Source organism: Pongo abelii, chromosome 2 (assembly GCF_028885655.2).
Source record: "Pongo abelii isolate AG06213 chromosome 2, NHGRI_mPonAbe1-v2.0_pri, whole genome shotgun sequence".
In the NCBI taxonomy this organism is placed as follows: Eukaryota; Metazoa; Chordata; class Mammalia; order Primates; family Hominidae; genus Pongo; species Pongo abelii.
The window spans coordinates 155,189,500-155,261,588 of NC_085928.1; the positions used below are offsets into that span (position 1 = coordinate 155,189,500).

The window sequence follows — 72,089 nt, forward strand, 5'->3', positions numbered from 1 at the left end:
ACCAAGACTTGTAATTTTTTAAATGAAAATAGAGTGGCATGGCCAAGATAAAAAGGTAGCCATGCAATCGCTGTATAAAAATATGACTTTCTACTTTTTGAGGTAAAATTGTAAAAGTACATAAAAATATCTTAACCAAAGTAAGCTTTACAGACATTTAAATCTCATGCAAGTCTTCATTTACAGGATGCAGAGAGATGCTGTGATCTTAAGGATATTAATATGGCACATGTAAGAATAGTTTACAAGATTTTTTTATGGTATCCACCAATGAAAGCATATGTACCACTAAGAAGACAATTCAATTAAAACAGTCCCCATTGAGTTGGGAATAAATAGAGATGTAAATAGGAAGCAAATAGAACTCAAAAATGGAAGTATTTTTCTAGAGAGTAAGCACCATAAGATCCAACTATATACATTTGATACAATGCTTTATGATTCAAGGATTAAAATCTAGTCAGAATTCCTAAGAGAGTGATTTTGAAATTTCTTTGGGTTATAGAAACCTTTGAGAACTTTGATGAAGTAAGTGAACAGTCTCCAAAAAAAGAGACGTATATGTACATGACCACGAAACTTTGCATAATATTTTCGGGGATTCATATCTACCTTAAGCCTTATTTATAGATAACAGGTTAAGACTTCACGATCTAGATAAATTTATGTCCTCTGCAGCCAGGCGCGATGGCTCACATCTGTAATCCCAGCACTTTGGGAGGCTGAGCTGGGCAGATCACCTGAGGTCAGGAGTTCGAGGCCAGCCTGGCCAACATGGTGAAACCCTGTCTCTACAAAAAATACAAAAAAATTAGCTGGGCATGGTGGCGGGCACCTGTAATCCCAGCTACTCGGGAGGCTGAGGCAGGAGAATCATTTGAACCCAGGAGGCGGAGGTTGCAGTGAACCGAGATCACGCCATTGCACTCCAGCCTGGCCGACAAGAGTGAAACTCCATCTCAAAACAAAAACAAACAAACAAACAATAAAAAATTATGTCTTCTGACATTGAGTTAGGCTTTAAAAGACAATGAACAATAAATAATTGAGGCATAAAATTATTGGTAAAGGGTGAAATGTATTTTGCATTGTTGATTAAAGGCAAATTCCTTTTTTTGAAGGTAGGTTTGTAGGATTGAAATTCCTTTGTAAAATCAGGTGCTGACCAAGAATTTTCAATGTAATTAATGCCCAGCTCTAGTAAATATAATTAATTCTAGCGGCTACAACAAACCTACCTCCAAAACTCAAAACTCAGTGCCTATGACAAGAAAAGGTTGATTCTGACTTTTTTAAGTCCATTTTTTGTACCAAAACATGCACACAAATGTTTGCAAAAGCATTATTTATAATCACCAAATTTAGAAGCAACCAAGATGTCCTTCACTAGGTCGATGGATAAATAAACTATGGCACACCTATGCAATGGGATTTTATTCAGTACTAAAAAGAAATGAGCTATAAAGTGATTTAAAAACATGGACAAAACTTAAAACTTAAATGTATATTACTAAGTGAAAGAAGCTTATCTGGAAACACTACATATTATCTAATTTCAACTATATGGCATTCTGGAAAAGGAAGAAGCATAGAGACAATAAAAAGATCAAAGTTGCCGGGAATTAAGGGATGAACAAACAGAGCACAGAAGACTTTTAGGGCAGGGTACTATTCTTTATGACACTATAATCATGGATACAAGTTATCAGATGCTGGTCAAAATCCACAGAACCTCCAACAGCAACAGTGACCCCTAACGTTAACTATGGACTTTTTGTAAAAATGATGTGTCAATGTAGGTTCATCAACCATAACAAATGGATGACTCTGATGAAAGATGTTCATAGTGGGCAAGGCTGTGCCTGTGTGCATGTGTGGGGCCGGAGTTAACGAGAACTCTCTGGATTTTCTGCTGAATTTTGCTGTGAACCTAAGTGTTTTAGAAATAAAGTCTATTTAAAAGGAAACAAATAAACAGAAAACAATGAGGATTAGATATCCCTTCTCCATCTTGAAGCTAATCATGTGATCCCCAGGATTGATGTGGAAAAAAGAGGAATGTACAGGACATTACAGCTTAACAGCTCAGGCTCAATGTTAACTGTGATGGCTAATATTATGTATCAATCTCCCTGGGTTACAGTGCACAATTGCTTGGTCACACACCAGTCTAGATCCTGTTGTGAACGTATTTTGTTGTTCATTAATTTTTATTTGTAATTGATACATAAAGTTGTACAAATGTGTGTGGTACAGTGTGATGTTTCAATGCAGGTATATATTGCATAATTATCAAATCTGGGTAATTACTGTATCTATCGCTTTATACATTTATCATATCCTTGTAGTGATAATGTTCAAAATCTTCTCTTCTAGCTATCTGGAAATATACACTACATTGTTATTTGCTATAGTCAACCTACTGTGTAATAAAACACTACAATTTATTCTTCTTGTCTAACTGTAACTTTGTACCCATTGACTTATTACTCCTTACTAGTCTGTTTCAGTTTTCTATTTCTACATAGTTCAATCTTGGTAGGTTGTATGTGTCCAGACATTTATCCATTTCTTCTAGATGTTTCAATTTGTTGGCATATAGTTGTTCATAATAGTTTTTCTAATGATTTTACGTTTTTCCATTATATAAGTTGTAATGTCTCCATTTTCATACCTGGTTTTATTTATTTAAGTCTTTTCTCCTTGTTTCTTATTATAGATAACAGTTTGTTGATTTTTTTTTTAACTTTTCAAAAAACTTTGATATTTTGTATGTGGTTTTTTTAATCCCTATTTTGTATATTTCTGCTCTGATTTTTGTCATGTCTTTCCTTCTGCTAATTTTGGGTTTTTTTTTTTCTTATTTTTCTAGTTCCCCTGAGATGTAATGTTAGATTCTTTGAGATCCTTCTACTTTTTTATGTAGGAATTTATTGCTATAAACATTCTTCTTTGAGCTCATTTGCTATATCCCATAGGTTTTGTTATGTTATGTTTCCATTTTCTTTTCACACAATGAATTCTTAAATCTTACTTTTTTTCATTGACCCATTTTTTCTGTTCAGAAGCATGTTATTTAATTTACATAAACATACAGTTTATAATATTTCTTTTGTTATTGATTTCTAGTTTTATTCCATTGTGGTCAGAAAAGATACTTGATGTGATTCCAGTTTTTTAAAATTTGTTAAGACTTGTTTTGTGAGCTAACATATGGTCTATCCTGGGGAAGCTTCCATGTACTATTGAGGAAAAAAAAAGCCGTATTCTACAGCTGTTAGATGGAATGTTATATAAATACCTGTTAAGTACATTTGGTCTAGAGTTTAAAATCCGGTGTTTTTTTGTTGTTTTTCTGTCTAGATGGTCTGTCCATTGCTGAAAGTGGGGTGTTGAAATCCTCTACTTTATCGTATTGTAGTCAATCTTTCCCTTTAGGCCTATTAATATTTGTTTACATATTTAGGTACTCTTCTGTTGTGTGCATATATATTTACGATTGTTATATTTTCTTGCTGTGTTGATCCCTTTATCATTATATAATGGTCTTCTTTGTATTCTGTTATTGTTCTTGAATTAAAGTTTATTTACCTGATAGAAGCATGGCTAAGAGGCTCTCTCGGTTTCCATTTTCATGGAATATCTGTTTCCATCCCTTCATTTTTTTTCTCTCATGTCTTCATAGGTGAATTGAAGTTCTTGTAAACTACATACAGTTGGGTCTTGTTTTTCTAATCCATTCAATCTATGACTTTTAATTGAATAGTTTAACTCATTTCCATTCAAGGTTATTAGTGACCTTATAGGTAGGCTTTATTACTGCCACCTGTTTTACTTGTTTTCTGATTGTCTTGTATATTTTTTCTTCTTTTTTTCCTCCTTCGCTATCTTCCTTTCTGGTTAAGTGATTTTGTCTCTAGTATGTTTTGATTCTGTGTTGTTAACTTTTAAGGTACCTATTATAGCTTTTTGCTCTGTGATTATCATGAGGCTTACAAATAAAATATTGTAGCCACAACAGTTTATTTTAAGCTAACAACAACTTAACTTTGATCTCAAATAAAAGTGACAAAAATAAACTCTACAATTTAACACCATTCCCCACCCATCATTTTGATTTTGGGATGTTTCAATTTATATATTTTCATATTGCTTATTTCTTAAAAAATTGTTGTAGTTATTACTGTCTTTAATAGTTTTGCCCTTTAATCTTCATTCTTAAAATATAAGTGGTTTACAAACCACAATTACATCATTAGATTATTCTAAATGTGTCTGTATTGTTACTTTTTCAAGTGAGTTTTTTACCTTCAGATATTTTCTTGTTATATTTTAGCATCCCTTTCTTTCAAATTTTAGAACTCCCTTTAACACTTGTTGTAAGAAATCTGGTGTTGATGAATTCCCTCAGCTTTTGTTTGTCTGGGAAAGTCTCTCTTTTGTGTTAGAAGGCTAGCTTTTCTGAGTATGTTATTCTTGGCTGTAAGTTGCTCTTGTCGTTGTTTTCCCTTCAGTCCCTGGAATATATTATTCTGCTCTCTCCAGTGTTTCTGTTAAGAAATATCCTGAAAGCTATATTGGAGCGTCATTGAATGTGATGTGTGTCTTTTCTACTGCTGCTCTTACTATACTTTTGTCTTTGATTTTGAATAGTTTGATTATGATATGTCTTGTGGATTTCCTCCTTGGGCTGAATTTGATTGGTGACTACTGAGCTTTCTGTACCTGGACGCTGTTTCTTTCTCCAGGATTGATAAATTTTCAGCCATCATATTTTAAATTACAATTTCTAAGTCTTTTTCCTGCTAATCTACTTGAAGAACTCCTATTATGTGGATGTCAGTTCACTTGATGTTCTCCCATAAATCTCGTAAGACTTCTTTATGCTTTCTGATTCCTTTTCCATTTTCGCTTATCTGATGGAGTAATTTTGTATGTTCTGCCTTAGAGGTCATTGATTCTTTTTTCTGATCAACTCTGCTTTTGAAGTTTTCCTAATGAGTTTTTCAGTTTGATTAGGCATTTTTTTTATTTCTGAGATTTATGTTTTTTAAAATGGTTTCTCTTTCTTTGTCAAATTTCATATTTTGTTCCTGGATTGTCTTCCAAATTTTATTTAGTTTTCTATCTGCATTTGTGTGATTCATTGAATTTCCTTAAGATAATTATTTATTCTGAATTTTTATTCAAGCATTTCATAGATATTTAGTTCTCCTTGGTCCAATACTGGATCTTTATTGGTTTCTTTTAGTGGTGTCATATTTCCCTGAAATTTTACAATGTTCATGTCTTTACATGTATGCCTGCACATTTGCAGAAATGGCCATTTATTCCAGCTTTTGAAGGTATTTGTTGGTGGTGCTAAACCTTTACTACTTAATATCAGATGTTAATTGCTGGCTTGCCATTGCTTCTCAGTCTGGGGAAGACTTAGAGTTGAGCTCTGGAACTTCAGTGCTGCACTGGAACTAAATTACTGTCCTGCTGTTATTTCCAGGTCTGGGAAAGATTTCAGCAAGCACAAGATCTTAATTGCCAACCTTTCAGTTGTCTGCAGGTCAGAGGAAAGCTCCATGTGAGCACTTAGACTTTGTGGAAAATTGGGGCAGGGATTTGGGCCTTCCTGCAAGTCATACCTACCTGCAGTGTTATGGTGCTAGCCAATCTCCTCAGTGTGACATCTCTGCTAAGACCCATGCACCTGTCACTTCAATCAACACCCCCACTTTCGTCCTTAACTTAGAGCACTAAGTGGTTCAGCCCTCCTGGCACTCTCAATGGTTTTCATGAGATGAGATAAGAGTGGGCTTTGCCTGAATATTTTCACACTGGTGAAATGATCAAACATCCACCGCAATTCCTCTCTTCCACCTTCAGTACTGTGGGTAGAGGGAAGTTCTCTATGAGTGGCATTATGCCAGCTATGGGGAGGATATGGTGCAGTTGAAAATAACCATTCCTCTTTCCAGTTGTGGCTTCTCTCAGTTCTCTGCGCATAAGGAGTTTGTCTGCTTCTCATCCAAGTTCTGGTGAATTCAAGGTGATATTCTTGCCTTTTAATAATTTCTAGTTGTACTTTTTTTGACTGAGTGATGCTGGAAAACCTTTTATTCTGTCATCTTGCCAATGTTGCTTCTCTCTATATCCGGATTCCACAACAATGCTTTGGGGTTGCAAATACCTCCATTGACAATTCCTCCCGCTCATGCCAGCTACAGTTTGTTGAGGCATGCTCAGCCTCAGTTTTGATGTCATCTCTGTAAGACGGTTGTCTTCATGTCAGATGCCAGAGCCGAATCCACAAAGTAGGTGCTTCAAAATGGAAGTAGCTGGCCATGGGGTTGGAGAAGATGAAGGAAAACCCAGGGGTATGCAGTGGCAGGCCTGGCTGCTGCTCCATATCAAGGAGATGAGCCAGAAGATAAGCAACAATGTGCATCAGCTACAGAGGCAACACTCCTAACCTTTTGAGCATAAAAGCAAAATTGATGTGAAATTATTTTTTAAGATACTATTAACACTTAAATCAGTAAATTAAGTCAAGGAGATTACCCTCCATATTTGGATGGGCTTTATCTAATTAGTTGAAGGCCTTAAGACTGAGTGAGCTTTCCTGAGGAAGACGGAATTCTCCTCAACACTGCATAATAAAAAAAATACAAAACCTAACTAATTTTGAACTCAAACTTGCAACATTACTCTTAAATGAACTTGTAACCTTTCAGCCTTCCCTACAAATTTTGGACATGCCAGGCCCCACAATCATGTAAGCCAATTCCTTAAAATCTTGATCTCTTTCTCCGTGTGTGTGTGTGTGTGTGTGTGTGTGTGACTGTATTATCTATTGTGGTATCTATCTAGTATTGGTATTGTTTCTTTGGAAAACCCTATTAATTAATGTTGATCATTTTACTTAAAGTTCATTGGCCAGACTTAACCACACAATTACAACCAAACTTAACATTAACCAGAAAATAAAAGGAAGAACTTGAGATACATGATAACCACTATCATCATTAAATTTTCTGTCTCTTCATGGCTACTGACTTGATATTAGCTGTCCTTCAGGATCTATAGAACACTGATTTCAAGATCTTCCACAGATACCAAAATTCATGGATGCTCAAGTTGGTGATATAAAATGATGCAGTATTTGTGTGCAATTTATGCTCATCCTCCCATAGGCTTTAAATCATTTCTAGACTACTTTTAATACCTAATACAATGTAAATAACATTTAAATGGTGATTATACTGTATTGTTTGAGAAATAATGGCAAGAATTAAAAGTCTGTACATGTTCAGTACAGATACAATTTTTATTTGGAATTTTTGAAATCTATAATCAGTTGAAATAATTGATGCAGAATCCACAGACAAGGAGGGTTGACTACACTTGCAAATAAAGTCCAGATTTGGGAGGGGGATACAACTTGTTTGCCTCTATCAATTCCCTAGTATTCTATATAGAAAGAATAGGTAAACAAATTTCTTGTATTGTATATTTAGTTTCAAGAAGATGTAAACCTTCCTAGTAGAGAACTAGTCTTATATTACTTAAGAGAAAGAAAAAAGGAGAGACAAATGTAAGAACTCTTTTTTTAAAGCAGAAACTTCCTCTGTATAGAAAAATCAAGCTAATCAGAAGCAGTTGACCAGAAAACAAAATGTTGCAGATAAGAGAAGTACAGAACAGCTCTATTCTATTCTCTCCTAACTCTGTACACACACACAAACTTTCTGATTAAAATGAGCAATTTTCATAAGCTGAGGGCCATATTAAACTTTGAATTTCTGGGACCTTGACAATGTCAGAGGAGAAAATTCAGAACACTTTCTTTGTTCCTATAAAATGAACTAATTCAATCCATGCATGCTTTGTATTTTTTCTTGCCTCTGTGCATTTGCACATGCTGTTTTCTCTGCCAAGGATGCACAATTTTCTGCATTGCTCTTTACTGAACTATTTGCATGTTGCTATGCAAGAGAGAGCCTAAGCAGGATTAGAGTCTTCTTAGACCTCCATAGTCTCTGAGACAAACTAAATTTAAGCTATGACGGCAACAGTGAAATCTAACCCTCAAATTAACTTTTCTCTATTTGGAAATCCTGGGGATCTTCATCCACCGGCCTACTCCTCATCCATATGTGTTTCTGTCCAACACGTGTTTTCTTGCATAATTTGAGGAAATGGAGTGGGAAATACTTGTGATTATGTTCTTTAAATATAAAAATATAAATGTATAATGTAATCTTTCGAAGAACTAAAAAAAAATAATTGTCTCAGAAGAGTGAGACTTTGGAAAGGGAATAGTGAGGAGAATAAAACCTTCACGTACACATTCTCTACCTTCATATCCGGTTGCTGTTATTTTGAAATGGTATGCATAGATTACCTAAGTATCATATCAATAAATTTAAAATAACAATAGTAGCAAAAGTACATTAACTCTTTCAATTTTCAACATTGTATGGAGAAAAATCTGCCTCTTTGTGAAACTTGTATTAATTTAAATATTCAAAGATTTTCAAAATTGTTATTGAAATAAAAGAAATCTAATAGAGGCTCACATTTTATTTTACTTCTCTACACACTGAAGAGGAAGTGCTTAAGAAATTATCTTTACCTAAGAAAAGTCAAAATGGAAGTATTTATATCTTTCAGAAAACAGTGATGTCCACTAAAGTACAATTTTCAATCATATTATGTATTATGACAGGTTAAACATAGATTTCATAGGAAATAAAATAATCCCCAAATCCAGAGATTCTCTAAGACTTGTTTGTTGGAAATATCTTAAGAACAATTAAGAAGCAGAAGATTATTTGCTCAAATACAACTGTATAGAAAGAAGGAAGTCCTTTCTAATTTTTATTTTGTTAAGGTTCTTTCACCAGCACTGAGAAAAGTCATGTTATAAATGTAAAGAAAGAAATCTGGTCTTATAAGATTGAAATTTACAATAAAGGGGAAAAATGACAGAATGGGAGTTTTAAAAAATGGATGTAAAGTTTATGATAATTTGCATCTACATGTGAAATAAATTATTAGCCATAAGCAGAAACTCTGAAATTGTCAAGTCCCCAGAAGCACTATTTATGGCTGAAAATATAGCTAAACTTTCTTTATTCAGTAAAAAAGTTTCAGGCTTTGTAGTCGAGAAAAATAAATAGGCCTCTCATTCTCAATGTGATATGTTTTAATAATCCCTAGTAGAACTGTGTTGCTTTTATTTATAATTATAATCAAGAACTGGCATTAAAAGAATACCTTTTAAAACTAAGAGTTTTCTACTTTTTAAAATTAAGAGGACTTAGAAAGCAAGAATATGCGTTTTCTTGCATAATTTGAGGAAACGGAGTGGGAAATATTTGCAATTATGTTCTTTAATAAAATACTACTCTGCAATTAAAAAATATTTTATGTAATGTTCTATTAAGTTTTAATAAATCTCAAAGCCTTGATTTTCTAAGATACTTAGGCATATAGATATTTCTGAATATGCTTAATTTCAGAAAAGTGCTACATAAAGCACAATATTTATTATTTATTTTCCAATAATAATAGTCAAGGATGAAGAGAAAAACCAATGAAATAAGAATAGAAAAAAGCCAATAGATCAAAAGAGGAAAAAATAAACAATTGTAATAATATTATAGGAAGAACACTCTTATTTCCTCCTTCTTATTCTAATTATTTTTTGAAAAACATATTACATACATATTCGATGTCCTATAAATCCTTATATCTAGAGTTCTAAGAGAGGTTTGCTCTCCTCTTATTTAAGTTCATTGCAAGGAGTAGAGTCCGGCCAATCAGTCCAATATTTGCAATAAGGTTAGCATGACCATTCTGAATCTTCCAGTAACAGTTGAAATGTATACCTTTTGGTCCTATGTAATTATTAATAGTTCTCCCTTTCACTCTAAAAGTCAACATGGTTTAAATGATATATGATCACCCTAAAGGTTGTTTTTATATAATTTCAACTTGTATTTTAGAATCAGGGGGTTAATGTGCCAGCTTGTTACCTAGGTATATTGCATGGTGCTGAGATCGAGGGTACAACTGATCACATCAACCAGGTAGTAGGCAAAATACTCAAAAGTCAGTTTTTCGAAACTTGTTCCCCTTCCATCCTCTTCCCTCTAGTGGTCTCCACTGTCTCTTGTTGCAGCATTTATGTCCATGATTACCCACTGTTTAGCTTCCACTTATAAGTGACAACCTGCAGTATGGCTTTCTGTTCCTGCATTAATTCGCTTAGGATAATGGCCTCTAGCTTCATCTACACTGCTGTAAAGAACATACTTTTGTTCTTTTTTATGCTTGTGTATTCCATGATACACATGTACCCTGTTTTCTTTATCCAATCCACCGTTGAAAGGCAACTAGATTGATTTCATATTTTTGCTATTGTGAATAGTGCTGCAGTGAACATACATGTCTGTTTTGAGCAAACTGATTTATTTTCATCTGGATATATACCCGTAATGGAATTGCTAGGTTAAATGGTAGTTCTGTTTTAAGCTATTTGAGAAATCTCCAAACTGCTTCCTATAGTGGCTGAATTAATTTACATTTCTACCTACAGTGTGTAAGTGTTCCCTTTCCTCTCTGAAGCTTTGCCAGGATCTATTGTTTATTGTTACTTCTTGATAATAGTCATTCTGATTTATGTGAAATGGTATCTTATTGTGGATTTGATTTACATTTCTCTGATGATTAGTGATGATGAGAACTGTTTTTATACTTGTTGGCTACATATATGTCTTCTTTTGAGAAATGTCTGTTCATGTCTTTTGCTCATTTTTAATGAGGTTATTTGGTTTTTGCTTGTTCAGTTGTTTAAGTTCCTTATAGATTCTTGATATTAGACCTTTGTTACATGCATAATTTGTGAATATATTCTCCCATTATGTAGGTTGTCTGTTTACTCAGTTGATAGTTTGTTTTGCTGTGTAGAAACTCTTTAATTAGTCCCATTTATCAATTATTGGTTTTGTTGCAATTGCTTTTACGACTTGGTTATAAATTCTTTTCCAAGGCCGATGTCCAGAATGGTGTTTTACAGGCTTTATCTAGGATTTTTATAGTTTAAGGTCTTATACTTACATCTTCAATCCATTTTGAGTTAATATTTGCATATGATGAAATCTAGGAGTCCAGTTTTATTTTTTGGTATATGGCTAGCCTGCTATTCCAGCACCATTTATTGAATTGGTAGTCATTTCCTCATTGCTTATTTTTGTTGACTTTGTCAAAAATCAGGTGGCTGTAGGTGTGTGTCTTTATTTCTGGGTCATCTATCCTGTTCCATTGGTCTTTATGTCTGTTTGTAAGCTATTTTGCTTAGTATAGCCTTATAGGACAGTTTGAGATTTGTTGATAGGATGCCTCTAGCTTTGTTCTTTTTGCTTGGGATTGCTTTGTCTATTCAGGCTTTTTTGGTTCCACATGATTTTTGGAATATCTTTTTCTAGTTCTGTGAAAAATGACTTTGGTAACTTGATAGGAAAAGCATTTAATCTGTAGATTGCTCTGGGCAACATGACCACTTTAACAATATTGATTCTTTCAATCCATGAGCATGAAATGTGTTTCTATTTGTTTGGGTTTAACAAAGAAAAGCCTGACCAGGCACAGTGGTGTGCACCTGTAGTCCCAACTACTCTGGAGGCTGAAGTGGAAGGATCACTTGATCCCAGAAGTTTAAGACTGCAGTGAGCTATGATCACACCACTGCACTACAGCCTGAGTAACAGGGTAAGACCCTGTGTGGGTCTTACTACAAAAACATTGTTAAAAAGAAAGTTTAACACTCAGACACCTCAGAAAAAAAATTATAACCCTACCATCCTCCTCCCCACCCCCTATTTTTTTTTTTTTTTTTGAGGCAGAGTTTCACTCTTGTCACCCATACTGGAGTGCAATGGCACAATTTTGGCTCACTGCAGCTTTCGCCTCCTGGGTTCAAGTGACTCTCCTGCCTCAGCCTCCTGAGTAGCTGGGACTACAGGTGCCCACCACCATGCCAGGCTAACTTTTGTATTTTTAGTAGAGACGGGTCACCACGTTGGTCAGGCTGGTCTCAAACTCCTGACTTCAGGTGATGCACCTGCCTCAGCCTCCCAAAGTGCTGAGATTACAGGCATCAGCCACTATGCCCAGCCTGACCCTGTCCTTTTTGTTGTAAGAGGGAAAAAAGATTTTTAAAAAATGGCTTAAGAAATAAAAAATAATAAGAATTGGCTGATAAAACTGAAAAATTCATAAAATATTTTGGCTTTAAGTATGACTAGAGTCAAGAGCCTTAAAAAATATCATCAGGGATTGATTTATATTCTCTCTCTCTCTCTCTCTCCCTCTCTCTCTCTCTGTCATCTTTATCTCTATCTCTCTGCTCTATTTTCTTAGAGAGCTGGCTTCATTCTAAAGCAGGTTCTTGAATTAAGATAGTAAGATGTCTGTCAAGGTCTACACAATCATATCGTCATGCTTCTGATTTCAATGTATATTAAAGGTAATTTTTCCTCTTTGGCCTTAATCCTTCTTGGTTTCAATTGGGCCCCTTGGAAACTCTTGAATGAATTGTTTTGGCATGAGATAATAGAGTGATTGACATAAGCCTGAGTGAAGATCCCATCACAGAGGTGATAGTAAGGTCAAGACCCACATAAACAATGTAGACAAAGAGTGAGAGAGAGGTGATATCCTAAGAAAAACAAAGGTTGGTCACCAGAATGGGAAATGGATGTTAGGCCTTCAAACAACATATGCTCACTTAAACAAATACAACTTCATCTTACTAAAACTTAAACTTCAAAGTTTGTTCAGAACCTGAGGTAAACTTAGAGTCAACTTATTCCAGAACATTAGTTTATTGATCTTATAAAATTTTTCCACCATTACTATGACTCAGTTATCCTTTGTTCTCTTCTTTGTGATTTTCTCTCCAATCCCACCCTGCTACCAGATAACACATTTGGTTACATCATAATTCCCAGAGCCTAGTCTCACTCAGTTCAATAGTACCTGCAACGAGATGTCACTTGATAGGAACATAACCTCCCTAGTCATGAAACTGCCTCTGGCAATATCCTTGACCATGGACTATAATTGAAGCTGTCTTTGTTAGAAGGAGGAATAGACAAATATTTCAATATAAACACATAGATGTATATATGGATATAGATAGATGTCTATTGGTTATCATTTTTATAAATTTACATAACTTTCAAAGTGTCTGAAGTAGTATATAGTATATACCAAAGTAAAAAAACTTTTGAAGAGAACTCTAGAATTAAAGATTTTAGTCATTTATTAATTGCATAATTAAAAAAAAATCAAAAGAGCAATTCCTCTGCCCTCTGTCGTGAAGAATTAGAGGAAATTTCTATAAAGGCTACAAATATTATTTTTGAGAAATTATATTTTCTGTATAGCAAAAAAACTAAAGTAACTTGGAATTTTAATATAGATATGAAATCAGAAAGCTAGTATTTCTTCATGAATGCTGTTTTTCTTTTCTTTTCCAGAAGGCTTAACTTGTATTTCCTTATAAAACATGAGGAATTGTGAATAACTACAGTCTAGCAAGGTTACTAAAGACTGAATAATATTTCTCCCTTCTGCAGGACTTTATCGCTGGTGTCTGTTACTATAAGGAAGATATTTTCTGTTGATATCAGGAATGCCAACTTCTAAAGTGTTCCTATGGGTAAAAGACCAGGTACGTTGACTGTTAATGCATATGCTACAGTACAAACCATACCATTATGGGCTTCCTGAGGACAAACTGAATGAACCTCTTAAGTTAAAAAAAATACAGTTGATCCTTGAACAATGTGAGGGTTAGGAGCTCTGATCCCCTTCTGTGTTTGAAACCCCAATTTAACTATTCACTCCCTAAAATCTTAACTACTAATAGACTGCTGTTGACTGGAAGTTTTACCAATAACATAAACAGACAATTGATAGATCATGTATGTCATATGTGTTATATATACTGTATTATTAATAAAGTAAATAGAGAAAATAAAATGTTATTAAAAAATCATAAAGAAGAGAAAACATATTTACTCTTCATTAAGTGCAAGTGAACCATCATAAAGGTCTTCCTTATCATCTTCACATTGAGCAGGGTGAGGGGGAGGAGGAAAAGGAGGGATTTGTCTCACTGTCTCAGGCAAAGTCAGAAGAAACTTCACACAAGTGAACCTAAACAGTTTGAATACATTTTGTCCAAGGGTAAATGTAATGGCTAGTTTTAGTTTGCAGTACTTTTTCTAGCCATGTTTTTCATATGGTACAAATTGTGAATGCTCATATTGGAAAATAAATATGCAGGTTATTTCTCTATTGTTGTGCTACATATAAATATAAACTCTTAATGGCAGTTAGAAGCACAGGGCATGTCAGGAAAACAGACAAAAAATATTATATCTAAGTAAATTAAAATCAGTTAATTGTCTTTGCTGGCAATTTCAGTTTGAGAAGGGAAACCTAGAAAGGATTATTAGAAAAGCAACAAAAAGGAATCTTTAAAAAAGGAATTTGGATGAGGCAATCTTTCAGGCCACTTCAGACATCACAAATTTATTATTCTATACCATTTCCCTTATTAATACATACTTCTACTTGTTGCTATCTATGCAAACATGTAAGCTACTACTGTCTAAACTTTATCCTTTAGTACATGTATACACACACAGCTGTATTTGCCGCCCATATTTTTTACTATCTGTTTTCTTTGTAAACAATGAATGCCAAATATCTTTATCCTGTCTCTTTCCATCATGCACCTTTAAATTCTCATATATATAAATATATATGAGATTATATTTATAATATACATTTTTTAATCTTCATTATTAACTTTCTCTTTGTGATAGGTGAAATGATGGTCTAATGAACAGTACTCTGTTATCAATTGACTGAGAAAGAGAAAACACAGGCCTAGTTTAGGAGTCATTTTGTATAATTGGCAGGGACCAGATGAAAGTGGAAAGCTGCAGCACTGCACCCATTTGAGAAACAGCCCTAAGGGATAGGGCAGAACTTTAAACAGTCCACTTGGTTGTTTATGTTTCCTGAAAGGAGACCTGGAGAGAAGTATAAGTCTGTTCAGATCTATTGGCTGTGCCCAGTAGTTTGGCTAGGTGGCTCAAAGACTTGGACAGAAAATGATCAGACAACTGGTGACAAGAAGGTGTGGGGATGAGGTGTGTGGCTACAATTTTCTGAGGGGAAATAATATGAGGATATTTGTCTCCCAGGTGAAGTCTCACCAAAGAGTAACCTCAGTACAGAAGGATTTTACTAATAAAGTGACTAGGCTGACCTTTCCTGTGGATGTCAGCCAGCCTATTCATAGCCACTCTTGTCTTTGCTGACTGGGCTCATGAACAAAGTGGACATGCTGAGAAGAATAGAGGTTACGTGTGGGCTCAGAAACATGGGCTACCATTCACCAAGGGTGATTTGACTATTGCCACTGTGAAGTTGCTAATTTTCCAGCACCAGAGACCGACACTCTGTCTCCAATATGGCACATTTCCCTGAGATGATCAGCCAGCTCTCTGGTGGCAGACTGATTGTATTGAAAGCTTCCATTATGGAATGGGCAGAATTATTTTTCTTCCTGAAATAAATATTTATTCTATAAGGATTTGTCTTAACTGTATACTTCTGCAAAAACTATCATCTACAAACTTATTGAATGTCTAGGTTGCTACCATGGTATTCCATGTAACATTCCTTTTCACCAAAGAACTCATTTCATAGTAAATAAAGTATAGCAACAGGCCCATGCACATGGAATTCACTGGTCTTACAATGTTCAGGATGCACCATTCTGAAGCAGTTGCCTTGACTGATTGGTAGAATGGCCTTTTGAAGGTTCAGTTACGGTATGAGTTAGGTAGCCACACCTTATAGGACTGGGGCAATGTCTCCCAGCATATAGTACATGCTCTCAATTAACATTAAGTAAATTGTGGCGTTTTCCCAATAACCAGCATTTATCATCCAGGAATCAAAAGGTGGAAATGGGAGTGGCTCCTTATTACCCACCAATAATCCACTAACAAAATTTTTTTTGCTTCTTGTCTTGGCAATCTTAGATTCTTTTCATCTAGAGGTTTTAATTTCAAATGGATAAACACTTCTACTAGGAGACAAAACAATGATTTTATTGGAAATTCAAACTACTACCAGCCCTATTTGGGCTACTTATGAGTTTGAATCTACAGGCAAAGAAGGGGGTTACTGCATTGGTTTGAGTGATTGATCCTGATTACCAAAGGGAAATACAACTGCTACTTCATAATGGATGTAAGGAAGAGTATGTCTGGAGTACAATAGATCTCTTAGGGCATCTCTTAGTTCGGCCACGTCCTATGATTAGAGTTAATTGAAAAGTACAGCAACTCAATTGAGACCGGACTATTAAGATCTCAAGTCATTCAGGAGTGGAAGTTTGGGTCAACCCACCAAGCAAAGAACTACAACCAGCTAAGCTGCTTGCTGAAGATAAAGAGGATATGGAATGGGAATAGAAAGAAGGTAGTTTTATTACTAGTGGTACCAACTATGATCATGTGACCAGTTGCAGACGTGAGGACAGTAATAGTTATTATGTTTTTCTTATTTTGTCATGAATATATTTGTATACATATAAATCAAACATTTTAATTTTTCCCTCTTATCCTCTTATTATCTAACATAAGATCTGCTGATGATAGATATCTTTATATCTTACTATTTAACTTTAGGGTATCAAAGAAGATGAGTGAACATCACCCAAGGACTTTTCCTTCTCTTTGGAGGAAAGAATTAGCAAGTTTTTGGTGGAATGCAAAATAGTCGTCCTATATTAAGTAGAAGCATGACTTCATTGTTGTCTTTATTTGGAGATTAAATAAGGTTTAAACAGACATTTATGAGTGCCAAGTTGATAAAAGTTAGATTGTGATGGTCAGTTCTATGTGTCAGCCTGGCTAATCTACAGTACTCATTTATTCAATTAAACACTAATCAAAGTTTTGTTGTGAAGAATTTTGTACATGTGATTAAAGCCCATAACCAGTTAACTTTAAGTAAAAGACATTATCTTTAAGTAAAAGAAATTATAAGATGTGGACCTGATTCAATCAATTGGAATGTCTTAAGATCAGAACTGAGGCTTCTCTGAAGAAGAAATTCCACCTGCAAAAATCAGCTTCAGCCCATGCCTGATAGCTCTATCCTGCCCTTCCTGACATCCTCCTCTACAGATTTCAGACCTGCTTAGCCAGGCCAACAATCAGATAAACCAATTCTTTGGAAAACAACATATAATGTATATCCCCTACTGGTTCTGCTTCTCTATTGAATCCTAACAATACTATTTTTCCTAAATCTAGAAAATACACCAAAATCACATCACTTTCATATCACAAGCTGAATTAAATCCCTCTCCCAGTCCTCATTCCTTATTCACTGATCAACAAACAGAGCTTGTATCATGGATGCACCTTATGTATTTGATTTTAGGGAAATTAGAGAGTATTATTGCTGAATATAAACTACAGAAGTATAGCAGTAACATTTTTGAAAGGAGCAAACCAATAAATAAAATTATGTCTAGACCAAATTCGTAAATAGCTATGCAGTTAACAGGACAATATGGGGAGATTTTTCCTGTAAAAGGAAATTAACAAAAGTTATTGATAAGCTGGACTTCATTAAAGTGACAAACTTCTGCTCTACAAAATATACTGTCAAAAGAATGAGAAGTCAAGTCACAGACTGAGAGAAAACATTGGCAAAAGACATATTTTGTAGAGGACAGTTATCCAAAATATACAAAGAACTCTTAGAGCTCAACAATAAGAAAATGAACAACCCCATTTTAAAATGGGCAGAAGACCAGATCAGATACCTCATTAAAGAAGATATACAGATAGCAAATAAGCATATGAAAAGGTATTCAACATCATATGTTATTAGGGCATTGCAAATTAAAATAACCATGACACACCATTATACATCTATTGGAATGGCCAAAATCCAAAATACTGACAACACCAAATGCTAGCAAGCATATGGAGAAATAGGAAATCTCATTTATTGCTGGTGAAAACTCAAAATAGTACAGCCACTTTGGAAGACAGTTTGACAGTTTCTTACAAAACTAAACATACTCTTACCATTTGCTGGCAGTAATTGCATTCCTGGGTATTTTTGTTCACACAAAATTGACATTTATGTCTACACAGAAACCTGAACATAGCAGTTTCATTCATGATTGGCCAAACTTGAGAAGCAACCAATATGTCATCCAGTAGGTGAGTGGATATAGTCTTTGATACTTCCAGACAATGAGACATTATTTAACACTAAAAAGAAATGAGCTATCAAGCATGAAAAGACATGGAGAAAACTTAAATGCATAATACTAAATGAAATAAGCCAAAATGAAAGCACTATGTACTATGTGATTCCAACTATATGACATTCTGTAAAAGGCAAAATTATAGGCAGTGGTTGCCAATGTTTAGAAGAGAGGGAGTGATAAATAGGCAGAGCCCAGAGGATTTTTAGAGCAGTGAAACTGTTCTGTATGGTATTATAATGGTGGATACATGTCATCATATACTTGCTAAAACCCACAGCATGTACAATACCAAGAGTGAGAACTAATGAAAACTATGGACTTTGGGTGATAATAATGTGTCAATGTAGGTTCTTCTAGGAAAAAGAAAATATTGCTCTCTTGGCGGATGTTGATAGTGGGATAGTTGTGCATTTGTGGTGTCAAAGGGTATATGTGAAATGTCTGTACTTCCTGTTTACTTTTGCTATGAACCTGAAACTGTTCTGAAAAGTAAAGTGTATTTTAAAATAAATAAATTTTTGAGACTTTGCCGCCATTACTAAAAAAAATTCTAAGAGCATTCAGAAAAAAATAACTATTGTCAAATCATTAAACTTGGGTGAGAAGAGAAGCTTTTTTTTTTTCTAATAATAAAACCTCTTGAATTAAGTAAATTGGGAAAATTCAAATTTGCATAAATTTGCCACTAAATCTTCATTACTAAGTTTTATTATCATAATACAATGAATTATTTAATTTTTACAAACTGGAGATAGAAAATTATTAAAAATGTATACTGGATAAATCATTTATAACTGCACAATCACAAACCATGACCAACCTAATACAAATGTGCTCTATTAAGAGTATCTTATATTGTGATTTCATTATATGTTAAATTACCACATTAAAATTGCTTAGCTAACATAATAAGATGATGTTAATATATAGTAAAACATATTAAACTATCTAAAGGAATATGGAAGGAAAAGATATTTTTATAAAGTATCTACCTTATTTACCAGGGATTATATTTTAGTATAAGCAAAATTTTAGTGAAGAAATTTGCAATGCTGAAAGATAGTGACATTTACAATAAAATGAATCTTTGCTTGGATAGAGAGAGTATTGAATGTTTTGGTTTAATAATCACAGTGCCAAAGAACTGATTATTTCTCTAGCAAAAAAAAAAACCAAACAGGCCTACTAGTATGAAAGGTGTCAGCAATGAACTGAACATTAGCTCAACATATATGAGACAGTTCATTGCAGCTTCAAGCTAAATATAAGAGTCTGTTATTTTTTACACTTCTCAAATTTATACCATTTCTAAAATAATCCATATCTTGACTCACTGCATCAGGGGCCTCCAGCCCACATACATATTTATTGGATTCATTTTTCATTCTCCATATTGAGTCAGACTGTCTTGTGGATCTCTGATATTGATCTCTTCCTGTTCTTTTCAGTGGTCACAAGCTTGTCCAAGCTCTAAGGCCACAAACATGCCTGGATTAGTAAAAATAACAAAAGCATCAGCCTCCAGTTAACACTTTTCTGTACTCCTAACAATCATATGTACAATAGCAGCAGTAACTTTTATTGAGCAATTATGAGCCCCTAAATCTGACAGAATAGGAAAAAAAATACATTACGATCAAAATTCTTTGGACAGAGGTAAGCAAACCTATTTCAACAAAAACGTCTAAGATATAAAAGTTTGTCCTGGAGCCACTCATGGTTCCTTTCAAAGCTTTGTTACACATCTTTGATACCTTTGCTCTTCACTACAAGTAACCAGAATTTCATCAGCTCCACTCTATGTTTCCAAAATATCTTTTTCCTCCAGAAAATCACACATTTAAGTTCCTCTTTAAAAAAATAAAAAATTTCTTCTTTTTTCAGTTCACATACTTCAATGGTGAAAAACAATTTAGGATATGAAATATTTCATTTATTCATATCTGATAAGAGTTCAATATGTTAGCACCTTCATTTCAACATAATACTACATTTATCCAATAATAAATGTCATGGGGAACTCTCAGAGAGAATGATATTTGGGTCAACGTATTGGTTTTGTATATAGGGGTTTTAATTATGCTAAACAATAGCTCATGTTTTATAATATTGACAGAAGAAAGTATTTTTGCTTTTTCTCAAACCTCAATTAATTGTGAATCTCTTAATTATAAGCTGGGTCGACTGTTATCATAACGGTGTGTGCAAGGCAATCCATGGAAACATAAGCAAAATATACTGCCTTCTTGTTCTAGTTAACAAGTACTAAATTACAGACCTCCTCAAACTTGCTGTAAAACAATACAATATTTTTTTGCTGTGAAACAAAACAATATTGTGCTGTAAAACAGTAACAATAACTTTTCTAGCTCGTGCATGTGCAGTTTCGGCAGGGCTTGATGAGGACAGCTTGTCTCCGCTCTGCACAGCATCAGCTGGGGAATGCAGCTGAAGACTAGATGCATCTGAAAGATTCCTCACTCACATGCTTGACAACTGATTTTGTCTCTCAGCTGAGGCTGTCAGCCAAGAATAACTACACATGGCCTCCCAGCATGGTGGCTGGGATCAAAAAGGAAGCATCGAGAGACAGAGAGAGAGAGAGAGAGAGAGAGAAGCTAGGAGAAATCTATATTCCCTTGGAAGTCACTTTCTGACTACTCTGTAGGGTGAAACAGTCAATAAGCTCTACTGGAAACCCTGTCTCAAGTAAAAATAAAAAAATTCGCCGGATGTGGTGGTGCATGCCTGTAATCCCAGCCACTCAGGAGGCTGAGGCAGGGGAATTGCTTGAACTCAGGAGGTGGAGGTTGCAGTGAGCCAAGATGGAGCCACCCTGCACTCCAGCCTGGGCGACAGAGAGAGACTCTGTCTCAAAAAAAATTTAAAAATACTCTTTGCGAATAAGCTAAAGACTAAGATTTGTGCTAATAACAAAAGACATGTGAACAGTGAGAAAATAGGAGCTGGCGCTTTCCCTTCTCTCCCAGGAAGTTCTAATTTGACCAGAAGACAAGATAAAAATCTAATCATATCAGAAAAAAAGCTGCCCAAATATTTTTTAAATTACCAAGAGAGCCATTTGAAATATTTAGAAAAGGATGCTCCTCTAAGTTTATATTGTTCATTGAGATGTTAGTAAATTATATGAACCTATAGTGATTTATAAACATTTAAAATTTAAGCAAACAGAATATGAAGACAAAGCTTTAAGGTCATATAATATTCATACTAGTAATTTATTTAACATCTCTAAATACGATGATAAAAGACCTTCTTAGAAGCCAGTTCCAAGGCTTTTAATATATTAGTACAATATTCATGTGAAAATAAATATATAGAGATATGTATAAAAATTTAAAATATATAAATATGTACAATTACGTGTTCAAATATATATATTGTTAACCTGTATAATGTATACATAAATATATATACAATGTAGAAATTTATGTAAACTCTCTAAATATGTATGAACAAATATTTGTGAGAATCATATATATTTCTTTAGCTTTTTTTTTTTTTTTAGGTTTTGTCTCCTTGAAAGCGCATCTCCATGAAAAACCCTGACAATCACACAAAAAAAGAACTACGCTTCATGGAGAGAGAAAAGCCATGGGGAGATTTCTCATTAGTCACCTGCATGAACCCTCTTGAAGCTTCCAGCACAGCCCGGCTACCAGCTGAATGCAACAGAGTAAATGACCCCAGCTGAAGCCACATAAAGCAGAAGCATTGCCCAAAGGAGCGCCATCTGAATTTTACACTCATTCATTTTAGCCAAATGAAATGAAATGATTGGTTTTTTAGCCCTTTATTTTGTTAAGCAGCAATAGATCATTGAAATGATGAGTATTTGTATGTAGATCCTATTTTGTGATTTGGCCTCTGAAGAAAAGTTTTTTGACCCATTCCTTAGAACCTGCTTGGTTTCATGAATTGTTACTGTCTTTCAAAAACTCAGAAATATGTGGTGTTCAAATATTCAAAAAGCATAAAATTTGCATAATTTATTTTAAAATTTTATATATATATATAACTTGCAAAATTACATATATATGTTTTTAAGCTGATACTTGAATAATCTTTCTTGGAACAGGCAGGATAAATTAGAAGACCTGCCAAAATACTATCCAGTCTTATAAGTCTATAAAATATTTGTGAACATAACCAAAATGTTCTACATTTATACAGAAATGAGAAAATTTATTTTTATTGAAAATCACATGCTTTATCCTGCAATAGCTACTTATTAGTTCTGTGACCTTGAGCAAAGTACTTAACCTTTCTGGTCCTCTGTTTCTCCACCTTCAAAATGGGGATGATAACAAAGGATTATTTTTAGAATTGTGCAAATAAATATATGTACAGTGTCTAGCACATTTTACATTCTTTATAAATGTTAGCTATAATTATTTATCATAGGTACTTATGTAGGTCAATTCTCTAACATATGACTCTTTTATATCACCCACAGTGAATTTTCTGACTATAACTGCTAATGCAATTTAATCTCAAATGCTTCACTTACTGTACACATTTCATTCTGCATAAAATGTATGACTGTTCACAAACATTAATATTTGAATATAATCTATATGTTGACTATATAGTCGTAATATATGCATTACTGAAGAATCCCACATTCAGCTCCAATATTTTAGTTAATTGAAAAATGTCTTAGGTAATCAAATCTTACATTTTAATGAAAATGGACTTCTTTAATACTGTGCATTAAAAAGTAAACAGTGTAGTTATGTTTTTATATACATATTTGGCATAAAAGTTTAAAGTCATACAAAAAATAATTTAAGGCCATTAGGGTATTTCAAGACTAAATTGCCCAACAAATTTTCTCAAGTGAAAAACTCTAAAATGCCAGGTGTCATATTAAAGTTAAACTGAAATTTTACAGAGGCTACAGATTTTAATTAGTAAAGATAGGATATAAAAATTATCTCATAAAAAATTGTTATTCATGTTAAAGCTTTTATTTAAATACTAAGAAGGAAATTAGCCAGGCATGGTGATGCACACCTGTAGTCCCAGCTACTCAGGAGTCTGAGGCAGGAGAATCGCTTGAACTGGGGAGGCAGAAGTTGCAGTGAGCTGAGATCGCACCACCCCACTCCAGCCTGGGCAACAGAGCGAGACTCTGTCTCACAAATAAATAAATAAATATTAAAAAGAGCTTGGCCCTCAGCCAGAATATTTTTTGTTTTATTTTGTAATTCTCATTTATATGTTACTATTACAGAAATAAATAATTTTAGAAAATAATTATCTTTCTATGTTAGAAGATGATTGACTGTTGCCAATATGTATTCAAGGAGTTTGAAGCTATAACTAAGAATTAGGATAAACCCAAGCAAACAAAGCCTCTAGAAAAAAAATGTACCAAAACAAATTGTTGTGTTGATGTGTGTGCATGTGTGTGTGTGTGTTTAATTCACTTCTAGGTTTTTTGTATTCTTGATATTGTCTCACATTGCAGTTAATAAAAGCGAACTGTTAAATGTACAGAAGAGAAACACCAACCCATATTATTTTGATCTTGTGAACAAAGATATACTTGACATTGTAAATGTTTCAGTGACAAAAGTTGATGTTTTATCTATAAGTATACTTCTTAGAAGCCAGGGATGTACAATAGCCATAAAACAACTCTGTAGGAAGTGTGTAGAATTGTTTTCCTTAATTCTTCATCCTTATGGAAGTCATAAAATCCTTAGAGGGGATTTGTCTATTAGAGACAATAATTTCTGCCCACTACACTCTAACAAGTTTAAAATTTTCACAGAGATTTGCTGTGTTCAGATTGCTGCCAAGAACTTAAACTCCTTATAATAATATGTCATAACAATGGTAGAAATAGTTTTAATATAAACACACACTAAGACAATGGACAAGAAGACCTGAAAGATATCAGTGTAATTTTAGACTATAAAAAGCATACATATCTTAAAAAATTGATGATCGAATTTCTGAAGATGACATGAAAAGCAGGCCAATATATACACTGTAATATTCTGAAAGGGCTAAGGAACTGATGGCACGAAATACTGTGGAAAATGGCTTTGAAGCAGTGGTTGAAATCAGGAATAGCGTTGAAAATTCTGTATAAGGAGCAGTGAAACACTTGATCCTTTCTCAGATTCAGCACCACCATGTAATCACTCCTCTACTAAGCAGGAAACTAAAAGATTTCATTTACAGAGAAATTGAAGTATAGGGGCCCCAGACCAGGGAAACCAAGCACTGTAAAGAAAGCAGAAGAGGGTCCTACTGTAAATTCAACCAGATACCCCCGGTCCCATGAACAGTGGGAGTCAGACATATACTTTCTAGGCAAGACATTAGAAGATGCTTTTCTGGTGAAACTGACTATCCCCAGAAAAAAGGAAACACAAGTACTCCTATTGAGGGGTCCATAAATAAAATAATCAAATTGTGTCTCAATCACTCTAAAGTGAAGCCTTCCATTTACAAAAAGTTTCTACCAAAATTTTAGTGTCTCTATTTTAGTTATGAACAAAAATACACAAAGGATTTGATAAAAGAAAAGAAAAACAGAAAAAGAAGCCCAGAGAAAACAAAGACAATGTGGGAGTAAAAAATTTTGAAAAGCTTTGGCAAAAATCCAAACAAATTAATACATTAATGTATTTGTAATACATTAGATCAATACATTAGATCAGTCAAGATGCTGGCAGAAAAAATATGGTACACACAAAATGTGACACTAAGGAAACTCCAATGATGGCACTTATCTACCAGTTTTGAATATTAACAGCAACTAACAAGAGATGCTAAAGCATCCCTGGCCTAGAAAAGGCATGGAATTTTGATCACCTCTAGGTCTGAAGAGGTTGGGAAAACATATTTTTCCAGAACTATGAGAGTTGTAAATATAAAAGAGGGCCTCCAGACACAAGCTGTGTCCTTTGAGAGAGAAAACAATTTACTGCCAATCCACAACCTGACTGGAAGAAGTGAGGAGAATAAATACTCTCCTCACTTCTTCTTCTTCTCCTGTATGTCTCTGTCCGTCCTCTGATCTCCTGCCCATGACCCCCTGTGTTAAATCTCAACCAGATGCCAGAGGACAAGGGAGCTCTAGTGATGCAACCCATATAACTCAGACCACAGGGATCAGCTAGGATCACAAATGAGGGGAAGAAGGATAGAGAGTGAATCTTATGGGATAAATGGAGAACATCCTGAACAGAGAGTAACAGAAGATGAAAACACATCCATAAAATCAAAAGAGAATGATATTTTTAAAAGAATGGGCTACCAGAAACTAATAGTAGATACATAAAAATTAAAATATTTATCATATATTTATTTGTGTATATATTAAACATACTATGTATATAATCATTAGAAAGTCTTTACATTTGGAAGATAACATTTGGGAAATTTCAAAGACAGTTGAGCAAAAAGATAAGTGATGTGAAATAGGCGACAATAGACTACAAATTCGAAGATTATCTAGGAGGTCCCCATCCAATATTAGGAATTCCAGCAAGACAAAGAATAAAAGTCAGAGTGGGAGAAATAAAAAAAAATCTGTCAGAATTGAAAGAAATAAGTCTAGACATTGACAGTGTCAAATACATGCTGAGGAGGATTAACATTAAAGACTCCTCCCTCATCTAAAATATTAAAATAGCACAATTACTGAACTCCAATGACAAGGAATAAATCCTAAAGGCTTTCGGTCACCAAAAGCCAGTTCGGTAAAATGGCATATAAATAAGAGTGGCCTTTGAAATTCTCAATGGCTCCTCAGGACACCAGAAGACCATAGGGAAAGCCTTCAATGTCCTAAGAGAAAATAATATTCAACTTAGATTCCTAAAATCAGCCCAATTTACAATTCAAGTTTTGAGGTGAAAACAGAGATATTTTGATACATGCAAGTGCTCAGAAAGTTCAAAATTCACAAATTATCTCCAATGGAAGACTCTTTAGAAGTCCACATGAAATGACACTCTCATGTTTTTCTCCAACTTCTGATTGTTCCTTCTCTTTCTTTGCAGGCTAATCTTTCCTTATGTAAACATTAACATACGCTGTTGGGGGTGTGTGTGTGTGTGTATAATCTTTTCCTTTTATTTCTTCACTAAAGATGTATCTGTTCACATATACGTGCATACATATGCACATATGAACTAATATAAACATATACCGATATCTATATATAACAAAAAAATCTTAAATTTAGATTTTTTAATTTGAAAGGACTTCTGAAGAGATGTTATTAATAGTATTTTAAAAGTCTGGTCTTATTTTTATATTAGTTTGACATGTGAAATAAATATGTCGAACCAAAGTCTTTCCTTTTCTAATCCATATATCAAGAATTAGAAGCTGATGTGTTCCACTTCCAAAAGTAAACTTTTTCAAGCTATAAAGTGTTTCAAAGGTTGTCAGCCCTCTTTCAGAAACTACTTCCTCATTGTTAATGTTTGAATGGTAACAATGCCTATATCATAGGCTGATTTGGAGGCTTAAATGCAATCATGTAAGGTAAAGTGACTAGATATAATAGGTGCTCTAAAAATGTAATTGTTTTCACTTTGGCTTGCACTATTTCTTACCTCAGTCTAAGCTTCAATAGAAAAGATGAGAACTTAAGTTAGGAAATGAATATTCAAAAGAGAAGAAGGTTCTAACTAAAGAAAGCGGAAAAATGAAGTCAAAATTACTCGGGTTAGGGGTCATAGGGTTATTTTATTAGCTGTCATGTGTATAGAATTTGGGGGGGTAGAACATGAATTTAAAAAAATTTCCTCTGTTTTGTGAGATACAATTCTCCTTTACTGAGTTTTAAAGATTACCTCAGGCTTGTTCTCAGGCTTGAGTTGAATTTGTGAGTGTTTTGAATGTACAAAACTACTGATATTTATCTTGAAGCAAGAGCAAGAAAACTAAATTGTACTCATATTGCAGAAGAAACCACTGCAAATAAGCTTATTGTACGTAGTTACTGCCTTCATCGGTGGCCCATTCTAAAAGACTTTTCCTAATCACTGTTTGACCATAAATAACCCCGCCTGCCTTTTTGCCTTATGTGTGTGTCATATGTTATGGCCTGTGTTTAGATATCTTCACTCTCTTTTACTTTGGTGGCGTTGAGAAAACTTATCCTTTTAATATGCATTGATACTTCAGAGTGACCTCTCATAGACAGCACTTATGATAAATTAAATCCATTTTCTTTATTTTACAGATGAGAAATCCTAACCCAAATAAGTGAATTTAATTTGTCAAGGTCAAACAGCTAGCAACTGGCAAAAGACTTAGAGCTCATGTCTCCTGAACCTAGCTCAGCCTGTAATAAAAACTTCTCACCTTGTGTTTTTCTGAAGAATCAGAGATTTGTTAAGTAATTTAAATGTAATTATATCTCTCTAGAATTAAGCCAAAATAACATCTTCATTTTCTCCAATAACATTTTTTCAACATATACCTCTGACTACTCTACCTCAGTCCTTGGGGAAATCTATACATGCTTTCTTGACTTAAAATCCAAGATCATTGCTGAATAAAACCATTGCAGCATAAAACTTGGAATTTGACAAGCATTTCCAAATAGAAATATCCACTGTAGCCAGAGTCCCTCTAACTTAAATTTATTTTGAATATTCTTTGTCGCTTCTATTATGATTTCAATTATCAACACATACCTATCTTTTAAAAAAATTATAGTTGTATAATGCCATGAGGGACAAATTTATGAAAACCATTAATTTTCCTATTTGCAAAAGTCTGTTGGCTTCACGTCAGGATTCCGTTGTGAGAGCTGTTTGAACTGCTAGCTAGCTGTTAGAACTCATTGTCATGTCACTGAAGCAAAGCTGTCCTAAATGAAGACAAAGTAGAAATATTACTCCTGTCAAATGAAGTTACCGGGATCTGACAGAAGCTGTTATTGCCTTAATACCAAATTTCAAAGTCTTTTATGCATGATCTGTTTCATTATAGGAACCTACTCTCATGGGATTTATTATATTTTCATAACAGCGAAAAAGTAATTTGTTGTATTCACCTATGTACAATGATGGATTAACAGTCTGAATCCTGAAGATATCATCATCAGCGACATTATCATTGATGCCAGTGTGATGAGCTCAATAACCCTAGCAATTTAGTCGCAAAAGCACCATTACGGTATTTTCTGTCAGGAAAAAAACAAATAGTGACCTTACAAAAAAAAAAAAATCTCTCCCTTATAAGAGAAAACTTGGAAACTTTTATTGTCATTGATTCAGATAAAAAATGGAGGTCATTTGAAATAGATTACTTGAAACTTTCATGAATAGTTGCCAAACATTTAATCTGAGAAAAATTTTATTAAAATATGATGATATGTGATATAATAAGATATAAGCATTTTCAAGATAATTTATTTTTTCTCTTTAAAAAACTAATTAGCATAGAATATGTTTAACATTTAAAGGTGAAATGTTTTCTGGTTCTTAAATTCCAAGTCTAAGCAAGTATTCATTAATTTAATGATTATATATATTTTAACAGATTACTTTTTTTACCAAAAAAAATTTTATATTTTTATGTAGTTCAAAAATGTCTGTATTTTTATTGTGATTTTTGTCTCTCATTTCATGTTTCTAAAGATCAAGTCTATGTGATTATATAAATATTTACCTGTATTTTTTGTTAATAGTTTTTAGCTTCAACTTTTTTAATATTCATGAATTTATTTCATCTGGAATTGTTGTTCATGTATTTTATCATTAGAGTAACAGATTTAATCAATTATTTTTCCCAAGTGGTGATCCAGAGTACCCCAGGACATTTATTGAATAATTCATTCTTTCTCAACTTTTGTAAGATGCTACTTTTATGATTAACTAAAATGTTATATATTCTGGGAAAAGATTTTGTACTTTCTGTTCTGTGATTGATCTATGTAATAATGTATAAATATCACAATAATTATAATGGCATTATCTTATATTTTAAAATCTATGATTAGAAGCTTTTCTTGATTACTCTTTTTTAAGTTCATGCCATTTTCCAAATAAACTTCACAATTACAGTGAGTACAGTTCTTTTAAAAAAATACCTTTTTGTTTACATTTAGAAAAATTTATTACGTATTCCAGTAGAGAAATGCTTTATGCCTCTCCTATTAAAATCCTCTCTTTTACTCTGGCTAAGAATTTTGAACAGTTTTGCACAGCTTAGTATACTTTTGCTTAAATTTTTTTCTTGGTATTATATTTATTATTTATTAAATTCTTTTTGTTTTATTATTAGGTTGCTTTTTATATTTTTTTACTTTCCATTTTATTTTTAACAGATTGCTTCTCAAATAGTAGAAAGACATTAATTTCATATATTTGTTTTAACATGCTGAACTCAAACATTTTAAAGTGTTCTAGTGATTTTCTTGGGTTTTCTTGCTAGGTAAGTATATAATCTGTTGGTAATGATATTTTGATTTTTTTCTCAAACTTATGACTAAGTTATTTTTTGGTCTTATTCCTTTACCCAACATTTCTGGAATAATGTTAAATAAGAATGGTAAAATGAGCAGATATATCTTTTTCCTATAGGTTTTTTTATAGACAGATATATAGATAGATATTATAGTTGTGTGAGGTAAACTAAAGTAATATTTTATTATCCCCTTCAACAAAAGGAAGTACCTGCTTTAGTCATCTATGACTCTGGAAAACAGCATTATATTTCTTATATATTAAATGTTCAAAAATAATTATTAAATAAACAAATAAGTAAATACAAAGTAAAGCAAATTATAAACAAATCCATAATGAGTGCACTTCATAACAAGTACCTGTTTTACCTGAAGCTACATTTTTTTCTTATGCCTTAAGTATTTTCCTAAGAGTGTTCTAGCTGCCTTCCTTGCTCTTTATCAAATTCTTTCTCATGGTTCTGAGATCTGCTCCCAAAGACCATTCTCAAAGCTGGAAGCCTGACACTATTCCAGGCTTCCTCCACATTGAATGCCCACTTGAGCAATGCATCACTGTTTTTAAGGTACTGTCTATGACAAACACATTTGCTGGTATCCCACACAAACCAAGTGACCTCCTTTCTCTGATAACTGCCCCTAGCTGTCATAACTTTGCTCTGTGTCCCTCACCAACTTGCTTCTGTCAGTTGGATCAGAAGTGGACACCAGACAAAAGCCAAACAGCTGGGATCCTGAATGGAGAAGATATAAACTTGAAAGCTAAAGAATATACTCTACATGACATGCCTCATGGAGTAAGAAGTTGAGGAACTAGGTTGAGAGAGAATGAAGCAAAAAGAAACAAATTAGAGGAGAATTAGAGAATTTTCCCAGGATGTATGGTTTGTTTTTATTTTTTGATATTTTTTCACATCTCGATAGCTTCATTTTGTCTCTCAGTTTTCTTAAAATAACTTTTTAAGGTTTATGTAACATCTCCTCTTTTTTATTAGCTAGTTTTTGCTTGCTTCTGTGACTTCTGACCAAAGTATCTTCATGACGACGCTATCAACATATATCTCCTCTATTTTGAGAAACTTAATTGTCTCTCTGAAGACACTGCTGAGAGCTTTATATTTATTGATTCAGCAATTGCAATTGGGTACAATATCTGGAGCCAGACTGTGTAGATTTGAATGCCTTCTGTATCATTTACTAGTCTTGAGACTTCGGTCAAATGCCTAACTTTTCCATGTCTTGTTTTCTTCATCTGTAAAATAGCAAGGATAATAGTACCTACTTCACAGAGAATGGAAATTCAAGCAAGCAGTATTTGTAAACCACTTAGAAAAGTGTCTTACACATAGTTTGATAAAACATAAATGTTTTGTAAATAAGAAATCTCGTTTTAAAAACTAGCTCACTGAATTGTAAGCACTGATTGTACCTATCGGATGCATTTGTTTTTTGTTTTTTTTGCTAGAACAAGATTTCTCTCAACATACATGAGCATCTCGATCCCCGTCCCAATCTACTGTTGCTTTTAAACGTCGTTATATTTACAACCAATGCAGGAAGCCATTTAAAGGTGCCTCTGCCACCACAGACCTTGCAGTTAACTCCACCCGGACCCAACCTTCACAACGCAATCCCTGACTCAGGCTTCGCTCCAGATCGCCCTGGGCTTGCTTCTCGCGCCCCTGTGCAAGCCCACCTGAAAAAGCTTAGTAGCTTTTCCTGGAATAACTGTGATGAAGGGAAGGACCCTGCGATGATCAGAGGCGTAGCTCTGGAGCCTGACCCCATCATCCTTCCTGAGAACGTGACCCTCAGTCTCCTGGGCAGCACCACTGTCTCCCTGAGTTCTCGTCTGGAGATGGATTTGGTTTGGGAGAAGGAAGTGGCTGGCCTCTGGATCAAGACCCCATGGCAGCTGTAACTTTGAACACTTTTGGGGGGCCCTGCCCAGAGCCCCTACATACCTATGGGCTTCCTTGCCACTATCCCTTCGAAGAAGGAACCTACTCACTGCCCAAGAGCAAATTCACTGTGCCTTACCCGGAGCTGCCCAGCTGGCTCACCACCGGGAACTACCGCATAGAGAGCATCCTGAGCAGCGGCTGGAAGCGTCTGAGCTGCATCAAGATCGCTGCCTCTCTAAAGGGCATATAGCACGGCATCCGTCACAGCAGAATGGAGGGGTGTGAGGAAGGTCCCTTTTCCTCTGTCTTGGGTTTGCCAAGGCCAAATTCCCACTCTCTGTCCCCCTTTAATCCCCTTTCTACAATGAGTTTGCTACCCTTACTGAAAATCATTTTGTGCCACTTGACATTTTAGGCTGGGTCAAGCCACCCTGGCCTAAGGGAGGATGAGATGGAGAGTTCTTGATAGCCCAGGGCATCTGCTGGGCTGACCACGTTATCCATCCCCATTAGACATTCTCTCTAAAGAGCCTCGCTCATTTCCAAAGCAGTTGAGGAATGGGAACCAGTGTGTTTTAGGACCTGAAGAATCTTTATGACTTTCTCTCTCTCTCCTCTCTCACTTTTTTTTTTTTGTTACTACGTTAAAGGCAAAGTGAGAGTATTAACGACTTTGTTCTACTCCAGCCCCCTGTTATAACGAAGAGGCGAAAGGAGTTGCTCTTAGTCTATTCCTCCCTTAACTTCTGTTGCTAATTTTGATTTCCTTTGCATATTTGCCCAGTTAATACTAGTGTGCAGTATATCCTGGAGAGGTAGGGTATGTGGGGCAGGAATCCCTTGGGGGAGATATTAGGAGTGCTCTGTTGTCTACAAACTCAGGTACTCGCAGGGCTTAGCAAGAGACTTAAATGAGTGACAAGGACTATGAGAAACATGTTGATTCCAGGCTTGACTTTGATTTTTCCTTTTTGATTAAAGATAATACTACAATGTAAATATTTCTTATACGATAAAGAAAGTCACAGCACATGTGCATTGATACAAGGCTGCTGAGGCCTGGTCTCCAGTTGTAAATATAATTAAGGGTGGCACAAACTGGAGAGTGTATAGCCAGTCTGTGAAGTCAACTGCTACCTAGCTATGACCAGTCAGTGTCACATAAGAATAGTGTGGGCCCAGTATTGCCAGATAGTTTCAATGTTTATTCCTAGAGTAGCCAAAAATCCAGATTTTTGTATGAAATGTTATCATTTTAAAATATTGGCAACTAATTTTTTTTAAACACTGTGTGGTGTGATGTATCCCAAACGGAAACATCAGTGAGACAGTCTGGCTCATGGGTGGCCACCTCGCAACCTCTGATCTCAGACCATGCATCCCTTGTGCTTTTTTTTTTTTTTAATGCTTTAAGTTTTAGGGTACATGCGCACAACGTGCAGGTTTGTTACATATGTATATATGTGCCATGTTGGTGTGCTGCACCCAGTAACTCGTCATTTAACATTAGATATATCTCCTAATGCTATCCCTCCCCCTTCCCCCAATCCCACAACAGGCCCCAGTGTGTGATGTTCCCCTTCCTGTGTCCATGTGTTCTCATTGTTCAATTCCCACCTATGAGTGAGAACATGCAGTGTTTGGTTTTTTGTCCTTGCGATAGTTTGCTGAGAATGATGGTTTCCAGCTTCATCCATGTCCCTACAAAGGACATGAACTCATCCTTTTTTATGGCTGCATAGTATTCCATGGTGTATATGTGCCACATTTTCTTATTCCAGTCTATCATTGTTGGACATTTGGCTTGGTTCCAAGTCTTTGCTATTGTGAATAGTGCCACAATAAACATACGTGTGCATGTGTCCTTATAGCAGCATGATTTATAATCCTTCGGGTATATACCCAGTAATGGGATGGCTGGGTCAAATGGTATTTCTAGTTCTAGATCCCTGAGGAATCGCCACACTGACTTCCACAATGGTTGAACTAGTTTACAGTCCCACCAACAGTGTAAAAGTGTTCCTATTTCTTCACATCCTCTCCAGCACCTGTTGTTTCCTGACTTTTTAATGATTGCCATTCTAACTGGTGTGAGATGGTATCTCGTTGTGGTTTTGATTTGCATTTCTCTGATGACCAGTGATGATGAGCATTTTTTCATGTGTCTTTTGGCTGCATAAATGTCTTCTTTTGAGAAGTGTCTGTTCATATCCTTCACCCACTTTTTGATGGGGCTGTTTGTTTTTTTCTTGGAAATTTGTTAGAGTTCATTGTAGATTCTGGATATTAGCCCTTTGTCAGATAAGTAGATTGCAAAAATTTTCTCCCATTCTGTAGGTTACCTGTTCACTCTGATGGTAGTTTCTTTTGCTGTGCAGAAGCTCTTTAGTTTAATTAGATCCCATTTAATCCTGACAAAAACAAGAAATGGGGAAAAGATTCCCTATTTAATAAATGGTGCTGGGAAAACTGGCTAGCCATATGTAGAAAGCTGAAACTGGATCCCTTCCTCACACCTTATACAAAAATTAATTTAAGATGGATTAAAGACTTAAATGTTAGACCTAAAACCATAAAAACCATAGAAGAAAACCTAGGCAATACCATTCAGGACATAGGCATGGGCAAGGACTTCATGTTTAAAACACCAAAAGCAATGGCAACAAAAGCCAAAATTGACAAATGGGATCTAATTAAACTAAAGACCTTGTGCTCTTAAGGCAAATGCTATGGCAACATTTCTCCTTCCACAGGGCCAAAGCCATAGTGTCTTATCCCAAGGAGAAGGCTCTTCCTCCAGTGCTAGGAGAGATATGGGAAGCTTCTCAGCTGTGAGCTGTGGGGATCACGAGGCTGCGTGCCCCAGTCTTGGAGTCCTGTCAGGTGAATGAGGCAGTTGGGAAAGAGTTGACCCCACCAGCAGCTGCTTTTGGAGCAGGGGACCAAGGAAGAGAGGGTGGCCTCCATGTCAGGCTGCCTGGATTTGCCCAGCATCCTGTTACACCATAACAACTTCTGAACCACACACCAGCCCGGAATTTTGGGCTCATTTGAAGCCTGAATAGCAATAAATCTTTTTAAGTTGCAAATAAATAAATATTGTTATATTCTCTAGGAAAGACAAATTAAAAATAGACCCAAGCAAGGCCGGGCACATTGGCTCACGCCTGTAATCCCAGCACTTTGGGAGGCCAAGGTGGGTGGATCACCTGAGATCAGGAGTTTGACACTAGCCTGGCCAACATGGTGAAACCTGTCTCTACTAAAAATACAAAAATTAGCCCGGCATGGTGGTGGGCACCTGTAATCCCAGCTACTCAGGAGGCTGAGGCAGGAGAATTGCTTGAACCCAGGAGACAGAGGGTGCAGTGAGCCAACAACACAGTGCCACTGCACTCCAGCCTTGGCAACAGACTCTATCAAAAAAAAAAAAAGAAATTGACTCAAGTAGGAGAGAGAAGCAATACCTGGCGCACAAGGAAAATATGATTCTCTGCCATCAAGTTTTCTGTGAGCAAATTCCAAAGGAGAAGGCAGCCTACAGGCCAAGTGAATTTAAGAAAAATTCTATTCTAATAACCGTCTCAACCCAGAAGAAGCTTCCAGAAAGCGTATCCTTGGCCTAATTTCCTTTCAGTTTTCTTATTCTGCCCTAGCCTCATTTTCCCTCATTTCTTCTTTTGTTTCCAAATGATCATATATGTGTGTCTGTTTAGTTGCATAGAATAGTGGCCCATTATCATTTGATATTTTGTTGCTATTATGAGTGTCCTTTTCTTATTTCTAACTGTAAGCTCCACTTTTGTTCTTTAGTCTTCTTCTTTTCACTTCTTATTTTTCTTCATATTAAATATTTATTTATGTTCTTTTATCAGTCAAAGTCCTGACAGGAAATAGATGGCAGGGACACTCAAAAAAGATCTGACAAGCTGAAAATCATGACTGAAGAGAGCTCTGTGAAGGTACTATTTACAGAGGTCTGGTTTGAGTTAAGGAATAAAAATGAATGGCAATGCAGCCAGAAATAATATAACCTGGGAGTTGATGTCACCCGTGTGACTCAACTACAGGGCAAAGAGAAAGAGTTATCACTGTAACCCAGTGGGTGGAGGACTGTAGTAAGAAATGCAAACCGTGTGTCTCAAGATGTGAAGGCATAGAACAATTGTGGTAAAGATAATAGCACCTATTTCATAGAAAATGAAAATTCAAGCCGACAATATCTGTAAAGCACTTAAATCAGTGCCTTACTCAAGCCCTCCTTCATCTTGTTCCCAAATACTTACTGGTGCTCCCTATTGGCCAACTTAAGAAGAGCTCAGCATGTATGCTTGGTGTCATGGACCTCTAAAGCCCTCTGCCTGATCACAGGAAAGAGAAAAATATAATACATGCTAGAATATAATAAATATATGTTATATACATATTTATATAATATATATTAATATTATATTATATATAATATATATGCTGGCTTTGAATGTAATTTCTCAATTTTATACATTCAATTTTTTGTCATTACTTCTAATTTTTGACTAATTTAAAATAATTTTCTTTTATTTATTTTTAAATTATTAAATTTGCCACTCTAAACTGTTTTTAATCTTAAATTTATTTTTATATGTATTATATTTGTTACTTTATTATTTATTTATTTATTTTTATTTATTTTCAAGACAGAGTCTCACTCCGTTGCCCAGGCTGGAGTGCAGTGGCTCGATCTCAGCTCACTGCAACCTCTACCTCCCAGGTTCAAGCAATTCTCCTGCCTCAGCCTCCTGAGTAGCTGGGACTACAGGTGTGCACTGCCATGCCTGGCTGATTTTTGTATTTATAGTAGAGATGGGGTTTCACCGTGTTGGCCAGGGTAGTCTCAAACTCCTGACCTCAGGTGATGCCCCCCACCTTGGCCTCCCAAAGTGCTGGAATTACAGGTGTGAGCCACCGGGCCTGGCCTGTAACTTTACTCTTAAACTTTGAGTCATAAGCATTTCACTTCATGTTATCATTTATTGTAATTTATTCTTTCTTTTACTCTATTCTCTTTTACTTCAGTTATGAGCAGTTTACATAGTAATGCCCAGGGATATAGTGGCAAAAAACAAAACCACAAACAGAAGAAATTTGAGACCCCCCTGCCTCACCATCTCTACTAACTTATCCCACAGAGAGTGCATCCCCTGGGCCTATGATGGTTAGGTCATAAAGCTACCTGCTCTAAGATATAAAGACAACATAATCTAAAAGAAGTAAAAATTCCAACATACCCCCTTTTACCTAGGGAATTTGGGGATGACAACAGAATTATGAGAAGCAGAGATACCTTAATTCAATAGTGCCTGGACCAACCTTTGACAGATCACAGGATCAAGAAGAGATGTGTCTAAGGCAAGTTAAAGAGAATGATGAGAGTAGAATGCATTTGGTCCCAGCGGGGAAACGGAATTAAAAGGGTCTCACATTTGGGACCGTGGGAGTACATACCTAAGCAAGATTATCTCATTTCAAAATAAGGTAGCCTTATTCAAATAATAAGATTGAAACTTTATTGGTAAATAGAAGGCCCCAGTTTTTACTCCCAAGCCTTTGTTAGTGCTCACGTGTTAGAAAGGCACCCAAAATTTTCCATGCTTTTCAGGAAGGTGAGACTACCAAAAGTGAGGATTGCATGGAAAAACACCAAGGCAAAACATGAGGTGAATCACTTCAGGCAAGAGTTGGGTAAAGGATTGTGATAATGTGATATAATAAGAAATATAGATTTGGTCTTTGTCTCCAGTTTCTGGTACAGAGCTTCTAAAACCTTTGGAATTTCCTGAGTAATAAGCATGATAGGTGCATCTTTGGTTATAATATTTGGTATTAGGCCCCAGCTTCTAAGACCCTCAGAATCTCCAAAGTGATGAATGTGTTGGTATGCTAATGAAATGACTGGTGTCTGGAGGCCCCTAGATAGCTTCAGGATGGAGGCTGGCCACCAGAAAGAAAGGCATGATTATAGGATTGAAACTCTCAGGTCTACTCTCAACCCGTAGGGAGAGAAGGGGGGCTGGATGAACATTGAGTTTATCACCAATGGCAAATGATATAATCAATCATGCGTACATGATAGAACCTCCATAAAAACCCTAATTGACAGAGTTCAGAGAATATTTGGTTAGTGAATACCTCCAGGCACCGATAAAGTGTGAAAAGATGCATGGAGACTCTGGGCGCCCCTCCCCCACCTTGCCCTATGTATCTCTTCCATTTGGCCATTCATGAGTTGTACCCTTATAATATAATGGTAATAGTAAGTGAAGTGCTTTCCTGTGTTCTGTGATCTGTTCTAGCAACCTGTTAAACCTTATGAAGGGGTTGTGAAAACCTCCTGAATTTATAGCTGGTCAGCCAAAAGTTCCAGTAGTCCAGGACTTATGCCTGGCATCTGAAGTGAGGGGCAGTCTTTTGAGATTGAGCACTTAACTTGTGGAATGGAATGTTAATTTCAGGTAACTATCATCAGACTATTGTAGGATACCCATCTGTTATTAGAGAATTGGTTGGTGTAGGGGTATCTATAAGCCCAGGAGAGAGACCTCAGAAGAAATCAACCCTGACAATACCTTGATCTCAGACTTTAAGCCTCCAGAACTGTGAGAAAATAAATGTTTGTTATTTAAGCCACTCACTCTGTGGTACTATGTTATGGCAGCCCTAGCAAGCAAGTACATTAATATCAGCTTTCATAGTCAATAGCTGGCTTGAAGAAATATATATGTATATATCAAGTAAAGCATACATTTCTCAGTGGATCGTAATGAATGCGCTGCCCAAAACAACACAAGGTCAGGGGTTTGTCTCTTTTCCCCAAATTCACAAATTCTCTACCTTCATATATCTTGATGATATCTTTGTGAAAGAAGTAGGGATGGTGCAATATAGGTCTGAAAGAATGAGCACTTTACCAAAAAGACTATCTACATCAGCAGAAAGTTCATAATTGCAGATCTTAAAATGTACTCCTTAAGCCAGCAGAGTGAAATCTCTTGAAGAAAGTCACCTAAATTATTAACAAATAAACTGCATGTATTTTGCTTGGCTGAGTGTAGTGTAAGCAAATTTGAAACTCTGCTTAAAAAAAAAAAACAAATAGAAGAATCACTTAATAAATTTAGGGGAAGACAACATGAAGAAATGAGCTAATTTTAAGAGCAAACTTTAGGTAAGAACAGGTAGTTGCTCTGGGCACAAAATACAATAGCAAGCATATTCTTTTTAAAATACATAATTTAATACTACTTGGAAATAAAAATGAATAAATTAGTTACCTGTGCAACAATAGAAGTTAGTCTCAAAAGCATTATGATGAACAAAGTAAGCCAGCAAAAAAAAAAATAATGAGAGCCTACTCTATGATTCCATTTATGTGAAATTCTAGAACCAGCAAAGTTAATCTATAGTGATGGACATCAGGACAATGGCTGCCTATGGTGGATTGGGTATCTGGGGTGATATAAATATTCCACATCTTGGGAACAGAGATACACCTCTCAGAAACCATTCAGAGATATTTGTCCTGACCAACTGTAGATAGCAGAGTTAACTGACAGCCCCAGCTCCCATCTCTGTTCAATATGAGAATAATCCAACCAGCAATCTTTGCTCAGAGACTCTCCATTAGAAACATTCTGAAACCTCTGCTATGGTCTGAAACAGCCACTCAATTCTTTCTTGCTCTCTCCTTTAATCAGTGTCAGGCTATTCCTGCCTACTTCTTCCCTCTTCCTCTTTATATTTCACAGGTGTTTCCCTCAATAAATCTCTTGCACATTTAATCCCACTGACATCTGCTTCTCAGATGATACATGGGATTTGGGGTTACACAGTTATATATTTGTCAAAACTCATAGAACTATACACTTGACATCTGTGTATTTTAAAGTATAAGAATTTTACATCTAAAAATAAAAACCTGCATTGCCTTTTTATCTTGAAATCTGCTTGTACGCTCATGAAATATGTCAGTACTAGGTAAGTAATACTTGGCACTATTTCTGGGATAATATTTCAGTAATAGACACACAGAGGTATAAACAAACAAGTTCACAGTATTCTTAGTTAGTTAGGAAGCAGGCCCATACAGTGATGACATGAGGCATCTCAGTTGAAATACTATTTGGTATGCTAGCTTCACTCACTGGTATGTGAACTTCCTGGACAGACGCCTACTATCACTCAATTTAATCTTTAGCATACCTTCATAGGTTACAAATTATTACAAATCTTGAAATCCGAGTTTCAAGTCAAACTCTGAGTCTCAAATTGTCACAGTGAAAAGGATACTCAACAAACAAACTTGATTAAATGTTCCACTGTGTCAGCCAACTAGTCTTCATTTTCCAGTCCTCTTCACTTTCTTCATGGATAGAGAAAGTAATGCATCACCCTTGTGTTCTAACTCTAAATTCGCTCCTACTTTTAGGGTTATATTTGCATATACCATGTCTGTTTCCTAAAGTTTGCTCTCCTATTGCTTTTGTATAATTTTCCAGAAATTAGATTCCTGGAAAGCTCTTTCACTCTTTCTTACACGTATTGCACATTTCTCCTTTTTTGTTGCTTTACTCCCCTATCATGAGTCCTTTTTATGCATATGCCAACATACATGAATCTGACATATAATGAATGATATGTGTGAGGGTTAATTCCTGTATAACAATTAGCTGGAAATGACAGAGATTTTAGTAAAAGTTTCATTTGCCATTTTTAGTATATAGGTAAGTAAGCTTTTCCACAATCATTTCAGGAGAAGGTGCAGATGGGTAGGCTGAGGCTGGTTCAGGGGCTAAAATGACACTGACAGGGAGAAGAAGCAGGATGTTTTTTTCTTCCTCTAGTAAAAGAAAAAAAGTGAAAACATATAGCAAACTCTGAATTAACAATCATCAAAGATTTATTTATCACCTAGTATGTGCCAGGCACTGTACTAAGTACAGAAGGGAATACATAAGCAAGACATTTCCTTGACCCTCAAGGAACTCACACTCTAATGGAGATGACAGACAAAAAACCAACAGTTACAATAAAATGTAAGTTCTCTGAAGAACTCACTGACAGATCCCCAAGTTGCCCACTGTGAAAGACAAAATGCCCAGGACAACTAAGGAGGTGATAGTTTTCATACTACCGCAAAAGAGACTGTTCAATGAGGAATGTCTCAAAACAGATAAAGTCTGAGATTTTTTAAAAAATTAAAGAGTCAAGAGAAAGGATTAAGATATGTCTTATCTTTGAAAACACAGAAGGGTGGAGGAGTTACTCTACCACTGCTGCTATCTGGAAACACAGGCCTCAGATAAACTTCAACATTCACATACTTTTGAATGTCTTAACAACTTTATCTCCTTTTGATGCCCCATTCCTCTAGGAAACCTAGGGAAGAAGAATCTGGCAGTGTGTTTGTGCTTTGGGAGAATGGAGATAAAGAGCTTCCAAGGAAATCACCCTTGACCTGAGCCTCAGAAAGGAAACAAGGATGCACTCCCATAAAAAACAGGAAAGGAATATTTCAGGAATATATATATATATATATTTTTTAAGCCAGAAAAATATGGCTAGTGTCATTTAATTTGGAATGGCAGAATTATAGAGTCTGATTCAAGGCATGGCAGAAACTGAGAACGAAAAAGTGCAAAAGAACAGAATTAAGGGAAAAAAAACATTTAAAGGAGTTTGGATTATAAACTGAAGCCATTGACAAACTATTGGACTCCTAAAGGGGGATGTAATGTGATCACTTTTTTGTATAGCAAGATTAGTTAGAAAAAGATGGATAGTGTGAAATAGACAGTGGAATGTCATACCTGAAGACAGAGAGACGAGAAAGGAGACAACCTTAAAAATATGTAGAACGATTGTTGAAAGTCTGAACAAAGATTATACCAGGGAGCACTCCTGATGGACCCGTAACACTTATGTGACAGAATCTCATGATCTATTGTTATTAGAGGGCTGTACACATATATTTTGTGTTTCCTATTTACCTGGATGAACTACTTGACCACTCCTCTAAAACCAGATGTTAACAGTCATCATGGTATGGATTTTCATAGAAACTCGATGCAATACTAAGTGCACATTCACATTCTCCTTTCCAATTTTTGTTTTTCTATACTTTAGCTCTATATTTATCTATGTTTACCTTTATCTCCTCCTACCCTCACAAACTCCAACTGTCAGCTAGTTTAAGGAGCAAATCATCCTGCAAATTACCGTATGCACCTGGGTCAGCATTTTCACCTTTCCTGTACTCAGTAAATGGTTAATTAAGAAGCATATGCATACATCATTCTGATTGGTAACCTTGGGTCAGGAAATCAGTGTATCTTAATGACTGACATTCAGAATCTAACATGTAAATTATCTCAATTTACATTTAAATATGAATATGTGTTGCATATTTAAGTATACTTACATAATGAATATTTAATATATTTACATTGAAATTCAGTTGAGAGTGAAATCTCAATGCATAAGTTGCTGACTATTTTATTTTCTTGGCTTCCCTGTCTTTTGAGAGTGCGCTATGTCAGTAAAAGACATTGCAGAAAAAATGGCCATCTCTGCAGAAGTTGCAGCATGCTTACCTGGAGAGTGTTCTTATTAAGATCATAGCTATAACTTCCTATTATTGCAAATGTACACATATTTTAGTAAAGAATAAAATAAATTACAATATCAATCATCTTGTAATTCAGTCTGGAGGCAAGAGGCTCAGAAAATGTTGCCTGTAACCTCTGGGGACAGATTCCATCATTAGATTTAACAATCGCCGAAGCAACCACACATCATTAAAACAGACAAGTGGTGCACCAGGGATGCAGGAATAATAAGCAGAACAACTTGTAGTGTCACTTCATGTAGGAAAACTGTGGACATCTTGTAGATGTGAGATTCTTGTTTGCTTTGGATAAAATATAATCACCACCTCTAGAGATATGATAAGATAAAAGATGAAACAAAGCTATACCCAAAGGATACATCTTCATTTATTTGGTTTGTCTGTACTGAAGGCACAGAATGAACAATGAATGCATTGAAGTTAGTGACTAGACTCTTCATAGGCAGTGGTGCAGAACTGATTTTTCACTCATTTGATCTAAACATTATGCTGGTATCAACCTCAAAGAGAGTTTGTTTATAAACCTGATTTCCATTGTAGAAAGAAATAGACTGGGCTAAATAATTTAGATTATTTGCAATACCTATTTTTCCTTCCCTTTATTACATTTCCATTTCTAAATGGGGATTGCAAACAGATAATGGCATGCTCTCCTATGTAAGCTCAAAAAGTTATAATTTTCACAGAATTGTTTTGAAAACAATATGCATTTATCTCTAAAGTACTGTGGGGATGTTGCCACTCATTGGATCTGCATTATAGGGAATTAGAATGCACATTATCAGGCTGTTTGAAGCAGAGCACTTTTGAGGCTATCAGAATTAGTCACCTCTACAGTCTTTCACTCAACTCTCCAATTCACCCAGCCATTCAGAACATGGCTAAATTCTATGAGCAACAAATTGTAAAACTGACCAAGTCATATTTTGAAAGGAAAACTTAACATTTTAAATACTCTACTATAAAGTGATACATCACAATAATTAACAAACAGTTGATGATGGCTGGATGTCAGAAAAACCTAGTTTTCATACAAAACTCTGCTACTCACCCCATAACTTAAGCAAATGATTTAACCGTTCTGTTCCTCAATGTCTTTGAAATAAATGTTCCGGACGGGATTGCTAACCTTATTGAAGGTGTCTGCCTTTATGACACTGGTGAACATGTTGAAGGATAGTAATTATGTTGCTTAATAAAAGTTTGAGAGAGAAGGAACAAAACAAAAATCTAAAAAAATTATTAGTTTGTTATTTTTGACTTTTCAAAGTTTCCATAAAGCATCTTGATTTTTTAATTTGAAATTCAGTGGCTTAGATTGTTAACTGTTAAGCCAAAATTTCAACTAAAAAACTAAAATGGAAATTATATTTAGTCCTAGTCCTAATTCCAATTCTTTCCTAATCCATTTCATTTCATTTGCATCCTTTTAAACTGGAAAAGAAATTGAGCAGGATTTTAATAAGAATCAAATTAATTAAAAATTTTTGTTCAAGTGAAGACCAAAGACCAGATAAATTTATGTGAAGTGCAATGTAAATGAAGCAAAGTAGATTTATTTTGAATTTATATTCCAATTATTCATGCTTAAATTAACATTTTGGCTATTCATTTTGCATCTAAAATCTAACTTTACCAAATAATGATTATAATTACATTTTACATTTTTATGGAGAATTCTAAATGCTAATTTTCCATATTAATGCACTCATTAAATGTGTTTTGTTTATAAACACATTCAGATGCTGCCAATTTCGATTTGTAAAAAGAAGAAATCTCAGACATAACACTTAAAAATTCAGATCATAATTCTAGCTTGGCAAATTAAACTGAAGCTTCATATTCAGAGAACATGAAATAAGTATGCTTTTGAAAAGCATTATACTACTCATATTTCAGTTATTTAAGTTATGTAAGGTCAGTTATGTAAGGTCTAAATTATGATGCCATTTTCCTAGAGAGTTTTTCAACCTAAATTTCTACTTGTATGTAGCTTAACAATAGCAATTATTAATTGCCATTAGTTTCAATTCTCAGCAAATGACTTCAAAGATTAACACACAAAAACACAATAGAGTAAAATAACTACACTTTCTCAATATGTCACCTCAAATCATTTGCAAAATACATACAATTTTCTTTAATAGTCTGAATTTAATAGAATATCTATTTGCCTTGTTACTTGATTAATGCCTTATTAATGTTGTAATTGTTCATATACCAAAAAGGACTGCTAATAATATTCTATTTAAAAATTATGTCCATATATAGAACAATTAAACTTCAGAGTATATAAAGGTATATGGAATATTCTGGGTTGTCAATAAACTTTTTGAATAAACAAATACACCCACAAATAAATGAATTAATTGACAAAAGGTATGTGTATTCTTCTGTAGTGTCCTTACCATTGTAAAATTAGTTTGCTCTCATGATCAATAAGTTATAGTTTCTTTTATACATATTTTTTCACTTTTGTGTTTGTAATTCTGAGGGACATAATAGCTTCTCAAGTACTGGTAAATGGTGAAAACAGGAGAGAGGAAACATAGGTAGAAAAAAGCAGAGACAGAGAAATGGAGAAATAAGGGAAAATACAGAATAAGAAGAAAAAAGGAAGAAAAGTTTATCTAGTTGAAATAGTTAAATTACATATTTGATATTGATATGCTACATTATAATGGTAACTCTCATTTTTATTTTCTAATTCAAAATAAAGTGTTTCCAAATAGAAAAAGAAAATATTTCTGGTACATAATTATTTAAAGAAGTTTAGAAGTTTGATAAATATCTTGGTTACCAAACAGATAGAGATAAGTTCAAATTTTATTTATTACATATATGTATTCCTCTATTATTTTAATTTCAAATCAAAATAAACTCATAAATAGAATAAAACTGGATCACTGAATATGCGTTTCTCAATTTCTGATAAAATGTATTTAAAAATATTAAAATAAGTAGTCAAAAATATAACTGGATCCAAACAAGGAAAAGTGATAGCTAAGAGAAGACTTGAGAATGAAGTAGCCTCTAGTTTTCCCTCTATCCCTGCTCCACAGGGAAACGGATGGAAGCATATGAGCAGTAAAAATTTTGAATGTTACTAATGATCACTATATTTAGAGAGAACCACATGAAGGACACAGTAGGCGGTACAAAGGAAAAATGCGGTGGGTGGGAGTGGAGCCTACTGGGAAGAGGAGCAGTTGGGAGGGCAGAAATGCAAACATGGAATCCCTACCCTCTAGCTGTCAATTAGACCCTCAGTGAAGGCCGGGCACAGTGGCTCACGCCTGTAATCCTAGCACTTTGGGAGGCCAAGGCGGGTGGATTGCTTGAGCCCAAGAGTTTGAGACCAGCCTGGGCAACATGGCAAAATTCCATCTCTACGAAAATAAATAAATAAATAAATAAATAAATAGATTAATTAATTATCAATCAAGTTGGAACCAAACACCAATGCTCAATATCTTGAATATCTTAATTGTGCAGAAAGCCAAAAAAGAAAGCAGAATAATCATAGTATCAGAACTATCACTCCCCAGCAATAAGTCATTTTACTGTTATTAAAAAAAAAAAAAAATCTATACATAAGAGCCTCTGAAGGAGCAGAAATCTCAGGGAAAAGTGACCATGTAAGCCCCACTTGAAGTCTCCTCTACTTTATCTTCCCCATGGAACCGAGTAACATCAAAACCCACGCATTAGTCATCAAGTTTTTCCAGTCCCTGCTAATTCCCAAAAGAAAAAGGTGGATGTGATAAACGCATAAACTAGTCTGGCTTTCAACTCAGCAAGGCTTCTACTTCCAGGCAGAATTGGAGCAATGGTCTAATGCTCCAGAATATTACCTTAGAAGGGCAGGTACGGTCCTGGAGCTAAGTGAAACAAGTCCTGGAACATTTAACAGAAGTGGCAGCAGCAACCACGACCTCCTAAAGGCTAAACTTTCTCCACACTAGTCCTCAGGCTACAGAAAATAAAATAGAAGGAAACTCTTAGTTTTCACGCTGTAGCTATGAAATGACTTGTGGGAAGAAATACTTCTTTTATTGCTATGGTTTCACTGTGTCTGCCAAATTGTAACAGTGTTAAGCAATTTGTTTCCTGGGGAAGTGTTTAGGTCATACAGGCTACGCCCTCATTATTAATGCTACTATGAAAAGGGCTTGATAGAATGCATTCTCTCTCTTATGTTCTGCCATGCAAGGGCATGCAGTGTTCAAGACACCACCTTGAAAGAGAGACTGGATCCTCATCAGAAAACCGAACCTGCCAGCACCTTGATCTTGAATTTCCCAGCCTTCAGAATTTCGATAAAATAAATTTCTTTTCTTTGTAAGTTATCCAGTCTGTGGTATTGTGTTACAGCAGCACAAGTGGACTAAGATGCATGTCCAATATCAGAATACATTAGAAATTTGGCTATATCAGTCCTCCTGTACTAGTTTTTGCTATAGAAACAAACAATCTCCAAACTCAGTTGCTTACAGTAAATATATATTTTTTCTAACTCATGTTGCAGGAGGCTTTTAGGCTGAACTCTACTGGGCTCACTTCTGTTTCTTATTTCTTGTTATTATGGAACCCAGGCTAAAACAACAGCACCACCTAATGTGGGAGGAGTGGGGAGGCAAACCACAGAAGTCGTTTAAAATATCTGCTAATAGGTGGCAAATGTCACACCTGCTCATATGCCATTGGCAATGTCACATGCTAAATCCCAAGCAAGTCATATGCTCAATCCCAAGATTAACATGATGGGGAAGTATACTCTACTTACAAGGAGGGCACAAGAGAGTAAAATGGCAAAGAGCATGTGACTTCATCACAGGGAGGAGGCAAATAATCAGGAAAAATAATTCAATCTGGTGTGCTGCGTTAATGATGAGAAAAATAAAAAGAGTTAACAGGACAACTATGCAAATGTATACCCCAAGAGAAGAAACAAAATAAAACATAACCAAAGTGATGATGATAATTCCAAAAGAAAATACGGTCCAGACATTTTTAGAAAATTACTTCAAGTGTTTTATATTTTAGAATAATTTAATAAAAATAATAATGGATAAGGTGAGATGGCAAAGCAATTGAATAAGCAATAAATTAAAAAGATGGTTGAAAAGGTAAAGAAATTGATAAAAAATAAACAACACTATCACAAAAATAATAGCTAACAGATCACTATTAAAGATATACTAGAAAATTTTCCTCAAATGAAGAAAGCTTACGTAGTCCCAGCCCTTTGGGAGGCCAAGGCAGGCAGATCATTTGAGGTCAGGAATTTGAAACCAGCCGGGCCAAAATGATGAAACCCGTCTCTACTAAAAATGCAAAAATTAGCATGGCAGCACATGCCTACAATCCCAGCTACTCCAGAGGCTGAGGTACCAGAATCATTTGAACCCAGGGGGTGGAGGTTGCAGTGAGCCAAGTTTGCACCACTGCACTTGGTCTCAAAAAACAAAACAAAACAAAACAAAACAAAAAAAAGAAGAAAGCTTTAATCATGAAATTCTAAAGGGCATAATTTTTCCATGTCAGATAGAATAGGAATATCACTAAAATTTATGGTGTTTAAATTTATTCATCAATTATTTATTTAGTCATTCAATAAATATTTATCAATTGCCAGCTATTTGCCAGTGATTGTTCTAGGTACAGGGAAACACAACCTCACCAAACAAAATGATTTCTGAATTATAATCAGAAAAGACATTAAAACTGAAGTATAAAGAGAGAATTATTTGGACATTTATAAGAAAAAGCAGTTTACTTAAGTGAAAGAATTAGGCTATATTCTGATTTCTTAAAGCATCATTCAATGTCCAAAAAGTAGAAAATGTCTCCAAAATTCTGCGTGAATTATAAAGAAAATTATTCTTATGTATGAAAATATCACAGTCTTTCTACAATTTGCTTAAAAATAATTAGTCTAATTTTTCTCAGATGTTCTGTCCTTTAAATATTATTAATAATCATAAGGCATACATTAGTCAAAACTGCTTCTTTTAAAAAATTCTTACACACAGCCAGGTGTGGTTGTTCAGGCCTATAATAACATCACTTGGGAGGCCAAGGCAGGAAGATCACTTGGGGCCAGGAGTTCAAGACCAATCGGGGCAATATAGGGAGATCCTGACTATACAAAATTAAAATTGAAAACAATCAACCAGGGGTGCCTGTAGTCCCAGCTACTTGGGAGGATGAGGCAGGAAGATCACTTGAACCCAGGAGTTTGAGGCTGCAGTGAGCTATGATTACACCATTGTACTCTAGCCTATGCTACAGAGCAAGATCCTGTCTCAAAATAAAATAAAATAACTTACACTTAAATTCTTGTAATTATCGTGAAGTCATTATATCCTTTCTCACCCCCAAGGCAACTTCACCTCTTTTTATTTTAATCTTCTAGGTTATTCCATGACATGGCATTAACATCTCTTGTGAAAAGATTTGTCTTTAATTTAGTGAAAGTTAACTGCCAAGACAGCAAGTACTATGAAAGCATTTTTGAAGTTATAAATCATAATTTTATGTTTTATATAATCACATAGAATTTATAACAAATTCATACAGACCCTATTTACACTTTCAGATTTAGATTACCTCATTCTTGATGATTGCCTTATTATTTAAGTGCCATTAAGTGGTAAAAGTTATCTAATTTCCTTAAAAATTAGAAAGATAACATACAAATGTATAATAAATTTATAATATGTTATAAAATGATCAGTGATATACATAAAAAATAAAGCTCGTTAAAAGGAATAGGGAGGGTGGAGGAATTGGACTAGGGCAGTGTGGACACTGAACACTGCACTCCAGTGGAAGGGAAACATGACACTGCAGCTCACCTTGAGAAACACTGAGTTTGGTGGGGGTGGAGGTGGACCAGGAAGCTGCCTGATCAGGTTGTACCTAGGAAAACTCTAATCTGTGTTCTAAACCATTATTTTTCCTCTTTCCCTTTAAAGTGCATGTGCTGGGGGTTGTTTGCCGTTGAACTTACCTTAGTACCTCAGACAAGACCCCCCGATTTAATTTGGAGGCAGTGCTCCTTCAGGGTTACCCCTTTCTATAGGATCTCACAGGGTGGGGGGACAGGACTAAGGAACACTACAGTGTTAGGATCCTTCTGGTGGCTATGAGGACATCTGATCCTTCCAGTCTAATAGCAACATTATGAAATATGTCAAGTTTGTACAAGACATGATCTCCCTCCCTGGACTGAAGGATGGGAATGGAAAGATCAAAGTCAAGCTACAAGGACCAACAAGGGCAATGGGTGTCCACAAAGGTAGTATAGTAGCCTTGGGTCTGGGACAGACAGGACTGGGTCATTACAGCAAGTCAGACTATTTTCTATCTGATATGTAGGAAACTCCTGAGACCCCAGGAGGGATATGGGGTGAGGAACTAACCTGTCAGTCTGCTTTTTTCCCACAAGAGCGTGGCAATAAAGACCCAAAATCATAATGCCTTAATTAGGCTCTCCCAAGCTGTGGCCACTGCAGATAAACTGACAAAGTGTTGGATCTGCTATCCCTGACCTCAATCTGTCACAGACCACAATGACCCTCTCATTCTGCCAGCAGCAAGGGACACCAGCATCTCTACGGCCAGAGGGTGTATCACCAGAACCCGAGCCCTGGATTATCAAGTGAGGATCTGGCACCCACCACATGGTAGGGAGCTGCAGGTGCCCCATTTTAATTTAATTGACTCTATGGCAAAATGCCCACAGCTAAGATTACCACAAGTAACTAAACCTTGTTGGGCTGGTACTTTGATGCAGCATATTCCTTTGATTACTTGAAAAACAAGTGCTCCAGTGGCAATGACAAAAACAAGCACTAAACTAGTGCTGATCCTGTGTAGGAGGTTCATGAATAATATTGCATGGGGGAAACGGAGCCTGTGCAACTGTGTCAACAGTAAGATAGTTGGCAAAAGCCTGTGCCACAACCCATGAATGCCATTGAACAAGAAAACAGGTGAAGGGGTGCTGTGTGTACCCAAGGACTACAACTTCTCTGTGGACGGTACAAGGGTGACCCAAATACAGGATGGGCAATATCATCCCTGGAAAGCTGGCAGATGGTGGGATCCCGCACATTGGGAGTCCTGGGGGTGTGCCTGGATATCACTATGGGAATGGGGTGCACAAGTAAGCCAGCAGCTTAAAGCTATACACCAGGCTTACTAGGGATGTGCCAGGAGGTTTGACTGAATCTGAGTTTGTTTTCTTTTCAAGATATTTTGCAGTATACATAGCGGTCGGTGCTTGTGAAACATGGTAAGAACCCTGACCCTGACCATGGCAGATGTTGCCTCCTCCACTGCTACTTCCCTGGCAGCCCAGAAGACATCACTCAGCTCTCTCAGGAAGGTTGCTTCAGACAACAGAACTGCTCTAGACTTTCTTTCAGCCTAACTCAGAGGAGTGTGTGATTGACAACACCTTCCATTCCACCTGGATAAATACCTCAGGTATTGTTGAAACACAAGTAGAGGTCATCTGGAAGCAGGCCCACAGGCTGCAAAATGTGGGACCCTCTGACAGATCTTTCTTTCCCCCTTAGCTGTCTTTTTCAAACATACTTCTTGCTACAATTTGACCATTTTTTTTTTCTTATCAAGCCAACTCTCAAACCACACCCTCACTATATACTTTTCAGACAAGGTTTAGATAATTAGTGATCATATGAGTCTGTTGAATTCACCATATATAGAAATTCTCCTGCAAAATTATTGAGTAGTGAGTTCAATAATGCATTCCTAACCTTCTGTACCTGTGAGTGATGTTATTGAAAATGGGGTCTTTGCAGATGTGATTAAGTTAAGGATCTCAGAAGGAAAGCCTCCTGTATTTAGGGTAAATCCTAAGTCCAGTGACTGGACTTGTAAGAGAAAGAAGTGGAAGACTTGACTCACAGTGACACAGAGGAAAATCACGTGAAAATGGAGGTACAGATTGCGGTGATGCGTGTATAAGCTAAGGGACACCAAGGTTTGCCAGAAACTAAGAGAGAAACATGGAACAGATCCTTTCTCAGAGTCCCCTGAAGGAACCAATCCTGCTGACACCTTGATTTTAGAACTCTGGCTGAAATACGAGAGAATAAATTCTTTGTTTGCCCTTCCATATGCACTCTCCCCCATTGTCCATACCTCTCTGGGCATCAGGACACTGACTTATATAAATTGCTGCAGATTCTTGCCCTTTGACCTAGGTGGAATGACAGCAGGATATACCAGGCTAAAAAGATAATAAGATCACATTCATTTCCCTGGCTCTTCCTTGGGAAGAGTCAGGGAGGGCTCTGTAGGGAGTTATATCCTTCTACCACAAACCACCATTTATTTAAGGCTGTTCATTTTGTTTAAATTGAAACCTCCATAGGGTACAAGCAACATAAAAGGAACATCCTCTTACCAACTACCACCACTGTTCACTTAGCCACAATTTGTGGAGGTAATTCTTTTTTCCTCATTTAATCAAATCTTCTGCAGAGTCTATTGTTTTATTAGTTCCTCCCAGATAATGAAAAGCTGGGAGGAACTTTTTTTCACTTTGAGTGAAAAAAAGATATTGTTTTAATAATTAAAGTCTCAATCTTGTATTCAGCATAATTTCTAAAATGGACCCCCATTTTAGATTTAGATTCCCACATAAATCTTGTAGACACTTGAAAATGATATCACTTCTGTATTTGTGTTATGTGATATGGCAGGGTTGACTTTAAGATAGGGAGATAATCAGGTTACTCTTGAACTAATCACATGAGCCCTTAAATCAAAGACTTTCCCAGGCTGAGGCAGAAGAGAAAGTCAGAGAAGGACTCATTGCTCTCTTGCTAGCTTTAAACATGGAGTGAGCCATATGAGAAGAAGTTGGTTGCTCTTAAGGAGATGAGCGAGGTCCCTGGCACACAGCCAGCAAGGAAATGGGGATTAAATTCTACAACAACAAGGAACTGTACTCTGCCAAAAACAGGCATAAGCTTGGAAGAGGACTGCAAATTCCAAATGCAAATGTAGCCCTGGTCAGCACCTTGATTTTGGCCTTATGAGACTCTAAGGAGATAACCCAGTTAAGCAATGCTGAACTTCTGACATGAAAAACTGTGGTCTACTTAATTTATATTGTTTTAAGCCACTATGTTTGTGGTGATTTCTTACACTGTCATAGACAACTAATACAAACACAATATAATTAATGTTTGAAACCTAAATGTAAACCTGCTCTCCTCTCTTAGTGAGCATCTCTGAAAGACTACAAAGCAAAAATAAGGAATGGGGTGTTTTGTCTTCCTCCCTACTTCCCTACTTTGCACTGTTTCTTCACTACCTCTTGCTAGGCATGGTGTGTCATGCCTAGGGAAGAAGTACTGAAAGAAACAGAGGCAAGAAATGTTTTACTTGACTAGCGCTGTCATCATCTGGTGGGGGATCTCTCTGAGCTTATGGATCCTTTAAAACTGACATTTCCTGGGCTTCATTGATGTTTAGTGCTGACTACTTTTTTTGAAAGCATGCCTGTGGGTTTTGTTTTGTGCCATCTTGTTTGGTTTGGTTTGATTGAAACTTTATAACAGCCCTCTTTACTCACAGGTCCATGATTCAGACAGTGAACTCTCAACCAACCATCACATCCTACTCTCCTACTCCCCTAGAAATATCCTAAATGGTCTATACCCCAGAGACTCTTCCTTCTGGGTTACTTTGATTTAGCAGGCTTCCCATTGGGGCAGGGGTTTTCCTAAATGGTGTCAGCCTGGTTACATTCTGGGATGCTCATGTGGCCCAAAGGAAAGTCACACGGCCTGATCAGGCAGAATGGTGGGAATGCATCTGCTCCCGTAGAGTGCATCTTGCTTCTGCTTGGCCATCACAGAGAGGTACAGACAGACTTCTGCTTAGCGACATTTTCAAGTGTGAGTCACTTGCTGGTCTAGACTCTGGTAAATACCGAGCTCTCAAGTTGTCTTGTTGAAGAAGATGTGAGGGAGAAGGGTAAAGCTTTCCCATGAGAGATGGTGGTGGGATTCACAGAATACAGATGACTATCTTTAAATAAATTCTAGCATTCCTTCTGCTATAGATTGGATGTTTGTATTCCCCCTCCCCCAAATTCTTGTTTTGAAACCTGATACCCAAAGTGATGATATTTGGATGTGGAGCCTTTGGGAAGTAATTAAGTCATGAGGGTAGAACCCCCACAAATGGGATTAGTGTCCTTGGGAAAGAGACCCCAGAGAGCTCCCTTCCTCTTTCTGCCATGTGAAGACACAGTGAGAAGATGCTCATCATCTTAAAGACAGAGATTATGTTATTTTTAAAAGTAGGCACTATTCATTAATCATCTTCCATGTGTCAGGCACTATATAGAGATAGAATCTTTCCACCAGTACTGTGCAGTAGATATCATTATTCCTATTCAAAAGATAAAAAAAAACTGGAACATCAGAGTTAAGTAAATGCACAAGACCACACATATTTTAAAACATTATAGCATCTGAATTCAGATTCATATCTGTCTTAACACTACAACCTATTTAATTTCTGTTAGGATAATTGCCTTATAAAAACACATAATTAAAGGATCCACCTTATAAATGTTTCAAATATTTTAATTGCAGCATTCTGTACTTTTGTAGTGTTCAGTTTTATTCCTATGATACTTTCACATTCATTACAGACAACTTCACCATAAACATGCAGAGTGTGAATTCTCCAGTACCTGCAATATTATATTTGCACTTTCTTCAACTGAAACATAGCAGCAGGACTACAATTTGTGTTACCCTAAAGCAGCTGCTTCTACTTTATTGTCCCTCTCTAGTTGTCAAATATTAAAGATACCTATAGAATGTATGGTCGAAATTGCTCTAATAGTTTGTACACTGAAGACAATGACTACCTCTAGAACTATCTCTTAAGCTGCAAACACTACTCTCTCTCTCTGTCTCTCTGTCACACACACACACACACACTCCTTTTTTGTCACTTTCTTCTTAGAAAACTAAAGAGAACCCTTGAATGTTTTACTTCAAAATGAGATCAAATTCTCTTAATAGACAAATAAATGAAAGAGAGAAAAATATTGATGTTCCTACTTTGACTGTAGCCACCACATAATTTTGTCAGTGACTAGTGAATCTTTTTGAAGTAGTGAGAGCTATTTGGAAGGATGATCCTATCTTATATAAATGCATTCAGCTTTCTTTTTATTCTTTTCAAAGCCTCAGATTGAAATCAACTCTGAATGAAGGCTAAAGGCCTTAGCTGTGATTTCAGACAGTCATAGTTTACGTCCTAGCAGGTCCGCTTATGAGCTACATAATTTGGTACAAATTACTTAACTCTTCTTACTGAAAGTTAGAACAGTTAAGTAATTTGTAATAATTTCCTCTGTAATAATGGAGGATTTAAATAAAAAAACTCTTAAATCTTTCATTATCACAAAGAGATTTAAAGAGATAATGTAAGAAAATAAGAAAAAGTACACTAAACACTCAGCATGGTAGTTAATGCTAAGCACTTTAAAAATTGTAACTGTTATCATCATCATCATTATCATTATCATCATTGTATTAAAGAAAGAGGATGTAGAAGAAGGGGCATAGACTTTGGAATCAGAGTTGAAATGAGTTGGAATCCTGGCTGTGACAGTCTGACTTTGAACATGTTCTAACTTTGAACATGTTCTAACATTTACAGTCTTTAGTTTCTGCATTGTTAAATGATTTTGATGGTAGTATTTACTTTACAAGATTGTTGTGAGGATTAAAGATAATCTGTTTTAAGTGCCCAGCATGGCAACTTTGTAAAGTCTAACATATTACTCTTTTCAGTTCTGTAAGAAAAAATCCTGTTCAATACTTGAGCATACAAATGCATGAACATGCCTTTTAGAAGTTCAATAAAAGATTTTTTATTGAAAGATTTCTGCAAGCAACTCATGGATAATTTGAATACTGATAAAATAATAGTATTGATTGTCATCAGGAGATTTTAGGTATGTGGCTTCAACATACCTGTAAGAAAATAGCCAAACAAAATTTTACAGTATATTTTGTCTTTGACATTGCTGTGCTATGTGACCAAATTGTTGTTATATGCAAAACTGACTAACTAGAGGGTTACTCAATAATTCTCAATAGTTTTTCTTTTGTATTAGAAATATCTACTAACCATCACAATTGTTTAAAGAATCCAAAACAACCCCAAAAACTTAAATTTTAAAGTATTTATTATACAAATTAAACCTATTAATTCACCGTTTTTTTTAAACCTTTAAACATGCTTAAGTCACTATTTTTGTTTTTAATTTTAAAGCAAAATCACAAAATGTTCTACAGAAAGTCTGTGGTCCAGATCCATACAGAACAAAGCTATGTTTTGGGGTTAGTCTTAAATTTGCAATCTCTGTGGTCCTATTAAAATATGAAAGATTGTGTCATGATAATTCATATAGAGAGAATCAATTATAATTCTCATATACTCCTTCTTCCCACCTTTACCTTTATATCCATTTTTAACGTTCTATGTATCTAGCTATTATATTAATATCTTAGCCAAGAGGTCAGATGTAGTTGAAAGATGTCAATATGAAAAATAAAATGAAAATCAGAAACATTTATCTTTTTACCATGTTAATCTAAACGTAATGTTTTACAGTTGTATAATGAGTTTACACAAAAATTTTTAAAAACCAGCAACATATTTCATTTATGTCAAACAAATTAAAATCTTCATGACTATTTTTTTTTGCTTAAAAGTATTTTATGTGAGGTATTTTGCCAGATAAGTTTTAAAAATCACAGATTAAAAAATTAAGTCACAAAACATTTGAAAACATTAAGATAATATAAGCAACCTAAGTCAACAAGCTATTATGAAAATAAAGGTGAAGGGGAAAAGTAAAGACAATGTAAAATAAATTAAAGCTTTTAGAAAATTATTAGAAAACCAAACCTCAAATTCTTTATGATTGAAGTTATAGGTGGGCATTTCCTAATTCTTAAACATATAGAAAGACATATGAAATACTTCATTTTAAGCAAAAAGCACATTTTTCATAATGGAGCTAATGTCCCACTAAATGACTTTATTAGTGAAATAGCCTTTCCAAGGAAACATTAATTAACGTTATTAGTATGTTCTTTTCTGCATGTAAATTATCATGTGAGTATAAAATAAATATATATCCTGAAGATGTTTTATATTCCTATGTCCCCAAGTGAGGACTTTGCCATGTAATGCTATTTCCCCAACACAGTAAATCTGTTTTTCCAGTTACAATTTGAAATTACACCCAATTTTGTAAACAGATTCTTACATACTATTTTTAATAAAGATTCATTTTCTACCTTTCATAATTCAATAAGAAACCGTGGATTTGCCAAGAATTTTCTTTACATTTGGAAAGAAACCAATACTGGAAAAGGTTTAGCAGCTGGCACTAATGAAATGAAATTGAATTAACTCAATGAAATTGAATATATTCAATGAAAATAGGGCCACACAATAACATCAGGTGGTCTCCTTACAGAATTAATGTAATTTTGAAAATATGTTCCAGTGTTCATTATGTTTTATTATTCTCACAATACCAAATGCCACTGAAAATTGGCATTCTTACTTTTTTCAGAGAAAATAAACCTTGGGACAATAGAATATAGCTCCTAGGTTCAGGAATACTCCAAGTCGTGGACTGGCTTATGCTTTCATTTCATGTCATTTTATTGAAATGCTCTTCAATACATTTGGCATGCAGTACCTGTCAGGCAGTAGGTGACAATTGATGGATAATATTGTCTTTATTCCAGATACCAGCTAGGTAATTGTCCAGTTCATTATGGCTAAGCTGTTTTATACCAAAGAGTTCATAGTTGAAACACTCTTTTCAGGAAGGGGTTTAGGTTTTTTTTCTCAAGATCAAGAGACATACTGAAGGGCTGGCCTGCCCCTCCACACCTGTGGGTGTTTCTCATCGGGTGGGATGAGAGACTGAGAAAAGAAAGAGACACAGAGACAAAGTATAGAGAAAGAAAAGTGGGCCCAGGGGACCTGCGCTCAGCATACGGAGGACCTGCGCCAGCACAAGTCTCTGAGTTCCCTCAGTATTTATTGATCATTATCTCTACCATCTCTGAGAGGGGGATGTGGCAGGACAATAGGGTAATAATGGGGAGAGGGTCAGCAGGAAAACATGTGAACAATGTCTCTGTATCATAAACAAGGTTAAGAAAAAAGTGCTGTGCTTTGATGTGCACATACATAAACATCTCAATGTATTAAAGAGCAGTATTGCTGCCAGCATGTCTCACCTCCAGCCCTAAGGCAGTTTTCTCCTATCTCAGTAGATGGAATATACAATCGGGTTTTACTCCGAGACATTCCATTGCCCAGGGATGAGCAGGAGACAGATGCCTTCCTCTTATCTCAACTGCAAAGAGGCCTTCCTCTTTTACTAATCCTCCTCAGCACAGACCCTTTACGGGTGTCGGGCTGGGGGACGGTCAGGTCTTTCCCTTCCCACAAGGCCATATTTCAGACTATCACATGGGGAGAAACCTTGGACAATACCTGGCTTTGCTAGGCAGAGGTCCCTGCGGCCTTCTGCAGTGTTTTGTGTCCCTGGGTACTTGAGATTAGGGAGTGGTGATGACTTTTAACAAGCATGCTGCGTTCAAGCATTTGTTTAACAAAGCACATCCTGCACAGCCCTTAATCCATTAAACCTTGAATCAACACAGCATATGTTTCTGCGAGCACAGGGTTGGGGGTAGTGTTACAGATAAACAGCATCTCAAGGCAGAAGAATTTTTCTTAGTACAGAACAAAATGGAGTCTCTTATGTCTACTTCTTTCTACATAAACACAGTAACAGTCTGATCTCTCTTTTCCCCACAACATACATTGAAAATATTAGGATATTTAAAATTTGTAAAATGAGATTCAGGTTTTTACTTTCATTCAGGACTGCATTAGAAGCACTACATCTAAAGTAAACAACATTATATCCATGGTCTCTGAAGAAGTGAAGATAATTTAGCTAGAAATCATCACGGACAAATCCTAGGAAGAGGATTTGTTTTACCAAAAGGTAGAACAAAATAAACACCTCACATCTATAATAATTTTACCTAGAGCCTATTTTCTCTATATTTTAGCATTGTTAATGAATCTTTGTCAGGCCTCTGAGCCCAAGCTAAGCCATCATATCCCCTCTGACCTGCACGTACACATCCAGATGGCCGATTCCTGCCTTAACTGATGACATTCCACCACAAAAGAAGTGAAAATGGCCTGTTCCTGCCTTAACTGATGACACTGTCTTGTGAAATTCCTTTTCCTGGCTCATCCTGGCTCAAAAAGCTCCCCTACTGAGCACCTTGTGACCCCCACTCCTGCCCACCAGAGAACACCTCCCCTTTTTCCTTTACCTACCCAAATCCTATAAAACGGCCCCACCCCTATCTCCTTTCACTGACTTTTTCGGACTCAGCCCACCTGCACCCAGGTGAAATAAACAGCTTTATTGCTCACACAAAGCCTGTTTGGTGGTCTCTTCACACGGACATGCATGAAATTTGGTGCCGTGACTCGGATCAGGGGACCTCCCTTGGGAGATCAATCCTCTGTCCTCCTGCTCTTTGCTCCGTGAGAAAGGTCCACTTACGACCTCAGGTCCTCAGACCGACCAGCCCAAGAAACATCTCACCAATTTCAAATCCAGTAAGTGGCCTCTTTTTTATACTCTCTTCTCCAACCTCCCACACTATCCCTCAACCTCTTTTTCCTTTGAATCTTGGCGCCACACTTCAATCTCTCACTTCTCTTAATTTCAATTCCTTTCATTTTCTGGTAGAGACAAAGGAGACACGTTTTATCTGTGGACCCAAAACTCTGGCGCTGGTCACGGACTGGGAAGGCAGCCTTCTCTTGGTGTTTAATCATTGAAGGGACGCCTCTCTGATTATTTACCCATGTTTCAGAGGTGTCAGACCACGCAGGGACACCTGCCTTGGTCCTTCACCCTTAGTGGCAAGTCCTGCTTTTCTGGGGGAGGGGCAAGTACCCCAACCCCTTCTCTCCATGTCTCTACCCCTTCTCTGCTTTTCTGGGGGAAGGGCAAGAACCCCTCAACCCCTTCTCCTTCACCCTTAGCAGCAAGTCCTGCTTTTCTGGTGGAGGGACAAGTACCCCAACCTCGTATCTATGTGCCCCGATCCCTTATTTCTATGCCCCAACCTCATATCTCTGCGCCCCGACACCTTTCCTGATTTCTGGAGGGTAAGAACCCCTGAACCACTTCCCTCCATGCCTCTACTCTCCCTTTTCTTTAAACTTGCCTCCTTCACTATAGGCAACCTTCCACCCTCCATTCCTCCTTCTTCTCCCTTAGCCTGTGCTCTCAGGAACTTAAAACCTCTTTAACTCACACCTGACCTAAAACCTAAATGCCTTATTTTCTTCTCCAATGCCACTTGACCCCAATACAAACTCGACAGTTGTTCCAAATAGCCAGAAAATGGCACTTTCAATTTTTCCATCCTGCAAGATCTAAATAATTCTTGTCGTAAAATAGGCAAATGGTCTGAGGTACCTGACATCCAGGCATTCTTTTACACATCAGTCCCTCCCTAGTCTCTGTGCTTAATGCAACTCGTCCCAAATCTTCCTTCTTTCCCTCCTGCCTGTACCCTCAGTCCCAACCCCAAGCATCGCTGAGTCTTTCTAATCTTCCTTTTCTACAGACCCATCTGACTTCTCCCCTCCTCCCCAGGCTGCTCCTCACCAGGCCAAGCTAAGTCCCAATTGTTCCTCAGCCTCTGCTCCTCCACCCTATAATCTTTTTATCACCTCCCCTCCTCACACCTGGTCTGGCTTACGGTTTTGTTCCGTGAGTAGCCCTCCCCCACCTGCCCAGCAATTTCCTCTCAAAAAGGTGGCTGAAGCTAAAGGCATAGTCAAGGTTAATGCTCCTTTTTCTTTATCCAACCTCTCCCAAATCAGTTAGCGTTTAGGCTCTTTCATCAAATATGAAAAACCCAGCCCAGTTCATGGCTCATTCGGCAGCAACCCTGAAACGCTTTACAGCCCTAGACCCTAAAAGGTCAAAAGGCCGTCTTATTCTCAATATACATTTTATTACCCAATCCACTCCTGACATTAAATAAAACTCCAAAAATTAAATTCCAGCCCTCAAACCCCACAACAGGACTTAATTAACCTCATCTTCAAGGTGTACAATAATAGAGTAGAGGCAGCCAAGTAGCGACGTATTTCTGAGTTGCAATTACTTGACTCCACTGTGAGACAAACCCTAGCCACATCTCCAGCACACAAGAACTCCAAACACCTGAACTGCAGCTGCCAGGGGTTCCTCCAGAACCTCCTCCCCCAGGAGCTTGCTACAAGTGTTGGAAATCTGGCCACTAGGCCAAGGAATGCCCACAGCCCAGGATTCCTCTTACGCCTTATCCCATCTGTGTGGGACCCCACTGAAAATCAGACTGTTCAACTCACCTGGCAGCCACTCCCAGAGCCCCTGGAACTCTGGCCCAAGGCTCTCTGACTGACTGCTTCCCAGATCTTCTCAGCTTAACAGCCGAAGACTGACACTACCCGATCGCCTCGGAAGCCTACAGGACTATTACAGATGCTCTAGGTAACTCTCACAGTGGAAAGTAAGTCCATCCCCTTCTTAGTCAATGAGTAGGCTACCCACCCCACATTACCTTCTTTTCAAAGGCCTGTTTACCTTGCTTCCATAACTGTTGTGAGTATTGATGGCCAGGCTTCTAAACCTCTTAAAACTCCCCAACTCTGGTGCCAACTTAGACAACACTCTTTTAAGCACTCCTTTTTATTTATCCCCACCAGCCCAGTTCCCTTATTAGGCCAAGACATTTTAACTAAATTACCTGCTTCCCTGACTGTTCCTGAACTACAGCCACACCTCATTGCTGCCCTTTTCCCTAGTTCAAAGCCTTCTTCGCATCCTCCTCTCATATCCCCCCACCTTAACCCACAAGTATAAGATACCTCTATTCCCTCCTTGGGGACCGATCATGCACCCCTTACAATGTCATTAAAATGTAATCACCCTTACCCCCCTCAATGCCAATATCTCATCCCACAGCACATTTTAAAAAGATTAAATCCTGTTATCACTCGCCTGCTACAGCATGGCCTTTTAAAGCCTACAAACTCCCCTTACAATTCCCCCATTTCACCTGCCCTAAAACCAGCCAAGGCTGACAGGTTAGTTCAGAATCTGTGCCTTATCAACCAAATTGTTTTGCTATCCACCCCATGGTGCCAAACCCATATACTTTCCTAGTCTCAGTACTTCCGTCTACAACCCATTATTCTGTTCTGGATCTCAAACATGCTTTCTTTACTATTCCTTTGCACCCTTCATCCCAGCCTCTCTTTGCTTTCACTTAGACTGACCCTGACACCCATCAGGCTCAGCAAATTACCTGGGCTGTACTGCCACAAGGCTTCACAGACAGCCCCCATTACTTCAGTCAAGCCCAAATTTCATCCTCATCTGTTACCTATCTCGGCATAATTCTCATCAAAACACACGTGCTCTCCCTGCTGATTGTGTCTGACTAATCTCCCAAACCTCAATCCCTTATAGAACAACAACTCCTTTCCTTCCTAGGCATGGTTAGTGCGGTCAGAATTCTTACACAAGAGCCAGGACCACACCCTGTAGCCTTTCTGTCCAAACAACTTGACCTTACTGTTTTAGCCTAGCCTTCATGTCTGCGTGCAGTGGCTGCTGCCGCCCTAATACTTTTAGAGGCCCTCAAAATCACAAACTATGCTCAACTCACTCTCTACATTTCTCATAACTTCCAAATCTATTTTCTTCCTCATACCTGACGCATATACTTTCTGCTCCCCAGTTCCTTCAGCTGTACTCACTCTTTGTTAAGTCCCACAATTACCATTGTTCCTGGCCCGGACTTCAATCTGGCCTCCCGCATTATTCCTGATACCACACCTGACCCTCATGACTGTATCTCTCCGATCCACCTGACATTCACCTGATTTCCCCATATTTCCTTCTTTCCTGTTCCTCACCCTGATCACGCTTGATTTATTGATGGCAGTTCCACCAGGCCTAATGGCCACACACCAGCAAAGGCAGGCTATGCTATAGTACAAGCCACTAGCGCACCTCTTAGAATCTCTCATTTTCTTTCCATTGTAGAAATCTGTCCTCAAGGAAATAACTTCTCAGTGTTCCATCTGCTATTCTAACTCCTCAAGGATTATTCAGGCCCCCTGCCTTCCCTACACATCAAGCAGGAGGATTTGCCCCCACCCAGGACTGGCAAATTAGCTTTACTCAACATGCCCCGAGTCAGATAATTAAATACCTCTTAGTCTAGGTAGACACTTTCACTGGATAGGCAGGCCTTTCCTACAGGGTCTGAGAAGGCCACCACAGTCATTTCTTCCCTTCTGTCAGACATAATTCCTCAGTTTAGCCTTCCCACCGCTATACAGTCTGATAACAGACCAGCCTTTATTAGTCAAATCAGCCAAGCAGTTTTTCAGGCTCTTAGTATTCAGTGAAACCTTTATATCCCTTACGGTCCTCCATCTTCAGGAAAAGTAGAACAGACTAAAAGTCTTTTAAAAACACACCTCACCAAGCTCAGCCACCAACTTAAAAAGGACTGGACAATACTTTTACCACTTTCCCTTCTCAGAAGTCAGACCTGTCCTCAGGATGCTACAGGGTACAGCCCATTTGCGCTCCTGTATAGATGCTCCTTTTTATTAGGCCCCAGTCTCATTCCAGACACCAGACCAACTTGGACTGTGCCCCAAAAAACTTGCCATCCCTACTATCTTCTGTCTAGCCATACTCCTATTTACCATTCTCAACTACTCATATATGCCCTTCTCTTGTTTACACTGCCAGTTTACACTGTTTCTCCAAGCCATCACAGCTGATATCTCCTGGTGCTATCCCCAAACTGCCACTCGTAACTCTTAAAGTAAATAAATAATCTTGGCTGGCCAGGCTATGCTGAACCTCCTTAGGCACTCTCTAATTAGATGTTCTAGGTCCTCCCAATTCTTAGTCCTTTAATACCTGCTTTTCTCCTTCTCTTATTCCATTTAGTTTTTCAGTTCATACAAAACTGTATCCAGGCCATCACCAATAATTCTAAATGACAAATGTTTCTTCTAACAACCCCACAATATCATCCCTTACCACAAAATCTTCCTTCAGCTTAATCTCTCCCACTTTAGGTTCCCACGCCACCCCTAATCCCGCTTGAAGCAGCCCTGAGAAACACCATCCATTATCTCTCCATACCACCCCCAAAAATTTTTGCCATCCCAACACTTTACCACTATTTCATTTTATTTTTCTTATTAATATAAGAAGACAGGAATGTTAGGCCTCTGAGCCCAAGCTAAGCCATCATATCCCCTCTGACCTGCTCGTACACATCCAGATGGCCGGTTCCTGCCTTAACTGATGACATTCTACCACAAAAGAAGTGAAAATGGCCTGTTCCTGCCTTAACTGATGACATTGTCTTGTGAAATTCCTTTTCCTGGCTCATCCTGGCTCAAAAAGCTCCCCTACTGAGCACCTTGTGACCCCCCACTCCTGCCCACCAGAGAACAACCCCCCTTTTTCCCTTACCCAAATCCTATACAACGGCCCCACCCCTATCTCCTTTCGCTGACTCTCTTTTCAGACTCAGCCTGCCTGCACCCAGGTGAAATAAACAGCTTTATTGCTCACACAAATCCTGTTTGGTGGTCTCTTCACACAGATGCGCATGAAAATCTTCAAATAATTTTCAGATCTCAGAAAATCCTGATAGCCCAGCCACATGACAAAATGTTCCCAAAACATAGTAATCTGAAATAGCAAAATCATTTCTTATTATCACAACTCTGAAATTTGGGAAGGTTTGACAGGGACAACTCTTCTGTGCTCCCATACAGGGTCCACTAGGGGATGACTCAAAAAGGGGCCGGAGGATCCACTTTCAAGTTGAAATACTTATAGCTGATGATACTTATGCTGCTTGGCAGGGAAGGTTCAGATGGGGCCACTAACCTCAGTTCTTCTCCACCTGGGCCTCTCCTTGAGCTGCTGTGCTTTCCTGGGGCATGGTGGTCGTGTTCCTAAAGTGTCCCAAAAGAACCAGGCAGAAACAAATCATGTTTCATGGTTTGGCCTCTGAAGTCACAAAGTGCCACTTTCATCACAGTATAACAGCCCATCCAAATCCAAGGAAAAGGAACACGGCACCAAGATTTTAAATGAATAAGTATCACATTTACCCTGTATTCAGATCATGTGGGATGGGAGATGTTTTGGCAGCCATTTTCAGAAAAGAGTATGTCACAGTTTATCTCCTGACCACAAAAATTTAGGTCCCTCCCACATGTAGAATATATTCTCCTTTCCCATGAGGTCTATTCCATTACAACATCAGACTGAAGTCTACAATCTGTCATTTAATCAAGTACAGATGGGGATCAAGCTTTTGTGGGACTTTTACCCAGATACAGCTTTTTAAATACCATTTATCTTGACCTGAATAACAGAGAATTTAAAAAGATAAATTATTTACCCCACCACACGTATACAGTGCCAGGATAGGCCGCAAGGATAGGATAACTGTTATAAGCACTATATTCAAAAAGAAGGAAATTTGAAGAACACAACAGTTATCAGTATATTAAAAATATGAAATAAAGACAGGCACATATTGCCAGTTACTTGATTAAGACTTGAGTTTATTTCCTGTGAATTGTTCTCTGTAGCTCTTTTCTCCACCCTCTGGATTGTTGATTTTTTTCTCTGAGCCACTTTCTATTTCCTTAAGAAAGAATCTGTGTTTGCAGTTTTCTCTGTTGACTTCCTGTTCACAGTCTTTTGGGGGTCCAAAGCAACTTTTTATTTTGTACTGTCTCTTTGATATTTCCAAGTCTCTTTGATAAGTCCAAGCTGTTGAAATTTCTTCAAATACTTTTGGGATTTTTGCCTATTGATTTGTAACCCACTCTATTAGATAAAACCTACATCCATACTTTAAGGTAAGTCCTTTTCTACCTTGTTATCTACATTAACTTTCTGTGGGGCAATGGCATGAAGGTTCCTAAAAGGCTTGTTGTTTAATAGACAGAGTTTGCAAGACATGCTCATAAATCTCTGTGAGGGGCCATATTAGTCTGTTCTCACACTGCTAATAAAGATATGCCCAAGACTGAATAATTTATGAAGGAAAGGAGGTTTAATGGACTCACAGTTCCACATGGCTGGGGAGGCCTCACAATCATGGCAAAAGGTGAAGGAGGAGCCTTCATAAGTATATAAAGACCCAAAGTAGTGGGTAAATATGTGTGTTTTTTTGATAGTTGTGATGAAAAGTGGATAGTCATGGAGAAGTATGGCTTGATAAAAAACTATAATCTAATGGTAATAAAATGGAGGAAATATAGATCTGTTAGTTCAGATTGTTTTCTATGACCCAGTGTCTTCAGAAATAAATATGTTCTTTTCCTTGGGGGGATATAGGGAACCTCTTACGTTAAAGTCTTATAAATTGCTTCAGGAAAAGGTCAGAAAATCTTTCCTAGGTTTTATGACTTGCTTCAGGGGAGAAGGGCATGGTCAAGTTGAGGATGACCTTACTGCTTCTACTGTTTTCTCAAACATCAGGATGTCATATTTTGAGGTACCATGTCCTGAACTTCACTACCTACATATATGTTTATATACTGACACACATGTATATATGTATATATACAGTTGACTGAAACAATTCCTCATGCAGTAGAAAATCTACCTATAACTTTTAAATTTCCCAAAATGTAACTACTTATAACTGACTATAGATTGCAAGCTTTACTGATAACATAGTCAATTACGCATATTTCATATGTTATATGTATTACATAAAATATTTTTACTATATATTAAGCTGGAGAAAATGAAAATGCTATTAAGATAATCATGAGGAAGAGAAAAATACATTTACTTTTCATTAAGTGGAAGTGGATCTTCATAAACATCTTCATTCTTGGTTTTCACATTGACCAGGCTAAGAAGAAGAAAGTAGAGGGTTGGTCTGACTGCCTCAGGAAATGGCAAAAAATGAAGAAAATCTGTATATAAGTGGACTTGCCCAGTTCAAACCCACGTTGTTGAAGGATCAACTGTATACATATATCAACTGTTGTGTATGTATATATTCTTGTGTATATTCTACTTGGATATATGTAGACTACTTAAAAAATATTACCCATATGGAAATATAATAATCTTTGCCTTTGTGAATAAGAGTAGGGGTCTGGGTACAAGGGAAAATTACTTTTAATTTCATAAATTTGGGCTGTTAGATTATTTTACTGTATGCACGCATTATTCTTTTTTCATAAAATGCCAATTACAATGAATGTACTATAATATATTAACTTTATAATAATACAAATAATTCTGTATGACTCTAAAACCCTCCTTGTTTCCATTGCTCCACAATGTGAACTGAAAGCTGCAAGCCTTAATCCTTTACCCTGATTCCCCAGGATTCACCATTAGGAAATACTATAAAAGCTGGGAAGAGCCAAAATCCTAGAGAGTAGAATCCAATCTCATAGTTTTTTAGCCTACCTCATTGTTTCTGTATACCTAGTAGATATCCAAGAATAATTTGGTAATGCAATAAAACAATAATACTAAGTGAAATAAATACAGAATAGTAGAATGTTCCCATTTGTATGGTTGAAATATTTTTATTTAAATAAAATATTACTTTTTTGCCTGAAAAACAAAGCTTCCCTAAAAATCAATTGCTTTGATATATGGTAGTAATATAAATATTTTTCTAATAGCTACAATTACCTTTGCTTTTGCAGTTCTATAGGCTAAATATAGTTTGATTTTTGTGTATGTGACATTTTTGTGGGCTAGCTAAGTTCCCTGGAGGGACATTGTCTCTTTCCAGAGATTTATGTGGTCTGAATGGTAGGGATGATAAGCACTTGCTGTTCAATAGTGTAGTTAATACTCAGCCTCAGGATAAGAGAGCACTGAAGCATCCCATACTCTGAGGTACAGTGGTTCTGCAGCAATCAACAACACTGTTTCTTTTTCTGAGGAAATTTGCATCAAAATGCTTAGTCCACAGGGAGCTCAACATTCACTCACTGCTCACTGCCTAAAGAAAACAGCTATTATGGTCATTTCCCAGTCTTTCAAGACAGAACAAAAAGCAAAGCAAAGAAAAGAAAAAGAAACACTATTGTTACAAGAATGGCAAGAGAAACAAAGCTGTCTTAATAGAAACATAATTCTACCTTTAAGGTACACCTTAATAATCTACCAATTATGAGTTATTACTTTTCTCATAATGCACCATATTCATGGTAATGCAATGGAGGAGACAGATCTTTAATATTGAAAATTAATATTAATATGAAATCTTTCTTTTATATTACTTATCTCATAAAGGATCTTATTTTCTTGCCTTTTTCCTATTTGTTTTCATTTATATTCAGTAAAGGATATTTCAGGAGTTTTAGGGTCTGTTATAAGAAAATAAATGAATAAATGAAGAGAGGAAGGAGAGAAAAGGAGGAATTAGTGATAGATGATTTGGACTTTGTTTACACACACGTTTAGGTTAGTGCTCAAATTGCACTGTCCTATTTGTGTTTAAATATCTCAGAAGTATTTTTTTCTGTTTTTGCTACAGACACAGAATATTTTTCTGACCAAATAGTAGTCAGGTACCTCTGAATCCTCTTGCCAACTAGACCTTAGACTTTTGGCATGTCTTTGCATCACCTAATTTTGGAAGAATCCTGCTAAGTTAGTTTAGCAAGAATTCTGCTAAGTTATATATATGTATATATATAAACTAATGGTATGTATATATAAATATATATATATAAGTATATATATAAATGAATGAATTTATATATATAAGTATATATATATAAATGAATGAATTTATATATATAAGTATATATATAAATGAATGAATTTATATATATAAGTATATATTATATAAGTATATATAAATGAATGAATTTATATATATAAGTATATATATGTAAATGAATGAATTTATATATATAAGTATATATATATAAATGAATGAATTTATATATATAAATTCTGCTAGATTATATACATAAAAATGAATGATTATATATATATACATCCCACCCTCATATTTGGTCACCTTCAGTATCTGATCAGGGCTCTTATCCTCCACAGTAGCCCAGGCAATGTCTGATTACTGTGACCTGACTTCAGCAAGAATCCTGTTAGGGAGATTTAACCAGAATCTCCTCTTAACCCTGATGTTTCCTCTTGGTGCTTTTCATTCACCCACTCCTGCTCCTCGGCTATAAATTCCTACCATTCCTTGTTGTATTCAGAGTTGAGCCTAATCTTACTCCTTTACTGTAAATCCCACTCCAGTAGTCCCTATACCTATTATGATAGTCCCCTGCCTTACGGTTTTAATAAATAGTATAAATAAAACCTGCCTTACCGTTTTAATGTATCATGAATATTTTTTAACACTGCAATGCAATTTCTTCTCTCAAACAAGAAAAAGTAAACAAGAATTAAAATAAGAAAAAATAACGTTTAGTTCAACTAGATAGCGTTCCAAAACAATGCTATAATCCAAAAAAAGGGTTTATTAATAACAGTAAAGATAAGGTGAGGTAAAATAAGGTTGTCTATAATGGATGCTGCAGACACTAAGTAAAGGCCTTGTCCCCAGGTAGTTTGCATGTCCAGAAGACTCAAAGAAGCTTGCTGCCTCATGCTGCTGAGTGCAAGAGGAATGAGGTAGAACCAGGAAACTTCCAGACATGGCAAGTGTGAAAGAATAAGACTTTCTTTTTGCAGGATAAAAGAGAAAATGTGGGCAACAAAGAAGCTCTGTAATTGATTTAAGATGGCTTAAGAGTCTACCTGATACATGAATATGAAGCTTCCCTGATAGATGGACCTTAATTCCTACCAGCCTGGAGGAGAAACATGCAAAAGCAGAGTGTGGGTGAGAATGGGCTGGGCCACAGACTAGAACCCAAGTCCCTGCTGACCAGGCTGTGCCTCACATGTCTCTCCGCTCACACATTCAATCATGTGTTGGATCATTATGCTATGAGTATGAACCTACAGGAAACCAATATTAGTACTACATTCAGATGGGAGAAGGAAAGAGAGGCAAGTATGTAAATTATAAGAAGAAACATAACAAAAATATAAACCACAAAGAAATTCAAAAATATACCACTATTCAATTATGTTATAGAACTTAAAGAAAATATATTATCTCTAAAGGAAGATCTCAAAGAAAAGAGAAAAGGGCTCCAAAAAGGTATAGTAAAACAACAGAAAGAGTGAAATGGTTTGGTAATGCCAAGGAAACAATAGTAGAAAAACTAATACAGAATTACAACTAGAGCAAAAAAGATAATAGACGCTGCCAAATTTGAGGGTAATCCTGTTGTATAAATATTCTAGAGACCCTCTCACAATAAAACATTTTGAAATAATATCTGAGATATTTTATTTTAAAATTTTTTTCAGGTTTATCAAGATATAATTGATAAATGGAAATTGTACATATTTAAGAGGTATGACTTAGTGTTTTAATACATGTATGCATGGTGAAATGATCACCACAATCATGCTAATTGACATAATCATAACCTCACATTATTACTATTTTCTTTGTGTGTGTGTGTGTGTGTGTGTGTGTGTATGGTAAGAATATTTAAGACATGTCCTCTTAGCAAATTTCAAGTACATACTACAGTATTGTTATTACTATACTCACCATGCTCTACGTTAGAGCTCCAGAAGTCATTCATCTTACGTAACTGACACTTTGTTCCCTTGACCAACTTCTCTTCTCACTCTCCCTCTGCCCCCTGGCAACCATCATCTAACCATTCTACTCTTTGTTTCTATAAGTTTGACTATTTTAGATTCCACTGTAATTAAGAGTAGGCTGTGTTTGTCTGTGTCTGGTTTATTTCACATAGCATATCTTCCAGATACATTTATGTTGTTACAAATGGCAGAATTTCCTTTCTTTTTTGAAACAGAACATATTTCATTGTATATATGCAACATTCTCTTTATCCTTTTATCCTTTTCTGCTTCAATAAATGGTTTAAGGTAAACTGGGTATTCACATTCAGAAGAATAAAAATGGACCCTTATCTCACACCATATACAAAAATGAACCCAAAATGAATAACAGATTAAAGACTAGGACCTGAAACTGTAAAATTACCAAAAAATAAAATGAAATAAGGAAAAGCCTTCTTGGCATTGGTCTTGGCAATAATTTTTTCAGTTGCAAAACCAAAAAGCACAGGCAACAGAAACAAAAATAGACAAGTTGGATTTCATCAAACTAAAAAGCTTCTGCACAGCAGTAAAAACAATAAACAGAGTGAAAAGGCAACCATAGAATAAAAGAGAATGTTTGCAAATCATTTATCTGATAAGAGGTTAATATCAAAAATATATAAGAAACTCATACAACTCAATAGCAAAAACACAAATAACTAGAATTTGAAAGTAGGCAAGTGACCTGAATGTATATTTCTCAAAAGAAGACATGCAAATTTCAAAATGGTACATGAAAAAGTGCTCTACATCCATATTAGTCGTTTTTATGCTTTTGATAAAGACATACTTGAGACTGGGCAATTTACTAAAGAAAGAGGTTTAATTGGACTTACAGTTCCACGTGACTGGGGAAGCCTCACAATCATGGTGGAAGGCAAGGAGGAGCAAGTCATGTCTCACATGGAGGGCAGCAGGCAAAGAGAGAGAGTTTGTAGAGGGGAACTCCTCTTTTTAAACCTGTCAGATCTTGTGAGACTTATTCACTATCACAAAAGGGTGAGCACAGTAAAGACTTGCCCCCATGATTCAATTACCTCCCACTGGGTCCCTCCCACAAGAGCCAAACCATGTCAATGTCACTAACCTTTAGTGAAGAGCAAATCAAAATCACAATGAGATAATACCTTACTCCTGTTAGAATGGCTATTATCAAATAGCTAATACAGTTTAAGTGCATTAACTGAACTTGAGAAACAGAAAATTTAAAATTCACACATCATAAAAAATAAGCATGATCAGTCACGACTCTAAGTAGTAAGCCAATGATAAACCCTCAGGTTTTGTGCCATGCCTGGTGATATGGTTTGTATCTGTGTCCCCATCAAATCTCATTTCAAATTATAATCCCCACCAAATCTCATTTCGAATTATAATCCCCATTGTTGGAGGTGGGGCCTAGTGGGAGGTGATTGGATCATGGGGAAGGAGTTTTCATGAATGATTTAGCACCATCCCCTTCGTGCTATTCTCCTGATAGTAAGTGAATGAGTTATCAGGAGGTCTGGGTGTTTTAAAAGTGTATAGCAACCCCTCACTCTCTCTCTTCCTCCTGCTCCAGCCTTGTGAGACACCTCACTCCCCTTTGCCTTCCACCGTGATTGCAAGTTCCCTGAGCACCCCCAGAAGCTGATGCTTCCTGTACAGCCTATAGAACCATCAGCCAATTGAACCTACTTTCTTTATAAATTATGTAGGCTCAGGTATTT

At 36.3% G+C, this 72,089-nt stretch overlaps 1 long non-coding RNA gene and 1 pseudogene across 1 annotated transcript; both read left to right on the plus strand.

The window, feature by feature from the left end:
- Positions 1–13,642: 13,642 nt before the first annotated feature.
- On the plus strand, positions 13,643–22,283 carry LOC129058349 (uncharacterized). The gene is made up of 3 exons (XR_008523455.2): positions 13,643–13,732; positions 18,261–18,329; positions 21,909–22,283. It is a non-coding gene; the product is annotated as an uncharacterized LOC129058349 (long non-coding RNA).
- Positions 22,284–31,453: 9,170 nt separating this feature from the next.
- LOC100459738 (ganglioside GM2 activator-like) lies at positions 31,454–32,003 on the plus strand (annotated as a pseudogene).
- The last annotated feature ends 40,086 nt before the right edge of the window (positions 32,004–72,089 follow it).